This window comes from Mercenaria mercenaria, chromosome 1 (assembly GCF_021730395.1).
Source record: "Mercenaria mercenaria strain notata chromosome 1, MADL_Memer_1, whole genome shotgun sequence".
Classification (NCBI taxonomy): Eukaryota; Metazoa; Mollusca; class Bivalvia; order Venerida; family Veneridae; genus Mercenaria; species Mercenaria mercenaria.
This window is the reverse complement of record NC_069361.1, coordinates 16,611,132-16,683,220: the sequence shown is the minus strand read 5'-3', so window position 1 is coordinate 16,683,220 and position 72,089 is coordinate 16,611,132. Positions and strand designations below refer to the sequence as shown.

The window sequence follows — 72,089 nt, the reverse complement described above, 5'->3', positions numbered from 1 at the left end:
ACTTATCTTCATGAAACTTGGTCAGAATATTACTCTTGATGATCTTTAGGTCAAGTTCGAATCGGTGTCATGTGGGTTAAAAAATTAGGTCACCAGGTCAAATCAAAGGAAAAGCTAGATAATAATACTCTAGAGGCCACATTCATGGCCATATCTTAATGAAACTTGGTCAGAATGTTAATCTTGATGATCTTTAGGTCACCAGGTCAAATCAAAGGTAAAGCTTGTAAACACTAGATTAGGGTAGCAGAACGCCAGACTGATACTCTAAAACTGTAATACCCTCAACATAGATATTTGACATGTAGCACTGCATAGTGGTCCTATTCCAAGTTTGCTTTAATCAGCCAACCCCCTCCCTGCCCTTCACAATTGCCCGCGCCTTGTTCAAAATACACTTATTTCACAAAGACTTATTTCAGAACTAATATTTCAAGCCCTTAAGCTTAAGATAGTTTGTTCAAATTATGTCCCTAAAATCAAATTATCTGTTACATGTGCAGGTTTAAAAAAACAACAACATCATTTACAACTTTGGTCTGTGAACAGTGTTCAATAATCATTAGGTGTAAAAAAAAATAAAAATTGTTTCCGGTATCCCGACCTACCCTAAATTTTTGGCCCGACCCTAAATATTTTCATGGCCTTGGAGAATATTGTTTTCAACTTTTTAACAAAAAGTTGCAAAAATGCACTTTTTAACTCACCTGTCACGAAGTGACAAGGTGAGCTATTGTGACCGCTTGATGTCAGTCGTCCGTCGTGCGTCGTCCGTCAACAATTAGTAAAAAAAATCTTCTTCTTGAAAACCACTGGGCAGAATTACACCAAACTTCACAGGAATGATCCTTGGTTGGCCCCCTTTCAAATTTGTTCAAAGAATTGAATTCCATGCAGAACTCTGGTTGCCATGGTAACCGAAAGGAAAAACTTTAAAAATCTTCTTCTCAAAAACCAGAAGCCCTAGAGCTTAGATATTTGGTTTGTAGCATTGCCTAGCTGTTCAAATCATGACCCCGGGGTCAAAATTGACCCTGCCCCAGGGGTCACTTGATTTTACATAGGAAAATCTTCAAAAATTTTACAGTAACGCAAGTATACTTTCACACTTGGTGATGGATTTGAAAAGTTTCATCGGAAGTTTTAAAAAAGCGCACCCTAGCGGACTGGTGCTCACAGGAAGTACCTCTTTCCGGAGTGAATACAAAACTTCATTCAATTGCTAAAAATTATTCATCACTTAACAATAATGAAAAAAAATGATTTCCAGTTGTTTGAAAAAAATATTGTTTTCATTTAAAAGATCAAGCATCGGCTAGAATATGGAAAAAATGTCATAATAAGCCAAAAGAAACGGGAACGCGGTAATGACGTCACCGTGACACCGGCTTCCCATAAATTTTGCAACGTATGATATTCACTATTATAGGTATGGTGACACTAAATGTAGACTTTTTCAGTGAATAGCTTCTCCTGAGTTCTTGTGACTAGTGAATAGTTTCTTTGTGACAAATAAATGATGCATAATATTTTTAGATAAATCCTATTTCTTTGAGCTCGCTTTGAGGCTTTGCCTTATTTCATATTAGCCAGCTCGAAGAGCAGGCCCAAAGGGCCTGCTCGAGAATCAAGCTTTACGGTAACGCAAGTATACTTCCACACTTAGTGATGGATTTGAAAAGTTTCGTCGGAAGTTCTTGAAAAGCGCACCCTAACGGATAGGTGCTCACAGGAAGTACTTCTTTTCGGAGTGAATACAGTACAGAACTTCATTCAATTGCTAAAAAATATTCATCACTCAACAATAATGAAATAATGAAAGAATGCTTTCCAGTTGTTTGAAAAAAAAATATTTTCATTTAAAAGATCAAGCATCGGCAAGAAAATGGAAAAAATGTCATTAATAGGAACGCGGTAATGACGTCACCGTGACACTGGCTTCCCATAATTTTTGCAACATATGATATTCACTGTTACAGGTATGGTGACATTAAATGTAGACTTTTTCAAGTGAATGGGTTCTCCTGAATAGTTTCTTTGTGACACAAATAAATGATGCATAATATTTTTCGCTAAATCCGATTTCTTTGAGCTCGCTTTGAGGCTTTGCCTTATTTCATATTATGAAACATCAAAATAATGGGTGGCAACAGTAATTGTGTCCTGTTTAGTATAGGATCATTTATTAAATCTAGAGTAAATATAGTTTTCAGTCTATACAAGCTTATCTTTATGCCAGTTAAATATGTTTAAACCGCGTACAGTGCGAAACCGGGTACACTGACTCTATTTATTGCATGACTGCGGCATTTTCCTTTGAAGTTTTGTGTTTTCTAAATTCTGGTATCGCCACAGTTAGCCGTGCTCTAAATTCCGTTGCACACAGGTATCGCTCACAGTTTTCTCTGTCTGGGATGTAGAACAATACACACAAATTAGCAAGTGTTGCTGTGATAAGGTATTGAAAATGATAAGCTATTTGAAATAATTTATTACTGTATTTCTGTAGTTTAGTTCCCTACATCTTGATAAATTTTAAAACATGACATTTTAAATAACATAAAAATATGGCATGTTCTAATCTCTGGCCTGGCCTGGCCCGGCCTGGCCTGGCCTGGCCTGGCCCGATGAGCCCAATTTTCGACTGGGCCGGGCCAGGCCAGGCCAGGCCAGGCCAGATTTTATTGTACATAGAGAAATGAATGGCATAAAATCTAAATATACATGTTTGCAATTACAATAGCAGGCAGTATTAACCTGCATTGTTTACTTGCTGCATGTCAAACAAAATGAGAAACCAGTCCTCTGGAGAATCATTAATTAGCCGTCATTCATCTTATTTGAAATACTGATTTGCACTGAAGAAAATGGTGTAACAAAATGATAACTACCCATGTTTTCTGTGATCAAATTATTTAAAGTCAACTTTAACACTTGGTTTTAAAACTAAGGGCTAATTTCATTGATAAGTTTACCTACTGCAATATAACTGAATATTTGCATGCAGAGAACACATCTCTTTGGGAATTGTAATTACAGGTTGTGTCCCTACTATCCTTAGCTGACCTTTTAACTGTTCAGTTGAACTTTTAATGTGTTTGGTTTTTAAGCTGATGTTCAATTTATGGAAGAGTAATAAAAATAATATTCATTGTGGGACCTCTAACTCATTGTCAGGGTGTTGGCATTTTAGATTATTGATATTTTTCTTGCACAAAAAAATAATGGTGCATTGTGTTTATGTTATTTCTAAGTGATATATTTAATGCTAAAAGATGCTCTTGAGCCTGTTTCACAAAACTTTGTAGGATTTTTTTCCCACATACTTAGATCAATATAAAAACAATCTTACAAAAATATTCAGTATGTGTATAACCTAAACTACAAAATTTATATATCGCTTCCCCGCACCATACCATCCCAGATTCTAGAACGGAGGTAGCATTATTTTAGAAATTGAAAGTTGTTGTCCGTTAGTATTGACAGGTGCCACTCTTTATTTTACACCATATGATATTTGTAACCTGAAAATATCTAAATTGACCAAAATAACATGCAAAGTTTATCAATGGCACAGTGGCATAGTGATAGGTTCTCCGACTTTCGCACATGTTACCGTGGGTTCGATTTCAATTCAGATTGTTTTCATTAAATCAATATAATGTCATTTTATTGATACTGGTTTTATTCTTACAACATTTTATGGTAATAACTTGTATGTAGAAGAATGTCAAATACTTGTGTATTTCTTTCAATAAATGAACAATAAATCACGATAAGTGACAATATTCCTGCATTCTAAGTTTACAGAAGAAATTAAAAAAAAAAATGATAATGAAAAAGGTCAAACAGGTGATTCGAACTTACAGTCCCGAGATTGGTAGCTGAACGTTTTGTCAGCACAACTTTATCTGCATGTACGACCTGGCAGTAAAGAAATGTTTATATTTTATTTGGTTTTCAATATTTATGTTTTTATTTATGTTTGGGCACCGAATTTTTTTTTACGGAAGCATACGGAATATGCTTGAGTGCTCGTTAAATAATTTCGGACGATACTAAATAATCCTCAATAGACAAAATAATAAAATTAGTTAGGTTATTCAATTGGGGGAAAACCAAACCACCAGTCAAGAGTCAATTGAGGTGGAGATCCCCTGATAATAGTCATAACAATTAATCAGGCATCACCTTTAAATTAGACATAATAGTTATGTTAGCTACAGGCTTATTCCCAGGTGTATAATTTTACAGAGTGGGAGTTCAAAATGTATTTATATAATGTCTGAAATATCCAAACTTATTCCAAAAGTCAGATTTTAAAGATGCTATAGAAATCACTTTCACCTTTTACGAAATTGAAATCTATGGCCTGGCCTGGCCTGGCCTGGCCCGGCTCAGTCGAAAATTGGGCTCATCGGGCCAGGCCAGGCCAGGCCAGGCCGGGCCAGGCCAGGCCAGAGATTAGAACATGCCTAAAAATATAACTGCAAAAATGATTATGATATTCTATTCAGTTTAAAAATTCAAATTACGTTTCTGGCAAAGCTTTAGGTGTTCATTTCATCCATACATGAAACGTTTGTTGATAAAATTAGCCACGTGGGGTTTGTTTACATTCCCTATTTCTCCAGGGTTCATGACCTCGTTAGCGCCTCACTCCCCCCCCCCCCCCCCCCCCACGGCAAATTCAAATTTTGAGCAGTTAGTTTAAATTATTTTTGAAACTCTATTTCACAACTTTTTGTTTTGAAAAACAATTACACCAATTGATAAAGAATGTTTCAGTGGTATTTATGCACTTTTTTATAACTTTTTTTTCAGTAGTTTATTTAAAATTTTGAAAAAGGGATCTGATGTGAAGCATGCATAATTTATATAAAAACCTACCCAGCGCCATCTTCTGGCTTTTATATGGTAGTTGGGGGTTTACCTTGAAATGTTTCTAAGGGAGGCTCAAGAGGGGAAATATTTTTAAATATTTTAAATTTAAGATATTTGAAAAATGTGTTCAGTTTACTGTTTTTAATCATGCAATAAATCAGTTAGACAATACATACGCGTGTGTTACCGGCGAGTATCATCATGCTTGGGAGAATCTCAGGGAACGTAATTTGATAGCAAACTCGCCTCTACGAGGCTCGTTTGCTACCCAAATTACGTTCCCTGAGATTCCCCCGCGCATGATGATACCAGCCGGTAACACACTTTTATGTATTATCTAACTTATACGTATGTATTGTCCACTTTTGCTTTCGCCCCACTGACGACACACTCTATATATAGAATGAGAGTTAGAGTTAATGTGATTGGTTGAAAATATTATGTCTATTTTTAAATTAGGAAAACCAGACTTAATATAGATTGGAAAACCCGATTTAGTCTATTTTAAGATTCGGAATTCCAAGATTGTGTTAAACGGGAAAACCTAGCTGGAACCCAGCTCTGCGCAACTCAAAGCATGATATGAAACGACGAGAACCAGTGAAGGGACTTTCCTTGCGAACACTACGGCAGAAATGTTAATATTGCGTTGTTTGTCGGACAAATAAGAGTTAATATCACAGATTTACACAGGTAAATTTATTTGTAAACTTAGTTTTTCATAACATTCCATGTCTTTTATGTTTATAATTTATCATTTTAATGTATAGCTTGCTGGAAACCTTTTGCCAGGTTACCTGATTTGAGTCATGAGCCAATTCCTCATTATGTGGCGAATGATTTATTTTCATCACATCATGCTTCGCAGGTATATAATAATATGTAGGTGGTACATTAGATGTCAAAGTGGTACATAAAGTGACTGGTACATAAGATGTCGCACCCATGTCTGTGATATCCAAACTGTGTTTAAAATATGTGCTTTATAAATTGTGTGTAATTGTGTCAATTGATGTGATGTATATATTTACACGAATAATCTATCTATCTATCTATCTATAAGCATCATAAGATAAGATTTAGACTTGAGTTAAAGTCGGCAAGATAGGAAGTACAACATCAGCTCATGTGAGCTTTTGAACTTACTAATGTTTGCATAAAATAACTGGAAAAAAATGAAACCCTTCAATATTTCAAAGGCATGTTGATATTAATTTAGTTTTATAATAATAATAATTTCTTTATTTTACGAAGGTAAACTCATTATGCAATCACATAAGCAGATACAAATGAAATCACATATTTACAATAAGGCCTTCAACAAGGTACAAATTATTTTTTAAAAAATGCATATTAAAACAATACAATATAAAAAACACATTTGATCCTGTAGCGTTATGATTATGCAGTGCAGACTTCATCAAATAAAAGTTTTTTGTAACTTTGAAAGAGTTCACATTCGCTGCATTTGCATTTTGGATAATAACTTGTATAGAATTCCACACTTTTCATTGATAAAAATTTGAAAGATTGTTTCATATAATCTGAGTTGAGTCTGAAATGAGTAATTAAACCTTGGGAGTTAGATCTTAGGTTGTATGACTTGTTGTCGGAAACTGAGTAATATATTCCAGGGTTGAACCATGTAGAGCTTTAAACGTCATTACAGCTATATGTAATTTATGTCTGCAGAAAGCCATTTCAGTTCTTTAAACATAGCAATAGAAGAAGATAACAAAGGTTTTGCTAATATCCATCTAGCAATACTTTTCTGAAACACCGATACTCTTGAAAGTATGTTTTTGGAGCATTACACCAAATTATCGCACCGTAGTCAATAATCGGAATGATGTAGGCATTATAAATCATTTGTTTCATTTCTAGTGTAAGAAATTTTGAGATCTTTCGTAGAAGTGTAAATTTGTTAGATAATTTTTTGCAGACATTTTCTATGTGAACATCCCACTTTAAATGCTGATCAATATGTACACCTAAAACTTTTTGATTTGTAACACAATTTATATGACAGTTATTCACTGTTAGATTCAGAGAGGCAGAATGTCTTATTTTATACTGGGAACCTATCAGCATCGAAGTAGTTTTTACCGGATTAAGTACCATATTGTTTGCAGCGCACCATTTATCTATGATATGTAAGTCAGACTGTAAATTTATCTCAATAAGAGAAACTGAAGCAAGTTCTACGACTTACATTAATTTCTCTTGACACCTCATTCCTGATAGAATCCATCACAACAAATGTAGGAGAGACTAAGAAGCCAGTTTCCTTTTTAATGCTGAGCGCTAAGCAAGACTGCTTTGATGTGGACAGGGATGGAATGCATGGCCTGCCACACTTGAACTGGACACTCTACCACTAGGCTACTGAGATTGATATATATGTATGTTTAGGATTATTCAGCCAGTATAACATGTTAAGTAAATTATTTTCAGATAACTGCAGATTGATAACATATAGAGTACAGAGAGAGGAGGAAATATCAGAAAAATCAAAATGGTGAGTCTTAACATCAGTGTTATTCATTTACTGTATAATGTAAATTTAAACATTTCAAACACTAACAGAAGCGTGAAAGCAAACCTGGAGCTTTTGTTCATTTAGTCTCACTCAAATTTACTTGTCAGTTTATTCTATGATTTGATCATCTATAAGCCTCCATTCTGTAACAAGTCAGAAGTCGCAGTATGTGGATGAAAGGTCCTGATCTGCTTTCAGATTACTGTTACCATTGCAGGAGTATTTGACTGCTGTAATAATTGTTAGTTTCTTACAGCAATTCTAAATGAAGTGTAGTTCTTTAATAAAAAGTACTTTACATAAAATTCTTGGAATGGAAATGTCCTTAAATAAATGAATAAGCACAGTGCTCTGTAACTGTAGTTTGGTGCAAAAATAATTTTCTTATAAATTGTTATAATCTACGAATTTCCTGCTTATTTCTGTCTAAACATCATCTCAGTTCTTAGTCCCTATAACAGCGAGTCACTTAATTACATGATTATTCCCTCTGACAGAATAGTGCTTAAAGGCACTGGCCTCCAGATTGTGCAACAAAAAAAAACAGTGAAAATATTTTAATAGGTATCAGGAAATTAATGCTTTATTTCTTAAGAAAGCTTTGAAACATAATGACAGACTATATGTTATGGAAACACATGAGAATTAGTCGTTTTTACTGATTTTTACACTGTAAATAGAAAAGCGTTGGAGAACCTTCTTCAAATCTTTAAAACAATTTTTTCTTATCAATTTGATGGACCAGACTTGGTCTGTAGCACCCTTAGTTGGACTTCTTTCAAATTTGCTCTAATGGTTACAAATTTTTGGGTCATTACAGAATATTTATATTACTTGTAATGACATGTTTAATGGATGTTCACCAAACTTGGTCAGAAGCAAGGTCAAAGTACTCCTGGTGGCTGACTTCAGCCCATTTGGACTTCTAGTTGCTTAAATATCTTTTCCTTTGAAACTGCTCACTAGAACTGTACCAAGCTGTGAATGTAGCATCTTGGCATGGACCAGTCCCAAGCCTGTTGAAAAATTTTGTTTTGCAGCCAGAGCTAAAAAAAAATAGAAAAATGTTTGAAAGGCTTCTTGTCTTGAACCTCTTGATGGATCATCAACCTTGACCTGGAGTGTCCTTTTAGAGTCTTCTTAAGCTTGTTCAAATGCTAATGCCCGACCACTTTTAGGGGCCACCAGAGCTTAAACTAGAAATGAACTACTTAAAGAATCTTCACCAAAGTTGGTCTGTAGCATCCTTGTTCTTTCTTAAGTTTGGTCAAAAGTCCTATAACAGAAATTAGAAAAACTTTAAACAACTTCCTATGAACCTTTTGATGGATTTTCATGAGGTTCTTCTCTTCATGAACTGTATTATGGATCATTGGTAAACTTGCTTGCAAGCATGGGCTGCGCAGCTCTCAAGTTTGTTCAGATTCTTGCCTTGGACTGCTTAACGGGTAGTTACAGAACTTGGACAGTATGTCTGTATCATCTGTACATAAGCCTCTTTTAGATTTTTCAAGTGGTTCTACTTGGTCACTTTTAGGAGCTGCCAGAGCTGAAAATAGGGCCCCTTTTTAGGAGCTGCCAGAGCTAAAAATAGGTCCTCCTTAGGTGAGTGACTTAGGCCCATTTGTATTCATTATTAGGATATGAAAGTCATCATTGAAGACAGCTTTGATACTGGTTCTTGCCATCCCGTAAAAAGATGGAGATGAGAATTGAAGATTTACCAAAAAATTTAAGATGTCTGAAGTTGGTTGCAAAATGTCTGAGTCTCAGTCAGAGCATCTTGTTTATAAAATAAATCAAGGCCAATATGTATTAGAAGTGAAAAAGACAATGTTAATCAGTTAGTTCAACTATTTAACACTTTTCACTTTCAGGATAGGCCAGCTTTGCAAGGGGCAAAACATGTACTTGTATCTGGAGCAGATTTAGAAAATCTTCCCAGTTTTGGTTTGTGTTTTGTTTATTTGTAGTAGTAAAAGTTCATGCAAGAGTCTGAAAAATGTTAAAAACAAAAAAAAAGTGTTTTAAGATTTGTTTTATGACAGTTGTTACAAAATTTTTCATCTAAAATTTCAAGATATTGCACTCAGATTTTTAAATGTAGTTTAAGTGCACATTTCAAAGTGTGAATTGTTTTAATGAAGTTGGATGAAAATTTCTGTTTATTTCTTTTTTGTAGGCTTGCCCCTTGATCAGAATGTATAAAATTCATGAAATTTTTGCCATCTTTCAGGAATGAGTGCTTACATGAACCTTGCAAGTGGGGCGGAGACAGCAGCTATGCTTGAAAACATAAAGGATGGAAAATGTAAGACACATTTATTGTGCATTGAAAATGATCTCACCTTGGATGCAATATTCTAAACATTGACTGCAGATTAATAAAAAAATCAGAAGATTTTTTATCTGTTATTTTTTTATAATTGTTAGTAAACAGTTTTTTGCTGCCTTTTAAGATATACAAAAGGAATTTGTATTAATAAATAACTTTAATAAATAACCTTCTCCAAACTGTAAATTATTTGCAATATGACTCACATTAAGTATATGAAACTTATTTTGCACAGATCCTACCCCAAAACAGGGCAATGGTAATCAGTTAAAGCCACCATGCTCGGGTCCAAGCAGAATGGCCCCTCCTTCTACTTCCAGTAGGCATGGGCAAGAAGTTCAAGTGATTATACAGGATGATAAAGAATATGAGCAGCAGGATCCAGATGAATGTAAGTACATACACATATGTATCTTTGTATACATATTGACATTTTTATCCTTAATTTTTATTGACTTTTTGCTTGACAAAACACATAATTTTATGCAGTTTGTCTGATATCATTTACAATATATCCAATCCGTCTGAATTTTTTGGAAAGGACAAGTCCATGTTTCTGCATGGTACAGGTACAGAATCCAGGATCACTGACCGCTATTGCACATAACTAATAAAACTTTTTTTTTGAAAACTGAAGTTGAACCAAGTCAAACAAATATTGACAATTCTTTTTAAATATGTTAGCTAAGACGTAAGTAGGTGGAGCATTATACTATGAAAGGAGAAATTTATTATACAATGGGTAAATTGACTGTCCATATTTTGTGCTGTATGACTGGTCTGTAACAGTTATCACTATTGACTGGCAAAGCCATTAACCAAGTGTATTTGAGTATATAAAACAGATAGATGGCTGTCATCTAAAAATAGAATTCTATTTATACCTATCAGCAGGTTTTTCCAAATGTTTATCTAATAATAACAAATTACAATACATATGATATTTTTAGTTCATACAAAAAAAGTATGTTTACTTCAAATTTACTAGTGTGGGGCACCTTATTCAGTTAAATTAATTAACCAGGTATATTTCTTTATGAAATAATGGCAGAATTTCTAAATTTACATTTAGTTTTATGTTCTTGTAACATTTAGTTTCAGAGAAATGTAGGTGAAGACAAGTTTTTAGTTTTAAAGTATTTCCTTTTTTTTTCAATTTTTTTTTAATGATGTGAGGCCTAAAAAAAGAATTCTTTATTTCCGGTAACATGCTTAAGAAAGAAATAGGGTATGTAGGTCAGAATTTTTTTTTTTTTTTTTAATTTTGTTTTTATTATTAAAGGAAGACTAGCTTTTAGGAAATTATTTTTGTGTCAAAAATAATATACAAATAAGGGGGTTATGCTTTTAGAGCATCATTAAGTTGATTTCTAACATCACTGACCATGTTTAAAGCATAAATAGTGCAGTTTTGCAACTTTTCATCAAAAAGTTGAAAAAAAATATTCTCTACGGCCATAAAAACATTTAGGGTCGGGCCAAAAATTTAGGGTAGGTCGGGATACCAGAAACAAACAATTTTTTTTACGCCTGAGAGATTGAATATATTCTTAACACAGCAAAAATTTATATGGTAATACAGCTAGACAGAAGCTGTTATCCCAAACTGATGTGACAATATTCAAATACATCTGCAGATTATTTTTTATGCCCCAATGGAGGCTATTATGTTTTTGAAACGTCTGTCCGTCTGTCGGTCTGCATGTCTGTCCGCATTTTTTTCGTGTCTTGGTCCATATTTTGTCATCGATGATGATTTTTCAAATAGCTTGGCATGAATGGTTACCACAGTAGACGAGTGTCGCGGCTTTAGACCCAGGTCTTAGCTCAAGGTCTAAGGTCCACACTTAGATCATTAAAGGATAGTGCATTGATGGGCGTGTCCGGTCCATTCTTTGTCATGATGGATGGATTTTCCAAATAAATTGGCATGAATGATGTGAGCACAGTAAGCGAAGTGTCCGCGCAAGACAGGTACGTAGCTCAAAGTAAAGGGTTTCACATTAGACATTATATAGGATAGTGCATTGAATGGGCGTTGTACGGACCATATTTTGTATCCGATGGTTTGGATTTTTCAATAACTTGTGCAGAATGTGTACCCAGTAAGACAAAATGTGAACGCAAGAACAGTCAGGTCGTATTGTCAAGGTCAAGTCACACTTAGACATTTAAGGATAGTGCATTGATTGGTGTCCTCAATTCTTTGTCAACCATGGATGGATTTTCAATAACTTGGATGAAATGTGTATTCCACAGTAAAAACAGACCTGTCATGCGCAAGACCCAGGGTCTGAGTAGCTCAAAGGTCAAGGTCACAATTAGACGTTAAATGGTCATTTTTCATGATAGATGCATTGATGGCGTATCCGGTTCCATATCATTTTGTCATTGATGCATTGGATTTTTAAAAGTAAATACGCATAAAATGTGTGGTCCAACAGTTAAGACGTACGTGTCGCATTGCAACACCCAGCTCCGTAGTGTCAAAGTCTAAACCTAAATCGGCCATAACACCATTCAATGCCATCGGGGCATATGTCATCCTATTGGAGACAGTTCTGTTTCTTTATGTACCATGTCCTGAGCAAAAGTATATAATTTCATCATAGTAATAAAAGCAGCTTAGAGAAACAACATTTATTTTGTTGTTGATAACATGTTGCTATGCTCATTAACATTCCTAGATGGGTTCAAATTCGCAGCTGCAACAGCACCAATAAGTTCAACAGTCGATGCATCTCAGATCATGGAAACAGAGGTGAACAGCCCACAGAGCTTGGTGTGAAGCAGCAAGACCAAACTGAGGGTATAAGATGATGACAAATCTAATCAATGGGTTTGGTAATGTCAGAGAACTGTCCAAAGAAATTAGCGGGTAAACAAGACACTTTGAGTTGAAGACAATGCAACATTGTTAGCAAAGTCTCGTGAGTTTGTGTTGTGTAAAATAGGGCTTTATCAAAATTAAATTTATGTTCCTATCACTTTTAAATTCATCAATTTCAGTAAATTGAAAGAATTCTGATCTCTTCTTTTATGACACCTGATTTTTTAGTATTTCACTCTTTTTTTATATGCACTTTTGGTGAAATGGCATATATTCAAGTTCAATAGGTCAAAGTCAGGTGATGTTTTAGGGCCCTCTTGTTTTACATTGTTTTACAATTTTAGTCATGGATGCAGGCTAGGTTACTAAAATGAAACACCTGATACTTGCACTATCCGGAAGTTAGGCTGTCAAATGATTGGGTCTATTCATATTCAACATACCGATATATCTGGACAATATCGACGATACATCGATAATTCACCGATTAATTAAGTTAGAGTAACAACCTTTTGTTTATATGCATTCTATATAACTTCTGTAAATTTGCTATTTTAGTTTTATTGACATACTTTTCATATACTGTTGTGATTGATGATGAATTGTATTATGCAGAAATCAAAGAAAGAAAAAAGATTATACATCTCCATTTTGTATTTGCTTCACTCTCTTTTGCTTTTTCAAAAATTTAAAACTTTGTGCAACTTAAAGTTGTTTTGAGGGTTTGAGTTTTTTTTTTGATATTTTTTTCTCTCTGTAATATGATTTTTTGAAAATGGAATCAAATAATCATCGGACACATAAAATATCGTTTGATACAATCGATACTCGTTTCTAATGACACCCTATCTGTAAGTTTTGTTTATATATATCGATTTTACTAAATAGCAGCATACAGCTATATTCTTGGACTTCACAAAAAAAGTGACATGATCTTAGATAGATCTAGTAGTAAGAAATCCTTTCTAGCATGAGAAATGTTCTTTATATAGGTAGATAACTATAGTGGAGTTGGAAAAATTGTTGCATATTGCGTTGACAGTACTGGAAAACTACATCCTTATAATTTGTTTGGGGAAGGCTGTCATCAGGGTGTATATGTTTACAAGTATAAATTCAGGCCTGGACGAACTGCAAGGTGAACATTTGTTAACATAACAAAACTTGTAGTGACTTTATAATTTGTGACCTTTATGCAGACAGATAAAAGTATTAATTCAATTTTTACTAAATTGTATATCCACTTTGTCGACTCATTTTCATCAAAAGATAAATGACTTGTGATCAAAATGTTACCAACATTTTTTTAAAGAATTTTCATATACCTTGAAACTAAAAACTGTATATTTGCCTATAACGAAAGGAAATGTGGTTAAATTTAGCACTTGTTTATATACAGCCATTAAATTTGATAATGTAGCAATATATTTGTATATTTCTATTTATGTAGATTACAGAAAGTGAGTGTGACAACGCCAAAAGCGAAAGAATATGCTAAAAATCAAGAGGCTCAGCTGTCATACTTGTGTCAAGTTGGAATTCAGGATGTTAAATTCTGTATGTATTTCTTGTGTGAAGTTACTTTTAACTTCAGAACTTGCTTGTCAGGCTACTAAACAGCTTTATTAAGCTGTCTTTCAAAATGTAAGAGGATTTTTTCAAGTTGTGAAATTTATGAGCAAGATTTAAAATCAAGGCATAGTCATTATTTTTGAAGAAAACCTGTTCTAAACACTTGTTTTTCAATTTGTCTGGTTTCATGTCTACATATTGCCTTATATCTTGATATGCAAACATTAACAATTTTAATCATATGGGGTAACTGACGATTCAGAACAGTTGATATGTGTTTAAAGTCTTTTTGATGACACAAGGGTGAAGTTCACAGTACCCTTTGCAAAAAAGTAGCTTTCATTTAGTACTATTAAGTTCACTGTATAATTGAACATCATTAAAATATCTTCATGCAGCCTTTTTTCATCAATTGGGAATCCCCGACACCGTGGAATTGGGAAAATGCTCTGAAGCTGTCTTAATGGGACAATTTCAAATTACCAACTACTAAATGTTTTGTGAAATATTAAGAATTGCATACAGTATTGTTCACCTTATAATTACCTAATATACATACAAATTAGCAAACTACTTAACAGCAAATTAAAAGTAAATCATTTGGGAATTAAAATTCATCTTTGGAAAAACTACTTTTGCATTGGGATATCCTTTACCGGGGTAGATTTAGGGAAAGCCCGTCATGAAACTGTCGTAGTATCATTGTAACATCCTCTCCAAAATCTGTCCAAATGGTGGCACTTGGCCGCTTTTAGTGGGCCACTAGTTTATACTAAACACAGATGTTACCATTTATGTTACAGTGTCTCAAACATTTAAGGCCAGTAGAGCAAGTTACGGCCACTATGTCTCTCTTTGTTTTGTTTTTTTTAAATCTTTTTCTTCTTAATTTTTAAATGACATCCGTACTGCATATGATTTCAAAAACAGATTGCTTAGTTTAATACTTTAAATTTTAAATTGCCAATAGGATTACATAAGGTTTCACCTACAGCTGTCTACACTGTTTGAGAATGAAGTATAAAATGTTTTCAAGTATGTTAGAGAATGTTAGTAAGACATTAGAAAAAGAGATATTTTGTAAGTTAAATTACTTTTATTTTCAGAAAAGGGCAAGGAATTCCGGATTGAAGATGTTGAACCTGTATCCTGTCCAGCTAATATACCATCTAACTGCAACCCCAACAGATACAGGGTAATGCTACATGTTACAGAGGAGACAGCATTTCCATCAGGTTAGTTATATGTATTTATGCTCACACTACAAATTCAAGAAGGTGGGGCTTCAAGTTGATACCTAGTCTGTCTATCACTCCAAAAATAGTTGTCCGGATAACTTCACCTATAGGTTTAAATGGTTTGGCCAAATTTACCGAAATTTAGCAGTAGGGGTGAACATGCACATGTTTTCAGGACGTACATTTACTCTACATAGTTTAAGAGTTATAACCCTTTGAAAATTTATGAAATGCTGTGTAATTGCACAATGCATATAAAAAGGCTTGTACAAAACAGTACTGGCACACTTTCTGTGTCATGGATAATATTCCTGGGAGTTGCATCAGTTTGCAGATAGTTTCTGTTTATGTTAACTGTCATCAGTTCAGGGTTAAGAAAATCAAGCAAATTAAATTTGCAGATCATATCTAGGAACCAAAATAATGTTCCTATCTTTTTGTTACAGAATTTTAGGTAGCAATAAAGACTTGCAACAGCTATTGCTTGGACTTAATAGTTAATTGATTAAATGTTCATACAATCATGTCATTCAGTATTTTTTTATTATTATTTTACAGAGATAGGGGTAAAGATTCGAGAAAGAGACTTAAACATGCAAGTTATTTGGGAGGCAGAGCCTGCTTCGTTCACTACTGTAAAACAGGTGATTTTTTTTTGTGGTGACTATACATAAGTCATGCATGTTCAGTTGATAATATATAAAGGATATAATAGAGGTTATTTCAGATAGACACAGCACAGTTTTAACTGTCTGTTTTTAGATACTTTTAAGTATTTTATAAAATGTATTAAATAAAATGTATGCCAAAATTTGATTTATATAAATGTAATTAATGTTTCAGAATTACAACATACATACGGAAATCAATGCAATGATTTAATAGGAAAGTTCAGAAAGCTAGAAAAAAATGATGAACCAAATAGTACAAATAGATTTGTCATTTACACCAGGACAAAAGAATATTATTTTGATCATAAGAATTTGGTTTTCCATTGATTTTTCAGTGTGTAGTTAAATTTGTACCCCCTTTGTATAAAAATCCTGACACAAAAGAAGATGTTGAAGTGGAGATTTGTCTGTATGATAAGGCAACCAAGATAGAGACAGAGCCTATCAAGTTTGTCTACAAGGGCTCAGGTTATTTGCTTCTTAAATTTGTTTATTGGGTTAAACATCATATTGACTCAGTTATAGGTTGTATGGCAGCTTTTGGTGCTGCAACCAAAGGGCATTATATCAGGAAAGGGCAGGCACCTGCATTGAATCACAGACCTTCCTTAAGCCAACTGGATGGGTTTTTCATATCAAAGAATTCTACACACCATCGATGATGGGCAAAGGATTCAAAGTCTTCAACCATAACCACTCAGCCACTGAGGCCCCTAAAACTTTCTAAGGGCTTATAACATGTTAGATTTTCACTGGAGCTATTTTAAAATTTGAATTTCCTATCCTGGTTGCCCAACCAAGAATCATTTTAGCATAAGTTTGAAAAACTGGTTGCTTTGTATTTTGAGGCCTTCACAGCAAAGAACAAAAGGCAAATGAGCAACTTAGGACCATTTTGGCCTCTTGCTTATTATGTAAGTAATCACGTAAAAGATTTTAAAATTGCTTGATAAATAAGTTCTTACTCAGGTGCGAAACTGTCTAACAATGAATACTACTGAATTCCAGATAATGTCAGACCTGAAATGAATCTAGAGAACAAAGCAAAGAAAAGAAAACTAACTGAAGACTTTGATATGTCACAGATGTCGTTTGTGCCAGGTAAGGTATACTTATTGTCTCAGTTTTTTGGGGGCCTTGTATGATTATGGAAATTGGCAAATCTGTATATTCACAAAAACATTTCCTGACTACTGTAAAGATCTCTGGTGTTTTGCTGCACTGAAAAGTTTGAGATAAGCAGAAAATGGTGCCTTTTTATGTTGCTCGGACATAAATATTTAGCTTCTCTTCTGTCCATTTACTGGCATTTTTTCTGTCATCCAAGTTTCACCCTAACACTTAATATATTACTACTATAATTTACTAGTATGTGTATAAAGCACTTTGTGTGTTCTGTGATAAATCACTAATTTTTCAGAGGTTTAGATTGCACATGTACGTCAGGATAAAGTCACATTGACTTTCCAAAGGTTATTCTTGATTTATTCCATATGCATGCTGGATGTTAGTTAATCTGTTCACATATTAGAAGAAGAATTTTCAAATTTACAGGTAATGTTGTACAGAGGGAGAGAAAAACATTGACAGCTCTTCGTTCTAGACCAACATCATCAAGTTCCAGGAGCAGTGATGGTGAGTGGTTGTATTGATACTCGGACATTTTCAGTATTTTATATATGTACCAGATACACAGATACAATACTTGTTAATTTTGACTAACCATACATATATATATAGCAATAGAACATATGAGATTTATGACATAATAATTGACTAATTGTGTTCTTTTGAATGGAGCATATTTCAAGGCTCTCCTTGGCAGAGAAGCTGAGTAGCATTTGTCTTAATGAAATCTAGGCCAACTTCTAAAGTGGGTCATCTAGGGTAAAAAACTAGGTCAATAGGGTTTTTTCGTACAATTTTTTTTATAAACACTATAAGCCATATTTTCTTCCGGATATACGAAACATAGACAAAATGTCTGTCTATGGAATGTAGGCCATGTTAGAAACTGGGTCATCTTGGGTCACAGACTAGGTCACAAGTCAAATCTTAGAAAAATATTGTCAGCTTTAAGATCATATTTTCTACCTGCTTTATAAGAAACTTGGTCAGAATGTGCGTTTTTATGAAATCTACTGGGTCATCTGGGATTCAAAACTAGGTCACCAGGTCAAATCATAGAGGTCATATTTTCTACCTGATGTGTATGAAACCTCATCAGAATGTTTGTCTGTACAAAATTTAGGTGAAGCTGGAAACCGAGTCATTTATGGTGAAAAAGTAGGTCAAATCATAGAAAACCTTGTCAACACTGGAAGCCAAAAGTTGGATATGATCTTCAAGTAACTTTATCAGAAAAATACTTCTTTATGAAATCTAGGTCATACTCAAAACATTATCAGAATGGTTGTCTTTCCTTTCTGAAAGCTAGGTTAAGTTTGAGAAAGTAAGAAGTAGTTCAGTCAAGTGAAAAGCGCCGTCATGACCATCTTGTTGTACTTAATTCTTCCTTTCCTGGAGCAGAACTCCGAAGCACTGAAGAGATTTCAATGAAATTTTGAAAGTCAATAGATATAATGGAAGGAAGCACAGAACTCTAGAACTTAAATTGTCCATCAGTCTTTGCTTGTTGATATCTACAGTCAATAGAATTGTTTCACATGCGACAGTCATGAGAATGAGCCTGTAGAAAATTATTGAAATGCATCACTAATATTATACAAATGTACGTCTTAAAAATTCTGAAAACAAAAATCATGACAGTCGTGTCTTTTTCTAAAACTTTATTCTGATATTAAGAGTTTGTTTTTTGTCAATTACAGAAATATTTATTTGATACATTTGTACATTAAATATGTGGTCACAAGTTAATCCTATTGAAATTATAAAATTATCTCCTAGGATTAAAGCTTCAGGCTTTTACAAAAACAAATTACACACACCAAAGACACATTTTTGTTATTTTTTGTTTTAGATTCTTCATCTGATAATTCCTTAACTCACCTGGAAGAGACACAGTCTGCAGCATCTGCTTCATACATGACTGATCCCTCAACTCAAACACAAACAGGTCTCACACAAGTAACAACTGCTGGTACAGAAGATAGGGCTGTCAGTATTAGAGAACACAACTCAGTAAATGGACATCTTCCATTTGCAAATTATACTGGAAATGTTGGACATGGTCTAAATGAAGGACAATTTAATTCTGACACCAGCAGTTCCCAGACTGTGCATAATTCTGCCAGGCCACAGTCTGCAGGATTTATGGGAGATATTTCTGGTATCAGCCAGCCGGCTAATTTAAATCAATCCTCGGTTGTGACATCTACAACAAGTGTCTTTGGCACTACTACAACATACCAGAATTCTTCCACTGCCATGACAGCTAAATCTGTAAATAGCACCAGGAGCAATATGTCATACCAACCACAACAACAACCTGGACCAGCTCAAAGGCAAGCCAGTCAATTCATGGTACTTTCTGATGAAGACAAGCAGACTTTTGCCCAGCAGGGAGTGCAGCTTCCAAAATTAGGTCCAAATCAGATGTTAGCATTAATTGGTGGACAGATTTACGTTGTGAATGATGACACAGCTGAGCAAATGTCTGATGTGACACCACCACCTGCCACCTACAATCCTCCGGGATTTGTACAGAATATTGGGCAACAGCAGGTATTTATTACGCAAGTTGCTCCACAGCAGCCAGCTTCAGAAAGTGATCAAAGGCAGCAAGGCCTCCAACCAAATGTGTCACAAGAATCATTCCAGACACAAACAATGAGTAATATCTCGCAGACACTGGGAAATCCTCAGTATGGTACAACAAGTAATTCAGCAATAAATGTGCTAGCATCCCAAAGTACAGCAGTACACCAACACCTGCAACAACAGCAACTGCAGCAGCAGCAGCAGCAGCAGCAACAACAACAGGTGCAGCAACAACAACAGGTGCAGCAGGTTATGCAACAGCTGACACAAGCAGCAGCTGCTGCTGGACTTGACATAAACCAACCAGAAGTTTATCAGCTGCTAATTCAGCAGGCGTTGGGGCTTCAAATGCAAACGTTACAGCAGGAGGATCAGACTGCTGATGCCAACAGTGGCATGTTTGGGTCTGGCTCTGACCTGAATGATGATGATGTGGAAATAGATGGTGATCAGACCTCTAAAGACGGTGAAAATAATGACACAATCAATGGACAGATGTCTCAGAGCGATGGAATAGGTGATCAGAGGAATAAAAAATTAAGAGCAAGTTCAAATAAAGAAAGAGACAGGTTTCTGCAGAACAACAATATCATAATTCAGATTGTGCCAGGTGTTGAGGCAGATGACTCTGCTAGTAATATCCCTACATTTGTGAATGAAGTGGTAATTGGAGATGAGAGCAATGACAGTGATTCTTACAGTAAAGTGCCGAGTGAAAAAAACGTTGATTATGTCCTGAAAAATGGATCGTTTGGAAATGACATTGGGTCTGAGGATGAGGATGGCTTGTGATAGAAGTGGAAACCTGTTTGTGCTTGAAAGATAAAACTTAAAATGGTGACTAAACACTCCTGATATTACTTTAAGAAATTTATTTATTTTCTATGATTTATGGCCAGTTGCAGAGTTCTTAATATTAAAGAAAAAATGAATTCAAGCAAGAGGATTAATGAAACCTAATAAAAACAAGTACGAATAAAAATGCATCAAAAACGTAAACATTATTTAAATTTTTGATAGATACTAGAGAATTCTATGTAATTTAACTTTAACTAAATAAAGGAACTACAAAACAGAAATGGATAACTATGTTGAAAAATAGTTGGGGGTAAAATACCAATGGAGAATCTCTTGTGTTATATGTGTACAACTATTGAAAGAGTGCATGTACTGCTAACATCAATGTAACTTTTTATAAGTGATATGGCTTACAAACCATGACTTTGACATTTATATGAGAAACAAAAAAAAGGATGCTTGAAATGTGAATTAGTTTCCAAACACTTGGTACTACGGGTATGATTCTGTAAATGTGTTGTGTTTGAAAATGTATAAACAAACTGTATATGACATGTGTAAGCACTTAAAATATATAAACTCGGTGGGAGAAGATACATGAGGAACAACTGTAAAAACAGACATAAAGTATCTAGATATGAATGTTTTAATTTGTTTATGATCATGTAAGACTGTATTAATGATGTTTTTCTGGATTACTGGTACATGTACTAGTTTTTTAAACTATGCCTTGAGAACATTTATTTTTCATTACTTTGTTACATGTGTTACATATATGTACCTGTATATCACTTGTATAATTTTGTTAAACAGTGCTACATGAAATTATATTTTAAAATACAAAAAAAAGTAATAAGAATGACAAAATTATAAAAAAAAAAAGAAAAAAAAAATATATTGAATGTACAGTACAGTTCTTTGCTTTTGTTGTTTGTTAAGTTTTTGTTAAATATGTTTAATCGATTTAAAAGTTAGTACAAAATATTATCATTTAGAATTTAGTTTGAACAGTCAACTTTGAAATTATGTTAAATGGACCTGATTTAGGACTTAGGATATGTGCTCGCACATTAAGTAGGGACCAAAATTAAATTTCTTTCACAGAAATGAGATTAAAACAAGGATACGTATTTTAGATCAGGATCTTTACCCTTGCTATTTTTGGTCAGCTATTACTTAGCACCATATTGTTCCCTGGTAATAATGTAAATATAGAAATTACCATATCAGATTTGTGTTTTATTGGCAGCTACCATAATTGATATCACACTTCAAAGTTCTATTTCAAAAAGATCATTGAAATCCTCCTATTCATGTAACTCAACATCAAATCAAACATTTGCACCATTTTCATTTCATACAATATCCTTGTAGATACTACTGGTATACTGTAAGTGCTTAAACATATTTATGTAATTACATGTACCTTTTTTCTATTGCCAAAGCCTAAAAGTGCTATATTATGTGTTATATTTGGTGCATTCATCAATAGTGCTATAGTTATTATAAATAATAAACGTGTATGTGTCAAAGTGTTCCAAATGTAATATGTAAAATATGTAATTATACAGGACATTTGTGAGGTTTATGAAGTTATGTCACACATTTGTACTGTTGCAAAAATGTACAGCAGGTCAGTAATCAATAATTTTATCAAATAATCTTATCTATTAAGTTTATTTGTTTATTAAGCTTTTAACATTTTGAATGTGTCACAAAAATGACCCTCTATTGATCAAACTGTTTTTAACATGGCAACACAGTTTATAAATTTCCATATTTGAAAGCTAGCAAATTACTTCTTTTATTCCTTCGTTGCATAAATCATGCACTTCGCACTATATTTTTGCATCTTGAGTTGCTGTTACGATTATAAAGATAATTCAGCATTACTTGCGTATCATAAATGGCAGAATAATAAAATGAGCCACACCATGGGAAAACCAACATAGTGCATTTGCGAACTGCATGGATCCAGACCAGCATGTGCAGTCTGGTCAGGATCCATGCTGTTCGCTAACAGTTTCTGTATGTGCAGTAGGCATTGAAAGTGAATAGCATGAATCCTGACCAGACTGTGCACATGCGCAGGCTGGTCTGGGTCCATGCTGTTCATAAATGCACTATGTTGGTTTTCTCATGGTGCAGCTCATTAATGATAGATGCAGAATGTGTGATACTGTTTAATCATTAATATTTGTCGGTAAGTAATTAAATCCCAGCAAACACGTAAAATTCCCATTCGCTGTATATTAAAAAGTCAAAATCCACGAATCCCCACCATACAGCCATTTTGGCCAAAAACTACGAAATGATGTGCAATGACTTCACAAAGTTCAATACCGGTGTATTAATACATACAGTAAATAGCTTGTAACAAGAAAACTATTTTCATCATTTGTTATCATTAAAGATATTCCGTATCAATTAAAAATACCAGTAGAAAGATTGTATACTGTATTTTTTACCACGATTTCCATTTTTAATTTGATAAATGAAAGGTTCCATTTTCTATGAAATTGGTGACTTTTTTTTAATTTGTATAATTTCACTTTCTTGATGTTCTGCTAAAAGACTTGATGTGCAATTGGACACCATTATTTTATTTTAGGTGAAAGTAATGTTAAACAATACATGTTTTTGTTGACGAGCGTTTTAAATTCTTTCTTTTGAAAAGAAAGACTTTAGACATGAATGTTTTATTTTTATGTTATATGTAAGTTTTTATCAATCATGATTCATACAAAAAAAGATTTGTTTATGTAGACTGATTGTTAGTTATTTAATATTTTTCTGTAATGATGTACATGAGGACCTGCTTAGACTAGCCACTAGTCTTCAAATATATTTCTATGTTTTCCCCTTTTATGTCGCAGAAGCCAGTCTACTCTAGAGATTTTTTACAGGAATGATGTTAAAATTATCATATTGGACATTGGTACATTGAATCATAAAAATGTGGGGGGGAAAAAATCGTATTCTAGGAGCTAGTCTAGGACCTGCTGTAGACTTTAAGTACGTTGTCAACTGGAATTGAAAATACAGAAATACCTAGCCAGTCAGTATACATAGAGAAATTGTGAAGTCTTTCACTCATTACTGTGATCATCACCATTGTATATATAACCATTGTTTATATTATTTTTCACTGATCAATATAGAGATATCATCGTAATGTTAAAGATTGTGTGATGTAAATAAAGCTTTCTATCTAGTCCACATGGTTCCTTTTCTTTATAAAAATGTTGTTTGAGGAACAAAATAAAATTCAGTTGGCCGTAATGTGAATAAACCTCCAAATATACCTGGAGGTGAAGACATTGTGGACAGATCAGCCATCTGTTTAGTCTATATCATTTTCACTCATGAAAGAATTTTCAAGTAACTGCCTGCATGCAGAGCACAACTTTCAGCCATGTAAGATCAGGAGAGTGAGATAAAGGGTCTGAAAGCCAATATTATATGTCCGGTCTTGATCTTTGAACCCCTTGAAAGATTTTTAAAACTTTGCAAAATTTCGGCTTAAAATCATAGCGAGATAAAATTTTAAGGCTATTTCTGTTCATGGTCACAAGGAGAGATAGAAGGGCAAATATACAGTACTTTGTGTCTACTCCACAACTTTTTTTGAACTTTGTTGTTTAGGTTTCAGTCGAAAAAAGAGCAGTAACTACAAAATCATTTAACCAGAACTATATTAGCTCACCTGAGCACAAACTTGGTCTGTAGCATCATTATAAGGTCCTCTTCCAAATTTGTTAATGGAGGCTTAAAATAGAAGTACTGTTATTTGACTTACCACTGAATGGATCTTCATCACAATTACAAGGTCCTCTCCAAAATTTGTTCAAAGGTGATACTTGGACCCTTTTAGGGGCCTCTTGAACTAAAAATAGAAATGCCGGTAACTGACTAGTGAACCACTTGTTTGATCTTCATTAAACTTAATCTGTAGCATCATACTTTCCCACTGTTGTTCAAATGGGGGAGCTTGGCCCCTATAATCGGCAACTAGAGCTTAAAGTAGAAATATGACTTCTTCTCATACACAACTTGATGGATCTTCATCAAACTTTGTGTCTGTAGCAACATTGCAAGGTCCTCTCCCAAATTTATTCAGATGTGGGCACTTGGCCCTATAGGAGCCACTAGACCTAAAAATAGAAATACCCTTTAAAGGTCTTCTCATTAACTGCTTGAAGGATCTCACCAAACTTTGTCTGCAGTACCAGTGTAAGTTTCCCTCCACTGTCCTGCAGGTTTATGCAGGTTTATCTCTGCAACCTCTATCATAAATATTCAGTCTTCCCTAGGTCTCACATCTGATACTCTTTTCCTCCACAACCTTGAACATGTCTTAAAACTGGCATTTCAACCTAGTTTTTAGCTCACCTGAGCCAAAGGCTCATGGTGAGCTTTTGTGACCGCTCTATGTCCGTCGTGCGTCATGTGTCCGTCAACATTTTCTAAAAAAATCTTCTTGAAAACCACTGGTCAGAATTAAACCAGACTTCACAGGAATGAACCTTGGGCGGTCCCCTTTCAAAAATATTCAAAAAAAATTAATTCCATGCAGAACTCTGGTTGCCATGGCAACCAAAATGAAAAACTTTAAAAAACTTCTTGTCCAAAACGTAGAGCCTTGATATTTGGCGTGTGACATCATCTTATGGTCCTCTATCAAGATTGTTCAAATTGTGCCCCTGGGGTGAAAAGAGGCCCAGCCCGGGGGTTCCCAAGTTTTACATAGACTTATATAGGAAACAAGAGGGCCATAATGGCCCTATATCGCTCAACTGTTATCATTGCACTTAAGAACAAGAAGGTCAAAAAATCATAATCAAGATCAATCCAAAGAATCGTGAGAAAATATAGTTGAAATTTTCTTATAGTTACTTCAAATAAAATTATTTTCAAATCAGGCCATTAGTTTCATGCCCGAAGGATTACATCAGAGGAGGATAGGAGCAAAATTTTGACTGATGAAGCCCAAAGGACAGGAACAGCTAAGGGAAGAAATTAAAAATAAATCTAAGTCCTCAGAAAAAATATCTAAGTCCAATATGTCCAAAGGACAGGAACAACAAAGGGAAGAAATTTAACCAAAAAGAAATTTTTTTTAACAAGGTACAGATATGTCAAAATACACCTAAAATTGAAGGTACCATCCATGTTGTACCACAGAAAAGTGGTATCGGTTTTTCCCAACGGCCAATAATAAAAAAGTTACTAAATAAGCTATTTATAGTAACATAAAAGAGAAGTAATTAATAAAAAATTATTGTAAGTGAACAAAAGAAGGATCTGCTAAATAAAAACAAGAGCACTTCAATGCAATGCAAATGCAGAGCAATATACACACAAAACAAAGGCATATGAACTTTGACCCCAAAGTGTGACCTTGACCTTGAAGTGAGCCATCCGAAACTTGCACTCTGCACACTTTTCTATGAGGTGAACATTTGTGTCAGTTTTTTTTTTGAAATCCTTCAAGGGGTTCAAGAGTTACAAAGCGGAAGGGAAATTTCTAGCCAACAGACAGACGGACACCGAGGTGATAACATAATACATCCCTTCAGGCATATAAAAAGGAATCAAGATCTTATGGTGATACAAGTTGTGTGCAAGTTTGGTTAATATCAAATCATAAATGAAGCTGCTATTGTGCAGACAAGGTCAAAAAAGCTAATTTTGGCCCTTTCAGGGGCCATAACTCTTGAACCCATTATGGGATCTGGCTGGTTCAAGAAAGGAACCAAGATCTTATGATGACAAAAGTTTTTGTTCAAGTTTGATTAAATTCAAATCATAAATGAAGCTGCTATTGTGCAGACAAGGTCAACATAGCTAATTCTGGCCCCATCAGGGGCCATAACTCTTGAACCCATAGAGGAATCTGGCCAGTTTAAGAAAGGAACCATGATCTTGTGATGATAAAAGTTGTGTGCAAGTTTGGTTAAAATCAAATCATAAATGAAGGTGCTATTGTGCAGACAAGGTCAAAATAGCTTATTTTGGCCCTTTCAGGGGCCATAACTCTGGAACCCATTATGGGATCTGGCCAGTTCAAGAAAGGAACCGAGATCTTATGGTGACACAAGTTTTGTGAAAGTTTGATTAAATTCAAATCATAAATGAAGCTGCTATTGTGCAGACAAGGTCAAAACAGCTAATTCTGGCCCCTTTCAGGGGCCAAAACTCTGGAACCCATACTGGAATCTGGCCAGTTCAAGAAAGGAACCAAGATCTTATGGTGATACAAGTTGTGTGCAAGTTTGGTAAAAATAAAATCATAAATAAAACTGCTATTGAGCAGATAAGGTCAAAATAGCTAATTTTGGCCCTTTCAGGGGCCATAACTCTAGATCCAATAATGGGATCTGGCCAGTTCAACAAAGGAACCAAGATCTTATGGTGATACAAGTTGTGTGCAAGTTTGGTTAAAATAAAATCATAAATGAAACCACTATCGTGCAGACAAGAAATTGTTGACGCACAAAAATAGCAAATTCTGGCCCTTTAAGCGGCAATAACTCTAGAACCCATGATGGGATTTGGCCATTTTTCGAAAGGAACCGAGATATCATGCCAATACAAGTTTTGTACAAGTTTGATCAAAATTGCTTGCAAAATGCGGTCTCTATCTTGTTCACAAGAAATTGTGGACGGACGACGGACGAAGGGCGATCACAAAAGCTCACCGTCACTATGTGACAGGTGAGCTAAAAACTTTAAAAATCTTCTTGTCTAAAGCCACAAGACCTAGACCTTTGATATTTTGTATGTAGCATTACCTTGTGGTCATCTACCAAAAATATTCAAATTATTACCCTGGGGTGAAAAGAGGCCCCACCCTGGGGGCCTCAAGTTTTACATAGTTAGACTTGTATAGGAGAAAACTTTAAAAATCTTCTTGTTTGAAAGTTCAAGGCCTAGGCCTTTGATATTTTGTATGTAGCATTGCCTTGTGGTCCTCTTTGTAGAGTGTTCAAATTTTGCCCTAGGGGTGAAAAGAGGCCCAGCATTGGGGGTCCCAAGTTTTACATAGACTTATATAGGGAAAAACTTTAAAATCTTCTTGTCTGAAACCACAAGGCACAGGCTTTTGATATTTGGTGTGTTGCATTGCCTTGTGGGCCTCTACCAAAATTGTCAAAATTATTACCCTGGGGTGAAAAGAGGTCCTGTCCCGGGGGTCACAAGTTTAACATAGACTTATATAGAGAAAAAAATAAAAATATTTTTGTCTGAAAGTTCAAGGCCTATGCCTTTGATATTTGGTATGTATCATTGCCTAATTGACCTCAAACAGGATTGTTCAAATTATGCCCCAAGGGTGAAAAGAGGCCCCGTCCTGGTAGTCACTTGTTATACGAGTTATATAGAAAAAAATACTTCAAAAATCATCAGATCATATTTCCTAGACTGTTTAATTATATTTACCTGATGTACCAAAGTGATTACCTGTCACCTTACTGTGACTTTGACCTACTTTTTTGTTTTTTTTGAGATTTGGATGACATGTTCAGTTTTGCATACCGATCTTAGAAAGTAGGTCATATTCATGGTAATTCAGTTTTAATATTTTAGCATCAGTTTGTCATTTGAAACATGTGGCTCATATTACTCAGGTGAGCGATTTAGGGTCATCATGACCCTCTTGTTATCTTTCAGCCATTAACACATTATCCCCGTCACTTTTAATTTTTGTTTCTACTAAATCTCTGTGGGACAGGCATGAAAATGTCTGCGTCCCTGAAAACAGTTCAGCAATATAGGAAGATATAGTTTTTCATGACAATTAAAAATAAGTTTTGATCAGTCAGTCATTACAGTCCATCCACCCTTTCAGACACAATGAAGCATGTTACCTAGAGTATAGACTGCAAACTTGTCCTTTTTCATGTTCTGAGATGGTGTTTTTGTTGCCAAATAGGGATAAAGGTTACCTCTCTGCAATCCCAGAGTTTTGTCCAAACAGAATAAATTTTGTTGCCATATAATGACTGTAAGTACAGCAGTCAATGATATTGGGAAATCGAAAATCGAGTGGAGGTGGAGGAAAGCAAGCCTATTAGACCGGACTGGACATGCGTGCCTTGCACTGACAATATAGCAGATAATATAGTACGTTCTGATACAATTTTCATTCATTTAAATATTCCAGACCACCGAGAACTTTAGGTTTGTGAGAAAAATTTCTAGTCAGGATGAAAGTTAAAGATGGCAGGAAAAAGGTCATAATTCTATAAAAGATTAAAACAGTATTTATAATATTTTCTTTTATTACAAGTTGCTGTAGGACTACAACCATTTTCATTGAAATAACAAGGAGCTGCGTTCAATAAACGCTTGATGCCCCCGGTGGCATCCTTGTCGATACAAAGCAACCTAAGTCAAAAACCAGGTCAAGGACAAGGTCAAACTGAGGTCAGGTGATGTTTGAAGATGAGGAATGTTCACAGGTTACATCTGTATTAGTATCAATTCGTTCTTGTAAGCGGTATTGATGCTAGACGAAACGGTCCCATTTGGTTAACCAAGAGATGGCCCATATAAAGCAACCTAAGTCCAAAATGAGGTCAAGGTCAAGATCAAACTGAGGTCAGGTGATGTCTGAAGATGAGGAATGGTCACAGGTTACATCTGCATAAGTATTAATTAATTCTAGTAAGGGGTATTGATGCTAGACGAAACGGTCCCATTTGGTTAACCTCGTACAGACGGACAAACGAACGAAGGGACGGATGGACAGGACAATCACTATATGCCTCCCGCATCAGTAGATGCCGGGGGCATAAAAATGTATGTATTGAGAAAAGAATACTTTCATTTTTTATAGCATGTTAAAGAAATGGCAATTTTTTTAATACAACAGTTTATGCAATATTACAGTACTGGACATGGATAAATAAATAAACATAATTAAAACAATCTATAAATGTAATTGTCATTACCCATGAAAGTGTAGACAGACAATTACACAATTCACTATACACTACCTAAATAAACAGATTGTTAAGTAAAAATATCACAGATTCTTTTACATAAAACCTTACATATAAAATGTATCTTTCAAGGAGATTCAAACTGTCATTTCAAATATGTAGGGCAAAAAGTTTCACATATTTCCTATCCTTTAAAAAGTCCTGTTTAATGATGTTATGTAAATAATATGCATCATGTTAAAATATAAATGCCATACACATTTCCTCCAATAAGACCTGTTTCACCTACTTTTACCAAATCACTCCTCTTACACAAACAATCTTGGACCTTCTTAGTTAAATTTAGCTATAACCCAAGTGTTAATACAACTACTGATACAAAATATACCATGATGGAATCTAACAATTTCCATTTTATCATTTTCTTACAGAAATACTTCTCTAATTCATTTGATCCAAACACTGATCAAAACAGGCTTCCTTCACAAGTGATCTTTCTATAATGGTTTCACAACTCGTGTAACTATACATCAGCACTTATTTTCTAGACAAGTTCATATTGTTTCCATGGCTACAAAGTCTTTTTGAAAAAAATAACATGAAAGTGACTACACTATTCAGATATCATTTTCATTTGCTATACAATATCAATGTTCAATATGGCTGCCATATAAAGAAAGCTTTTAGAGTGTTTAGCGCTATATTTCACTACTGTTCTGTAAATGTTGTGTATCACAATGCTCTGATCAACTCTCTACAGTCACCTGTAATGAAAAACACAAAAGCTCAGTTCTCATATTTGTTTTTATAAAAACTGTAGATAATTCTTACAACTTATGTTAAACATGCTCCATACCTACTTCCTGTGTGCTTAGCCAGTACTTCTGCCTATTTTGAGACCATAGTCAAATTTTGCTTTGACCAGGATTTATGAGCCATTTGCTCTACCCATACTCCTCTGGGTCTTCACTGCAAGTGACCATTTAAACATGTAACTCAAATATTACAATTATACTAATACCTCTTTCTTAAAGTAGTAAAGACAATGGACAATAAAAAACATGTTGAATGGATTTGACTTGGAGCATGTAAAGCCTTATTTGCATTTTTTAAATTCACTAAATAAAACTGAAATAATGAAGAACTGTATATTGAATTAAAAAAGAAATAAAATTAACAGAATTAGCTGTTTATTACAATACATAGTTACATACCGGTGCAGGCGTTTTTTGTGACAGACAGTAAGGTCCTATAACATTAAATGAGACTTCTTTCATATCAACAGGTTTATGTGACATGTCCGAGGAAAGAAGCAAGGCAAGGATTCCACGCTTTGTCAACTTCTGTAACTTAAACCTCTCCATCTCTGTATGCCTTATCTGAAACAAGTCATTATAAACACTTGTACAATACATGCAATGGATGTCTTCTTTGAAATGTGTTATTGCAAATATTTGCACAATACACCCAATTGTTAAGATCAGGTATTAAGTTCATATCTTTATTCTATGTCATAAATTATAAAATATACTTGACTTAATTTTTCAAAATGGGACAGTTGCCTAATGGCAGAATTTCTTTAAACTTTGTATAAAGACAGAATCAAGTTTAAGATGGAAATATGTATTAAAAATCATAGGTACCCGGCCAGGCTTGATCATGAATTATCTGCCCTTGAAAGTTGATTTTTTTCAGTATTTCCCCGACTTTCAAGGGCAAATAATTCATGATTAAGCCTGGGTACCTATGATTTTTAATACATATTTCTATTTTAAATTTGATTCTAGGTCTCAGCACTGAAGTCTTAGGTATGTGAACATAAATTAACTTAAAAAGCCTTATTGAGTAAAAATGGTTTAGTTAAAAGTAAAAACCCAGTAGAATTAGTTTGTACCCCAAATGTTTCACTGTAACCCAGTTTTTGGCATGGTGGGGTACACTGTACACCAATGTTTCCAAAGTAATTGCCATCACTGATTGTTAAGTGTGAGTATGAACTAAATCAGGTCATTAATGTGTGCTGTAGGCAATCTGCTTCACACCGACAGATAGACAGTTCAATTGCTGTATGCCTAGGGACACAAATACAGAACACTTTTCAATTAATAAATATTAACCATTGAAAAATAAATTTATTAGGCCATATTAACAAAACAATCATTTACCTCTTCAACTGTGAGGTCACCACTTTTGTATGCTGGCATTCTTGCTGAATGTAATAGAGGATAGACTGATTCACTTATCACTTTCTTAAATGTGTCCTTCATAAACTCTGCATCTCTCTGAAATCAAAATAACACAATTGTTTAATGTGCTGACACTAAAGCCATTCAAAAGAATTATGTCAATTAGAGGGTATCTTATGTAGGTTTTGTTCTTGCTTTTTAGGCACAATATAACTGACAACTAAATTAACAAGCATTATTTCAGAACTTACTACTTGCTGCAACATGAGAACACTTAAGTCTGTGAGTATTGAATAATCAAATAACTTAATATTTGTTTCTTGTCACACTGACACAAAATCAGATTATATAGCAACTTTCCAGCTTTGGTAGTGGAGGAAGACCCAGTAAGTCCCTCCCAGGGTTAAATTTGGAATGACAGACATCCCAGTAGTATAACCCACCATTTTTCAGCCATCATGGTCACTTTTTTATATAAAAGAATTCTACACCCAAAGCAAATTTTCAAATCTGAAGTGGTGAGAACCAAGTGATTCAATGTCTTACCATAACCACTCAACCACAAAGCCATTCAAATAAAATGAACAAGTCCCCGCATCTATAATATATACAGAGTGGATGAAGTGATCCAGTGTTAACACTGTACGAAACCAGTGGCGTGAGTTCCAGCCCCCTCTCCTCCTACTAAAATTACTAACAATAAGATAGGAGTCATGTCTATGGGTGCTTTACCCCAGGCATTCTAAAGAACCAGGAAAGCTTATGCAACAGGAGCATCTTCAGTATCTTGCACTATCCACCCATTAAAAATTACCTACAGGCCTCAGGAGGAGTCACCCATAAAGGTTACCAGTGGTGACTATAAATAAGCTTACATACAATCTATAGTACAATGTACATGTCTGTGGTGAATGAAAATGTTGATTAAACTAAATGCTCTTAAGCAAAAGCAAAATGCTTTTACTCTACGTTGTGGCATTTGCCTAATAATTAAATTTTCAATCAGTTTTTTTTTTTATAGTATGGAAAACAGTTGTTATATTACATGTTTTCAGTGAATGACATTGACGTGTTACTGTGAAATATATTTGGAATATATGCAATGAAATGGATAAAATTTAGTTAAAATCATTTAAAAGACATGTAATAAATTAAAAAAGAAAATTTGTTTGTTTTAAGATCAAAATATCTTTCACCTGTGAACACCTGAGATCTCACATTTTCATGAGAGAAAAAAGTTGCATCTGGCTCTGCTTGTGAAAAATATTTCAATGTAACTTTGAAACAAACAAACATCTATTTCTTCTAAAACACTTTCACCAAATCTACAATTAACATATTAAGTAAAGGCAGCAAAGCATGCAGGTAATATATCATGCATAATCCTGGGAAAAAATCTTCAGCAAAGTTTCTCAGACTGTCTTCCTGTCAGTAACAGTTTGTGTCCCTAGTTGTACAGGAGTTTGGAAACCAGTCTATAAACTTCAGGACCACTAATGGCATGAAAACAAGGGCTGTTGGAGGACAGCAATGCTCGACTATTCAACAGTCTTGTTAACTGAATGAATATTAAAGTCGAAAAAGGGGCATAATTTTGTAAAATTGCAAAACAGGGTTATGGAACCTATACAATGCATATCAGCTCATGACAATAGACAAATGACAAAGTTTCAATTCCCATTGGTGGGTACTGAGGTACCAGCTTACATATAAAACCTTAACCAAAATTTCTAAGTCGAAAAAAGGGACATAATTTCGTAAAAAAAGCAAAACAGGGTAATGGAACTTGTGCAATTTAAGTCAGATTATCACAGTGAATAAATGTGTGAAGTTTCAATCCATTCGCACAAATGGTTACTGAGATACCAGCTTACATACAAAAACTTAACCAAATCGGAACGCTAACACAGACGTGGACGCATGGGTGAGTCCAATAGCTGCACCTTTTCTTTGAATAGTCGAACTAACAATCCAAGACTGGTGTCGAAATTCAATTACATAATTATAAATCTGACTTTGGGAATCCATCATCTTTCTGTTTCTGAACCTAAGCTGATCTATGGCAAGGAAGCATTCTAAGTTTTATAATCTTGTAGACTTGCACCCGAGTCTGTTCAAACTACAGCATCAAATATCTGACAGAAACAAGCAGCATATGCTAAATTTATTTATCTAAAATAGAATGCTGCCTAGTGCTGCTTTTTTTTTTTCCCAGTAAAAACTTAATGTTATAGCATCCTGGTATGAGACAAGTAGAAGTAGGTACATAAAATTACTTAAGTAGATAAAATACTCTTTAGCGAAAAAGAAATTTGCACATTTATCCATAAACTAAATTGTGTTTAGATTATCCAGTCACTAAAAGTCCCTTTTTTGCAAAAAAAAAATGCTCAAATGTTTTGTACAAATTTTCAATGCAACAGTTTCTCAGTTTCAATAAAATGAAACAGCAAGCAACAAATAACTTTTAGTTCAAATATGTTTAATGGCTGGTTCTTTTCAAAGATTAAACAAAATAAGTATTAAATCTGGAAGTGAAAAACAAATTTTATTAACAGTGATATATCATGCAAGGAAATAAACATGTAATGTATGCAGGGGTGGGTGGAGTATGGGATAAACAAGTGTTTTAGATTGAAATTCAAATGGAAATAAAAACAATCCAAGATTGTGTAAAATGATTTTGTCATGTTTCGAGCAGTATGCAGAAATACTGATAATTTAAAACATGAGTTAGTCAAATCTGGCGGTCTACATGCAGGTGGAGGCACCTCAAACTTGACTTTCATGTAAAAAAAGTACTCAATTTCAATTAAATATATTAAAACTTCAACAAAATCAGTGTACACAAAAAGAAATTCTGTCCTTGCAAATGAAAACAGAAGCATTTTTTTTCTCTAAAAATTTCTTCTAAATCAATTAAGACACAATCTTTCAAAATTAATCAGTGGAGAAAATTCTTCTTACCGAATTCTAAATAAAAACAAACAAAATAAAACACAACATCAATATAACATGAAATACAATATACATATACATGAAAAACATTCTAAGACATGTGAACTGAATATTTTCATAAACTCATTTAGTTACATTCATGAATGCAAAAACATGCAGTATCTTGAGTAAGTTATAATATCTATACAAAGAAGAAACATGTTGATTTAAATGCAAATTACTGTTGAATCATCATCTTCATCATCATTTAATTTCATGGCATATCTACATGTAGTATTGTAGCATTTTAAAAAAAAAATTTTGCCTACTAGTCTGCTTGCAAACTCTGGCTGGGTTTCGATTCATTAAGTAAAGAATTTATTATGCTGCAGCAGAACTGCCAGTGATTATTTAAGTAGATTATGATTCTGCCAATCACTAGGAATACGGATTTTGTTCTTAAATTGACAGTAACATTAATGGTAATTTTCCAACAACATGCAATCATTCCTTGAAGTTCAATGTCAATATGATCAAGCTTATTCCATTACTGGAGGTCATGGTGACCCTGAACTTTGACCTGGGTTTGACAGCCTTCACCAACCCATTTACTGGTAGTATTATATAAACAAGAGGGCTATGATGGCCCTCGACCTTTTGAAGTATCCACTATATGCAGAAAGGAAATACTGTATACCAGTACATAAATTAAATGAAAAAGTGACTACGGTAACCATCTCTGGTGACCAGATTTTCAACAAACTAGAATGATTTGAAAAAATCTGGTAAACTTACAAACTGTCCTAGAGTGTTAAGAAGGTTTTTGTACAATTTAACCCAGTACCCTAGTTTTTGACCTCATGCACATTACTTTTCAACTTCATACAAACATTCTCCCAAAGATGTATGGTGATCAAGAAGAAAATGTGACCTCTGGAGCGCTGATAAGGCTTTTCTATGATCTGCATTAGTGGCTTAGATTAAGACCTTAGGTAAACCAGTTTCAAACTTGACCTAGATTTCAAGGAGACAAACATTCAGACAAGGCACCTTGTGTGGCTGCCTTTGCATGTAAAGTACTTTTGAACACAAAAAAGGGTGCTATATAAATCTGGTATACGAAGACTAGACAGAAAATGTGGCATCTAGAGTATTAACAAGGTTTTCCTATTAACTGACCTAGTGACCTCCTTTCTGAACCACGATGACCCAGTAAAGAATCTGTAAAAAATTTTATTGAGGGTAATATTCTGACAAAGTTTCCTAAAATTGGGCCAAACCTGCAACCTACAGTGTTAACAGTCAAATTATGACGATGGAACGTCAGACACAGGGCAATCAAATAGCTCCCTTGTGCACTGTATGCTCAGGCGAGGACGACGGAACGTCAGACACAGGGCAATCAAATAGCTCCCTTGAGCACTGTATGCTCAGGGGAGGACGACGGAATGTCAGACACAGGGCAATCAAATAGCTCCCTTGAGCACTGTATGCTCAGGCGAGGATGACGGAACGTCAGACACAGGGCAATCAAATAGCTCCCTTGTGCACTGTATGCTCAGGCTACCTAAGGAAGCATTTGCATTGTTTTTATCTAACGAAACTAACTAAAGCAAAATAATGAATAAAAAGTAACTACAGAACCCTTACACAGTAATAAAGACTTTGATTTCATTACAGCTTGAGCTTGAAAGTAATAAGGTGCAGGAGTATAAATTAGGTCCTATTTGCAGGTTATCTGAGCCCACCAAAGCTATGTAATAAAAATTGTAACACTTAAAGCAACACTAATTGCACAATTTACATGCTTTATATGACAGGGAATATTACATTTACAACATTCTAGCATAAGCTTATAATGTAAGACATTTACCCTTCGTGAATATGCAGAAAATATAGGGTTCTGAAAATGTGTGAATTTTTCTAATTATGATATACCTATACTGTATACATACAAATTTTCTACTGCTAAACTAATTCTCTAGTAATCATGACTTTATCATCAAAATCAAAATGCTTCAAATCAACACACAGCACAGCCACAGGAGCACAAAGGAACATAATAATTACAAGCTTACAAATATTTAGCAATGTAAATGATTATCAGCAATATCTAAATTGTCACCGGTTAAAATAGCTAAACAGTCACAAACAAACTAAAACACTTCAAATAGTAGCAGAGTAATGTTAAATTACATACCGTTTCAGCTCTCCTTATTCCCTTCAACTTTTCAATCCAGCTTTCCTGTAAACAAATACAAAATTAATAAGAAATATTAAACTTATCTAATGAAACTTTAGCAGTTACAAAATCATTTTTATTTTACATGACTGTAGTGAAAGTTCTCACAACTTAATTCAACTACATGATGACTACTCTGTGAATGTATTACCAGCACTGGTACCTTTGAAATCAGATACTACCTTATAGTGCCCTCTGGGTCTGAATTCACACAGCATTCATTTATTACGATTGTATGCCTATAGTTAGACATAATGTTCTGCATTTACATTGCTCTAAAAGTGAATGGTTTAGCAAAGAAAACTGATTATTTCAGTAAGATATAAAGATCATACCACTACACAGATCAGATATGATACAAAATGGATTATAAAACACTTTACATTTTTTGCTTAAGCAGTCCTTTGAGCATAAAACACACTATTTTGCTCAAACCAGAGTTGGTAATTTCAAACAACTGTGCCACTTATTCAGAATGGTTTAAACTTGTGATAATCTTTTTACCGGTAGTAAATGATAAAAATGAGTTTGTTTTAAAGATATGTAATCTATTTTAAAAATTTAATATAATACAAACCCTGAGTAACTTCATCATATCATGCTGGTCTGCAATGATGGGGAATGTTGCCAGCCATGGACTGTGTATTATCTCTGAAAACACAATTAACAAACAGTAAATTTCTATCATTCCTGCAGCACAAGATTGTTTTCCTAAAAGCTGAACAAATGGTAAGATAAGTTTTATATAAACTGGTAGTGGGCTTCTTTAAAATACTTGCAATATAACCTTTTCTCATATAGACAGAATATGATGTTACGTTACAGAACTTATCTGTCCATAAACATACTGTAAAAGTACATATTTTCGTTGGGTCAAAATTTTGAGATTTTAAAATTTTGAGTATGTTTTGCAATGTTTAATATTCGCAAAATTGTAAAAATGGTATCATACTTAAATCTGAATTATACTAATGGTGAATATTTATGAAAGGATTACTTTTTGTGAGATGTAGGGCCTCGTGAATATAGCGAAAATTGAACCCTCATGAAATTTTCTGCTTTTACAGTAAGCTTCACATAATTATTACCTGCAGACTCGAGATCCAGCCTGTCTCTCAATAAAGTATCAGCCAGTATCTGTCTGTAATAACTATACATCTGTAGCAGGGACGTGTTGCCTATCAATGTATCAGGCAGTGTGCTGTAAAAGTATTACAGAAGGTTTACTACATATATGCAATTTGGGAAACTTTTCTTTTGCAGTACAAAAAACTTCTAATTCTCACAAGTGACATGGATGGTTACATAAAATGATATACACAATGTACTAGTTTTGTTTACAGTTTGCAATTACCACATCTCCAAATGACACTATAAACAATAATTTAAATCCTATTTTCATATTGCCACTGAATAGTTCTTGAAATTATTTTAGCAACTGCACAGTTAAACTGCACACTTTTTTCCATTAAACAATACATTAAAAAAGAATCACTGATAATAAGAAAATATGTTTGCTTATCTTTAAATATGTCCAGCTTCTTTTATCTACAAATATTCTCAAACACATATGCAAATGGTTAGTAATATTTACATACCAGACTTATAGATTCCCTTTTCATGAAAATATGTTCATAGGTGGTTTACATTTGTCTTCATGTGAAATATTCATCAAAAAATACTGTTTTTTCTACTTACTCAATCAAATCCTTTTGTTCTTTCTTAGGTACAGAGAGTTTGACAGTAAGTCTTGGCTGTTTGTTTCCCGAGATCAGAGACATCAATGCATTAGTACTGGCTGAAATACAAACATCGTCAATACATTAGTACAGGGTAAAATACAAACATCGTCAATACATCAGTACTGGCTGAAATACAAACATCGTCAATACATTAGTACAGGGTGAAATACAAACATCGTCAATACATTAGTACAGGGTGAAATACAAACATCGTCAATACATTAGTACAGGGTGAAATACAAACATCTTCAATACATTAGTACTGGCTGAAATACAAACATCGTCAATACATTAGTACAGGGTGAAATACAAACATCGTCAATACATTAGTACAGGGTGAAATACAAACATCATCAATACATTAGTACAGGGTGAAATACAAACATCGTCAATACATTAGTACAGGGTGAAACACAAACATCGTCAATACATTAGTACAGGGTGAAACACAAACATCGTCAATACATTAGTACAGGGTGAAACACAAACATCATCAATACATTAGTACAGGGTGAAATACACATACAGAGAAATTTAGAATATCATATGTTTAACAAATAAATATCTAATGACATAAATGATAATAATTTGAAATTCTTTAACTTCAACACAGCATGATCACACTTACTAACAAAACAAACTAAATCAGTGTTTTATAAAAAATTTGGCATACAATAAAAAGAAATTTTCACCTGTGTATGTTGAATGAACATATAACTTCTTCAGTAAAAGGAAAAAGAATTATGTAATAAAAGTGTGACTCCAATTCCATATACACACAAAACAAACACAAAGCAAACACTGATGTCAAGAACAAGTTTACACATTTAAACCATTTGACGAAGCATGTAATGTGTGTCAAAATCTTTAAGAAAAACAATCTTGAAATGTGTGTCCACGTCAATTAACACCACTAACATCAATGTAATATAAACACATACAAAAGGAACCACACAATGGTGAAATAGAAAAAGTTCAAAAAAGCAAGTGAGATGGAAATATCTTAACTGAAAAAAAATTTAAGCAACCTACACTACTTTGCCTTTTTATCTGGATTACAGATGGACTCTTGAACAGTTGCCCATGATCTGGACCATACTCAACCATGGTTGACCATTGGTTTACCATTGGTCATATGACCTAAGGCTGACATTGATATCCATGGTTTAATCATTTTATACCAATCGGCACCAGTGTCAAACCATGTCCACAAACTGGACAAATATTAACTGGTTCCAAGACCAACTATGACATGTGTAGTATTATCATCACTGACAAGACACCCTATCCCCTCAACTTAAAGTTCATAATTATACATAATATTACTGGGACACTGTTATAATAATAAATACTTACATCCAAAACTACCTACTGACAGTACATAATGGAATCTTGTCAACTTAAGTTTATATAACATTTTAGTCAAATTTTTACCATAGTAAATATCACCAGCACTGTAACAATGGTATTTTGACTAAATTACAGAACTCTAAGGCTTATCTATGCAAAATATTAACTTTTTTTTTCCTTTTCACAACATCAAACTTTTAACAGTTAGAATTCTACAAATTATTCTTTTCCTGAGTATTATCCTTAAAGGTAGATTAAATATTCCTTTATTATTCCAAGTACCAGGTAACTTAGCTCTGCTTTCTTGCTGTTTACCTACAGAACAGGTGTTACACTTAGCAGCAAGAAACCACATTTTTATGCATAATGGGTTACTTTATGACTATCCAATGCCATACGACACATAAACCATGGTTACCATTGCTCATGATTGGTACCATGTTCGATCTTGGTCAATGCAAGTCTAACTGTGGTCAAGATGGGAAAATAAATGAACAAGGATGCCTGAAAGACAGCTACATCCCCCGCCACTGTTATGGATAGTGAAAGGGTTGATGGTATTGGGTGGAAGCATTATACATTTGAGTTGTGACCTTAACCTTGAGCTGGCATGAGTGAATTTCATATTCTGTCTCATTGTCTCCCTAAGGGCAATATTACAGCCAAGTCGTATCAAAATCCTTCGAGGGGTTTAGGAGATACAGAGCGAACACAAAATGGCGGGGGATTTACAAAACCATGGATAGCTATGGTCAAACAAGGTTCTGAACAATTAATCTGGGTATTGTAACCCTTGCAGACCAATTTCACTTTTTGTGGGGCTATCTGAATTTTGCTAGATACAATAAAAGAATCGCACTTTGTATGATTATGTGTAGCTTTATACATTAAGCTACAAAATGTTTATACCTCATAGCAGCATACATATTGTGTCTATGAAATTGCTTTTTCTTGCATTTGCATGCAAATATTCTAATGTTAGTTTTTAGACTTAATCAGTTTGGTGAAAGTGATAGTAAAACTTTTCATCTTCAAAACAGTCAATATTTTATACAGTATCATTTTAGTATTTAACTTATTTAACCATCAACTTTTAAATGAACTACCATCACCATAGCAATTTTATTTTTAAGAATTTGTTGTATTAAGTTTTGCAGTATGTTTATACCTGTTTAACACTGAAATACTTACTTCCACCTAGTAACATAAATCAAAATACAGAAATTCTAACATTAGTCAACATAGAAAAAATCAACAAGAACTATTACATTTAGGTATTTCAATAGACATTAATACAGTCTTCACTCTAATTCTTATGTGTCATAGTCACAAACTTTGACAAGGTAATTTGAAAATCAACATTGTTCCTGAAAAAAGCAGGTGTCATGTTTCAAATTTATAACACAGTTTTAAGCAAAATAGAACAGTAAAATGATTATTTCCAGTGAATGTTTAAAACCCGAGGAAAACAATCTCTAAATGTTCAAATTTATTATATACCTAAATAAATTCTGTCAAAAATACTGCTTGTATTTTACAAGTGAATAGGAACAGGCAGACAAAAATCTGTATTGTACCTTTTGTATTAAGGGGACGCATACTTTGAAATTAGAAAAAAGTGGGTGGGGTATGATAAAATTTCCCTGCAAAAAAGCACAAGGTTTTGGTACATGAAATGGATACTGTTTCAACTGTTATAAGTACACAAAGGATTGCTCACTAAAATAAAAATGAGAAAACTGAAACAAGAAAGTATTGTTGAATTACATAAGACTACTGTGTACATTCAAAGTCAACAATTAGACTTTTGGTGCGAAATAATAGTGCTTCCTTGTCCAAAACATTTTCAATGTCCTACAGATTCTAATTTAAAGAAAGAATGTGAAATATGGTCACTGTCTTGCTTTTCATTTCGCATATGTAAGCTAAAATACATTATTTAGATTTGTTTACTAAGTAGTGCATAAGAAAAGGTACGGTGGTCAAGGAATGCCACATTCCAAAACTAAAAGAGTATATTCCCCTTAATACATTAAACATTTATCGTTACAGAAGTCTAGTGGCTTACAATAAGGGCCTAGAAATGTTGCCATTATTAATGTTTAACTTGGTATTCATGAACTACAATGCACTTAAATATCAAAACACATTCAACAAACTTTGAAATGTATTGTCTTAAAAATCCCTAAAATAAGGTATGAAATTTGGTTGAGAGGTCCAATCAATGTGTATATGTGCAAAAGTAACATTTAATCTTGTTCACAAAAGTTACTAATACACAGCAGGCATGTCAATGATCAAAAACTGACGAATATACAATTATCCTCACTTTAATGTCATTTATAATTTGTCCTTGAATTCTCCACCATACTTTTCATAATTCTGTTTGCACGAGTTGCACGAGAATGCTGTCATTCACGTAAAAAATGGGGTCAAATAAGTTGTAAATGCAATATCATCTAAACGTAATTAATGGATTATGCAGTTCAAGATAAACTTTATCTCATAACGTAACGAACATGTATAATGTTTGTAACAACAACTTTACTTACACTGATTTAAGTAGCAGTCGGTCTATAAGTGATTTATTGATTTGTTATTGTTGTCAAAAAGTATAACGGAGTGCCTCAAACTGAAGCGGAAACCAGTTTGCTGCGCAAAGTAGTCCAATGTAAGTAATATTTTTTGACAAATGTCCACAGATATTAATAATTTTCTAATATTAAAGACGAATATCTGGATAGGATTCATTATTTGATAAAAAATAATAATCATCAACATGTTTTTTTGAAAATCGTACACGTGCTGACACCTCAGTTGTCTCCCGTTGTTTATTAGAGTTACCTTTCGTCCGGCGCAATAATACATTTGCAGTGAATCGCCGAGAAGTGTGAGGAAAATTAAAAACAATGTAAATAAACTAAATTAAACACCTTTTCAAGATGAATTTCAAGTGATCGTCATTATGCATTTAACCGCCTGACCTGTGTAGCATCTTAGATATCTGTTCTAAGGTATTTATTGTGTAGAATGTCATGTTATGCCCTGGCAATGCTAATCCCACTCTGATTTTTTTGTTTACATTTTTATCAATGAGAAATATGGCGTGCATCCCGAGCTGAAATGACGTGGCGTTCAATTTTTACATGTTTGAGCAAACCTGGTGTGTTAGAAAGAAAATCTCATCCTTCAACATTATTTGGAACACTGTTATTGTAAAAAACCTGTTTTTTCCTTATACAAAAGCTTAATATTTTGTGTTAAATGTACTTTCACAAAGACCTCTGTTTTCCTATTACATTCTTTAGTAACCAAATCCTTATCCACAAAATACTGAATATTAAGGTGTCCATCAGTATTATATCAGTTTAGGAATATGTTTTTTTATTTTCCCACCATCGATTTCTTGAATATGCACCCCTTCCGCATTTCTGTATGAACTGTGAATGTAGCAATATGCGTCCCCTTAATATGCATGACCTGACACAGTGCACACAAAAACTTCACTCATTTCTATTTTAACATCAACAAACATTAAAAATTTTGTTCCATAACAAAACAAATAGGCGGAGGTATATAGTAAAAGGGTCATTACAATAGTAGCTAGATCTAGGATTTTGTATTCAGCTCTAGTGGATTTTGCACTCAGCTCTTGTGCACTTCATGAGATCCGATATGACAAAATCCACTTGAGCTGAATACAGCATCCCAGATCGAGCTACTATTATAATAACCCTATTATATCAATTATTTACCATTATCTGACAGTGACTAAAATTAGTATTTCTGATAAATAAAGCTCTAAATCCATCCCTTCAAACTTATTACTCTATCAATAAGAGCAACTTATCTCAAAAGTTTTAACTACTAACTGCCAAAATGCTCCATATCAAAACGTATACAAGAATCTTAAATACTTTATACAAAAGATATGACTACACTACAAGTTCATCGTAAATACAGAAATAAGGGATAAAAGAAGCTTTTAAAAAGAATGATAATTTATTAAAGTAATGATGACTTACTTCTTCTGCTGATACTAGGGTCCACCTCCACACCTTTCTCGTAAGGTGTACCTCCGTTCATATACAGATCATATGTCCTACAAGATAAACCATTCACTTCAAGGTAACTGGCATCATAGTACAGAGACACTTTAATTATATGTACATTGTAATTGCATATGAAGCAAAATGCACCAGTAATTAGCTTGTCATTCAATCTTTTCAGGAATAATAATATCTGTCATGTGTTTACGAATCGGATAGAAATATCCGTCCTGAGGGCACCTGCGCATTGGGCAATAATGAGGCTTGCCGAATTACCGCCCATGCGCAGGTGGCCGAGGGACGGATATTTCCATCCAAATTGTAAACACAGGACTGATATTTTTTCTTGCATATCGTATACATGCTAGCATTTTATTCTGGCAGATTATTTTTCTTGCATACCGTATTTTACAAAAGGTAGAAATAGTTTCTTTTTAGCACTATAATCTATTTCTTATGGTGGAGAATGAACACAAAGTGCGGGAAATTAACGTCCGTAAGCAGAAGTGACGTCATGATGTTTTGCGTTACGCACAATAACAAAGTTCCACTTTAGTTTTATCGTTTGTAGCATAACGTTATGTTCTTACGGTAAACTAACGTATTTTGAATCAAGAAATATACTATAAGGAACGGAGAGAAACTATCAAGGTACCTGCTTTTTTCGTATTTTACATCAACAATATATTATCAGTGCATGAACCACTAGTTGTCATTAACAGCACGAGAGTCATCTGGCATGGGGGGTGTCAGATGGGTTTTGCCGGCATGGGTAAAATCACCGGAAACGCCAGTCCGATGTGCAAGAAAGGCAATTAAAGAATAGAATATATCACTAGAAAAATCAGTACTGTGAAATTTTTGTCTAAAACAGATAAAGGTTGAGGAGATGCAGAGACAAAATTTTGTGGCTCAAAAACTGAATCTCCAAGCAGATTTTAAGTACAGTAATCATAGGGCCATAACTCACTAAACAAGAGGGCCATGAAGGCCCTGTATCGCTCACCTGACCTATTGACCTAAAGATCAACAAGCAAATTCGATGAATTGAATCCCCCGCCGAAAGGGTCAGAGTTTGAGGAACGGCAAAAAAATATATCCAGCAAAAGTTAAAAATGTTACCAAGAAGCAAATAATTTCATTAGTCAAAATCAAATTAAAAGAAAATGAATGGTTTTTTTTGGGGGGGGCTGGGGTGGGGGGGGGGGGGTGGGGTGAGGATACAACAGTTTACATGTTGATTATAAATATTGATAGAAAATGAAAAATGAAAAAAAAAATAAAAAAATTTTAAAAAAGGGGGGGGGGGGGGGGGGGGGGGAAACCAGGTGTAGGTACACAAACATCACATGTTTATAATAAATTTTAAATGGAAAAGAATAAAAGAAGTTAATGAAATTCCCCAAATTGGTTGGTTTTTTATGTACAGATCTGTGGATTTTTAAACCAATTAAAGGGCAATAACTATATGGAAAATTGACCAATCGAAAAAAAACTTGAAGGGCATCGTCGCAGTATCTTGGTTCATGTCTGTTTCAAGTTTGATGAAATTCTACCTGCTATTACTGAGAAATGGCTGCAGACGGACATTTTTCATTAAATCAAGGGCAATAACTTGACGGAAATTGACCCATCAAAAAAAAAAACTTGATGGGCATCAGCACAGTATCTTGGTTCATGTCTATTTCAAATTTGATGAAATTCTACCTGTTAGTTACTGAGAAATGGGGTGCAGACAGACATTTTTTATTAAATCAAGGGCAATAACTCTGAGGGAAATTGACCAATCAAAAAAAAAATTGATGGCATCATCGCAGTATGTTGGGTTTATGTTTATTTCAAGTTTCATGAAAATTTCTACCAAGTAGTTACTGAGAAATGGCTGCGGACAAACAGACGGACGGACGGACTGACGGACGGACAACGCCATTTCAATACCCCCCTCCCGATTTCATCGGCGGGGGATAACAAGATTAACATTCTGACCAAGTTTCATTAAGATACGGTCATAAATGTGGCCTCTAGATTGTAAACTCACTTTTCCTTTGATTTGACCTGGTGACCTAGTTTTTGACCCAACATGACCCAGATTCAAACTGGACCTTGAGATCATCAAGATTACCATTCTGACCAAGTTTCATGAAGATACAGTCATAAATGTGGCCTTTACAGTGTTAACAAGCTTTTCCTTTGATTTGACTCGGTGAACTATTTTTTGACCCCCACCTGACCCAGATTTGAAAATGACTTATAAATCATCAAGATTAACATTCTGACCAAGTTTCATTAAGATATGGTCATAAATGTGATCCTACATAACCAAGATTCGAACTTGACCTTGAGATCATCAAGATTACCATTCTGACCAAGTTTCATGAAGATACATCATAAATGTGGCCTCTACAGATATAACAAGCTTTTCCTTTGATTTGACCTGGTGACCTAGTTTTTGATCCCACATGACCCAGGTTCAAAACTGACCTAAAGATCATCAAGATTAACATTCTGACTCAGTTTCATGAAGATAGAGTCATAAATGTGGCCTCTAGAGTGTTAACAAGCTTTTCCTTTGATTTGACCTAGTGACCTAGTTTTTTATCCGACCTGACCCAGATTTGAAAGTGATCTAAAGATAATCAAGATTAACACTCTGACTAAGTTTCATGACCATACAGTCATAAATGTGGCCTCTAGAGTGTTAACAAGCTTTTCCTTTGATTTGACTTGGTGACCTAGTTTTTGATCCTACATAACCCAGATTCATACTGGACTTTGAGATCATCAAGATTAACATCCTGACCAAGTTTCATGAAGATACAGTCATAAATATGGCCTCTACATTGTTAACAAGCTTTCCCTTTGATCTGACCTGGTGACCTAGTTTTTGACCCCTGATGACCCAATATCGAACCCGTCCAAGATTTTATTGAGGGTAACATTCTGACCAAGTTTCATTAAGATTGGGCCAAAATTGTGACCTCTAGAGTGTTAATAAGCTTTTCCTTTGATTTGACCTGGTGACCTAGTTTTTAACCCCAGATGACCCAATCTCGAATTTGTCGAAGATTTTATTAAGGGTAACACTCTGACCAAGTTTCATTAAGATTGGGCCAAAATTGTGACCTCTAGAGTGTTAACAAGTTTTTCCTTTGATTTCACCTGGTGACCTAGTTTTTGAACCCAGATGACCCAATATCAAACTCATCCAAGATTTTATTGAGGGTAACATTCTGACAAAGTTTCATTAAGATTGGCTCAAAATTGTGACCTCTAGAGTGCTAACAGTCAAATTGTTGATGACGACGACGGATGACTGACGACAGACGACGGACACAGGGCGATCACAAAAGCTCACCTTTGAGCACTTTGTGCTCAGGTGAGCTAAAAACAGCTGTTTGTAAAACATGTATTTCCCCCATGATAGCATGTCCCATTATCAGTCCTGTATTCACTATGACCTTGACCTTCTAACCCCAAAACAATATGGGTTATCTACTTCATAAGCTCAATTATGCTATCAAATTTGAAAATACTGAGATAAGTGGTTCTCAAGTTATTGAGCTGAAACAAATTTCAAGGTTCAGGCCCCTTTGACCCTCCCCCCCCCCCACCACTCCCCCAACCCACTTCCAAAAAATAAGAGGTTATCTACTTCATAAACCCAATCATGCTACCAAGTTTAAATGCTCTGAGTCAAGTGGCTCTCAAGTTATTGCAGGGTAATGGTATGCTCTTCAGACAGAAGGATCAACCGACATATGCAAAGCAATATACTCGCCATTCTTCGAATGGGGCATAGAAAAAGTTCAACTATCAAACCTGTAACACATGCAGCTAAGCTTGGAACTGATCATTCCTATGAATCTATGTAGTATAGGAGAATCAGCAGTCTAGATAAATTTTATTATGATAAAGGCCTTTAAGGAGCCCTAACTCAAAACATATAATCTCATAAGAACATAACAGGGATTTACACAATTAGAGCACATATCCATCATTGCTATATAGTTGGACTCTCTGACTGACTTTTATGTAGACTTCATGTATAACAAGAATTTGTAACAGAGTTACCAGCGTCCCACACCTAAGGACATTTATCACAAAACATACTGCATGCAAATACAGCATCTTCTAAATAATAGGGCAACATACTAACAATGTAACTATGTAAGTTATAACTTTATAGCATATATTTCATGAAGACATTATGAAGTTTGAAAATGTCTGGAAATCTACAATTATAGGTGAATGCTTTTAAATGCTAATAAATTATCTTTAGTTTAAAGATTTAATTTGATATTATTTTTAAACTGGTAAGGAAAAATAAATAAGAGGGTCATGATGACCCTGGATCGCTCACCTGAGTAATATGAGCTACATGTTTCAAATGTCAAACTGATGCTAAAATATTAAGAAGAGGGCCATGAAGGCCCTGAATCGCTCACCTGACCTATTGACCTAAAGATTATCAAGATTAACATTCTGACTAAGTTTCATTAAGATATGGTCATAAATGTGGCCTCTAAAGTGTTAAGTAGCTTTTCCTTTGATTTGACCCAGTGACCTAGTTTTTGACCCCACATGACCCAGATTCAAACTGGACCTAAAGATCATCAAGATTCACATTCTGACTAAGTTTCATGACCATACAGTCATAAATGTGGCCTCTAGAGTGTTAACAAGCTTTTCCTTTGATTTTACCCGGTGACCTAGTTTTTGAACCCACATGACCCAGTCATCAAGATCAATATTCGGATCAAGTTTCATTAAGTTTGGGCCAAAATTGTGACCTCTATAGTGTTAACAAGCTTTACATTTGATTTGACCTGGTGACCTAGTTTTTGACCCAAGATGACCCAAAATCAAACTCATCCAAGATTTTATTGAGAGTTACATTCTGACCAAGTTTCATTAAGATTGGGCCAAAATTGTGACCTCCAGGCTGTTAACAGTCAAATTGTTGACGACAACGGACCACTGACAGACGACTGACAGACGACGACGGATGACGGACACAGGGTGATCACAAAAGCTCACCTTTGAGCAATTTGTGCTCAGCCGAGATAAAAAAGTAGGTCACACTCATGGTCACTGAAAGTCAGTGTTAAGATCAGTGTGCAAAACTGTATAATATGTTATCCAAATTTCAAGGCTGTATCTTAAAAAACAAGAAAGTAGGTCAGTAGGTCAAGGTCACAGTCAAGTGACCCCTAATTAATTAAACAGTCTAGGAAATATGATCAGATAATTTTTTAAGTATTTTTTCCTATAAAACTCAAATACAAGTGACCCCCGGGGTGGGGCTTCTTTTCACCCCAGCGGCATAATTTGAACAATCTTGTTAGAGAACCACTAGGCAATGCTACATACCAAATATCAAATGCCTAGGCCTTGAACTTTCAGACAAGAAGATTTTCAATTTTTTTTCCTATAGAAGTCTATGTAAAACTTGGGACCCCAGGGCAGAGCCTCTTTTCACCCCAGGGGCATAATTTGAACAATTTTGGTAGAGGACCATTAGGCAATGCAACACACTAAATATCAAAAGCCTATGCCTTGCAGTTTCAGGCAAGAAGATTTTTAAAGTTTTTTTCCTATATAAGTCTATGTAAAACTTGGGACTCCCCCTGGGTGGGGCCTCTTTTCACCTCAGGGGCATAATTTGAATAATCTTGGTAGAGGACCACTAGGCAATGCAAACATACCAAATATCAAAAGCCTAGGTCTTGTGGTTTCAGACAAGAAGATTTTTTAAGTTTTTTCCTATATAAGTTTATGTAAAACTTGTTACCACTGGGGCGGGGCCTCTTTTCACCCCAGGGTAATAATTTGAACAATTTAGTAGAGGACCACAAGGCAATGGTACATACCAAATATCAAAGGCCTAGGTCTTGTTGTTTCAGACAAGAAGATTTTTAAAGTTTTTTCCTATATAAGTCAATGTAAAACTTGGGACCCCAGGGGTGGGGCCTCTTTTCACCTCAGGGGCATAATTTGAACAATCTTCATAGAGGACCATTAGATGATGTCACATGCCAAATATCAAGGCTCTATGCCTTACAGTTTTGGACAAGAAGATTTTTTAAGTTTTTCATTTCGGTTGCCATGGCAACCAGAGTTCTGTGTGGAATTCAATTCTTTGAACAACTTTTGAAGGGGACCACCCAAGGAACATCCAGGCCAAGTTTCATCAACTTCCACCAAATGGTTTCAGAGGAGATGTTGTTTAAAGGAAAGTGTGGACGGACGGACGATGGATAATCGTTAGCTTTCTTCTATGTTAGCCTATATCATATATACATGTCACACACATTTTTGAACCTAGGGCAATAATTTGAACAATCTTCTAGCTATTACGGATCCAGAAAAGACGATTTTCGAAGTTTCTTATATACAAGTCTATAGTAAGAACATGTCACACACAGGGGCGTGGCCATTTTTGACCTTAAGGCAATAAATTGGACCAATCTGACTAAAGTACATCTCCTATTACGCTACGCATAGGATCTGAAAACGACCTATTCATTGCCTCGTTCTGATGGCCCTTTCACTAGCCAATCAGAGCCTAGCTTACAACATCTTGCAAATCTACCTCTAGCATTGACTTTTGATATTTACAATCCTTATGTCGTAATGTATCAGATAGCCGGTTAGCTCAGTCGGTAGGCCACTTGCTTTGTAAGCGAGGGGTCCCGGGTTCGAGTCCTGGAATAACTGCATATTTTTTCTTGCTCTTTGACAATCGAACAAGTCGCCTGATTGGATAACATAACAAGAGCACCGCCTTGCGGGTGCTGACGCTCATCTGATTTTTTTTGTATAATAGAAATATTGTCCTACCCATGATTTTCTAAGTCTAAAAAGGGTCATCACTCTTGCAAAAAGCAGGATAGAGTTATGTTTCTTGATGTACAGTGTCCACTTATGATGGTGAAAAACTGTTGCAAGTTTTAAAGCAATAGCTTTGATAGTTTATGAGAAAAGTTGACTTAAACATAATATTCAACCAAGAAAATGATTTTTCTAAGTCCAAAAGGGGCAATAATTATTGCAAAAAGCAGGATGGAGTTATGTTGCTTGCTGAACAGGGTCAGCTTATGATGGTGAACAAGAGTTGCAAGTTTTAAAGCAATAGCTTTGATAGTTTAAGAGAAAAAGTTGACCTAAACATAAAACTTAACCAAGAAATCTGATATTTTCTAAGTCCAAAAGGGGCCATAAATCTTGCAAAAAGCAGGATGGAGTTATGTTTCTTGCTGTACAGGGTCAGCTTATGATGGTGAACAAGTGTTGCAAGTTTTAAAGGAATAGCTTTGATAGTTTAGGATAAAGCTGACCTAAACATAAAACTTAACCAAGAAAACTGATTTTCTAAGTCCAAAAGGGGCAATAATTCTTGCAAAAAGCAAGATGGAGTTATGTTTCTTGATGTACAGGGTCTGCTTATGATGGTGAACAAGTATTCCAAGTTTCAAAGCAAAAGCTTTGACAGTTTAGGAGAAAAGTTAACCTAAACATAAAACTTAACCAAGAAATCTGATATTTTCTAAGTACAAAAGGGGCCATAAATCTTGCAAAAAGCAAGATGGAGTTATGTTTCTTGCTATACAGGGTCAGCTTATGATGGTGAACAAGTATTCCAAGTTTCAAAGCAATAGCTTTGATAGTTTAGGAGAAAAGCTGACCTAAACATAAAACTTAACCAGGCAACGCCGACGCAGACGCCGACGCCGACAACCGCTCAAGTGATGACAATAACTCATCATTTTTTTTCAAAAAATCAGATGAGCTAAAAATAGCAATAATGGAAATCCAAAATATACAGAAGACGAATGTGAATGGGTCGTTCTCAGATCTTCGTTTAGAAGATCAAGTACTTTAGTCAGATTGTAAATTGGACAATAAGGGTAGTCAAAGCCTTATATCACATTGCCAAATATCAAAGCTCTAGAGAAGATTTTTAAAGTCTGATAGCTAAAAAACCTATTTTTAACCAAAAATACCCATATGTTCAATGAACCAGAACCATTTGAACAACTTTGAAAGAGAGCTACCCAGAGATCATTTGTGTAAAGTTTCATCAAAATCCATTCAGTGGTTTTGGGGATGTTGTTTAAAGAAATTGTTGATGAAAAGTGACCACACCCTCTGGCGGCCATGTTTTTTTTGACAAATTAGAAAAAATTGAACAATATCTGTAGGTCACACAAGGACAATTGGTCTGAAATTATTTTAAAACAGGGCTAGCAGTTTTCATACAAGAAGATTTTCTAAGTTTCTACTACATATATATATAGGGAAAAGTGACCACGCCCCCCCCCCCCCCCCCCCCCCCCCCCCCCCACTGGCAGCAATGTTTTTTGACGAATCGGAATAATCAGAACAATCTTGGTAGAGGGCTGAACAAGGACCATTTGTTTAAAATCATTTTCAAATCAGGCTAGCAGTTTTATACAAGAAGATTTTTAAAGTTTCCACTATATACATATAGGGAAAAGTGACCACGCCTTCTAGAGGGCATGTTTTTTGACAAATCAAAATAATTTGAATACTCTTGGTAGAGGGTCACACAAGGGCCACTTGTGTAAAATTATTTAAACAAGAGGACTATGATGGTCCTGAATCGCTCACCTGTCCCTACATGAACTGAGTATGACGTCGTTTTTTCTATTATTTGACATAGTGACCTAGTTTTTGAGCTCATGTGACCTAGTTCTGAACTTGACCTAGATATCATCAAGATAAAAATTCTGACCAATTTTTATGAAGATCCATTGAAAAATATGGCCTCTAGAGAGGTCACAAGGTTTTGCTATTATTTTACATAATGACCTAGTTTTTAAAGGCATGTGCCCCAGTTTTGTACTTGACCTAGATATCATCAAGGTGAACATTCTCACAAATTTTCATGAAGATATCATGAAAAATATGGCCTTCAGAAAGGTCACAAGGTTTTTCTATTTTTAGACCTACTGACCTAGTTTTTGACGGCAGTTGACCCAGTTTCGAACTAAACCTAGATATTATCAAGGTGAACTCTTGTCAATTTTCATGAAGATCCATTGAAAAATATGGCCTCTACAGAGGTCAAAAGGTTTTCCTATGTTTAGACCTAGTGACCTAGTTTTTGACCGCAGTTGACCCGGTTTCAAACTTGACCTAGATATCATCAAGATGAACATTCAGATCAAATTCCAAACAGATCCCACGAAAAATATGGCCTCTAGAGTGGTCACAAGGTTTTTCTATTATTTGACCTACTGACCTAGTTTTTAACCGCATGTGACCCAGTTTCAAACTTGACCTAGATATTATCAAGATGAACATTCTGACCAATTTTCATGCAGATCCCATGAAAAATATGACCTCTAGAGAGGTCACAAGGCTTTTCTATTATTTGACCTACTGACCTAGTTTTTGACTGCAGTTGACCCAGTTTCGAACTTGACCTAGATATTATCAAGATGAACATTTTGACCAATTTTCATGCAGATCCCAAGAAAAATATGACCTCTAGAGAGGTCACAAGGATTTTCTATTATTTGACCTTCTGACCTAGTTTTGACCACAGTTGACCCTGTTTCAAACCTGACCTAGATATCATCAAGGTGAACATTCTCACCAATTTTCATGAAGATCCACTGAAAAATATGGCCTCTAGAGAGGTCACAAGGTTTTTCTATTTTTAGACCTACTGACCTAGTTTTTGACCGCATATGACCCAGTTTTAAACTTGACTTAGATATTATCAAGGTGAACATTCTGACCAATTTTCATGCAGATCCCATGAAAAATATGAGAGGTCACAAGGTTTATCTATTATTTGACCTACTGACCTAGTTTTGGACCGGACGTGACCCAGTTTCAAACTTGACTTAGATATTATCAAGATGAACATTCTGACCAATTTTCATGCAGATCCCATGAAAAATATGACCTCTAGAGAGGTCACAAGGATTTTCTATTATTTGACCTACTGACCTAGTTTTTGACCGCAGTTGACCCAGTTTCAAACTTGACCTAGATATCATCAAGATGAACATTCTGATCAATTTTCATGCAGATCCCATGAAAAATCGGCCTCTACAGAGGTCACAAGGCTTTTCTATTATTTGATCTACTGACCTAGTTTTGGACTGGATGTGACCCAGTTTCAAACTTGATCTAGATATCATCAAGATGAACATTCTGACCAATATTCATGCAGATCCCATGAAAAATATGACCTCTAGAGAGGTCACAAGGATTTTCTATTATTTGTCCTACTGACCTAGTTTTTGACCGCAGTTGACCCAGTTTCGAACTTGACCTAGATATCATCAAGGTGAACATTCTCACTGATTTTCATGAAGATCCATTGAAAAATATGGCCTCCAGAGAGGTCACAAGGTTTTTCTATTTTTAGACCTACTGACCTAGTTTTTGACCGCATGTGACCCAGTTTCGAACTTGACCTAGATATCATCAAGGTGAACATTCTGACTAACTTTCATAAAGATCCCATGAAAAATATGACCTCTAGAGTGGTCACAAGCAAAAGTTTACGCACGCACGGACAGACGGACGGACGCTGCGTGATCACAAAAGCTCACCTTGTCACTATGTGACAGGTGAGCTAAAAAGGCCTGCAGTTTCACAAAAGAAGATTTTTGAAATTTCCAATATATACATATAGGGAAAAGTGACCACACTTCCTGGTGGCCATGTATTTTGACGAATGGGTATAATTTGAAAAATCTTGGTAGAGGGCGACATAAGGACCATTTGTGTGAAATTATTTCAAAATCAGACCATTGGTTTAGGAGATTTTTCTAGTTTTAGCTCTGGTGGCCCCTATGTGCAACCAAGCGGAACCGTTTGAATAACTTTGGTACAGGACCACCCAAGGAACAACCAGGCCAAGTTTCATCAAAATCCATTCAGTGGTTTTGGAGAAGATGTCGTTAAAACACAACTGTTGATGACGGACAGATGCACGATGGACACAGTGTGATCACAATAGCTCACCATGAGCACTTTGTGCTCAGGTGAGCTAAAAATCAGACCAGTGGTTTTAAGGGAAGAGAAAGTATGCAAACTTAAATATTTTTATCATTACTGAGTTAATTAGAGGCTTGCATAAAATATCAATATTTGTTGTTTATCAACTGGGTCAAAAACAACTAAGAACGAATTTTGTGCCAGAATCTTTGACTTATTACATGTGCAAAGCATCCCAAACAGAGGCAAGAGAAAGCACTCTTTCCCACATAGTGAATCTATTTTCGCGAGCCAAAGAAAATGACAAGTTGTTGATTGCTAAGAAGACCATTAGTATTGCAAAGGTAAATGCATGTCAATGTATCCTGGTAAAATAATAAGAGTAAAAGGAAAAAGAAACGGGCCTAAATTCATGACTGAACACTTGTCAGAAGTCTGAAATACATATATACTGGCAGCCCCTCCGATCAGCAGTCACCTGACTTAAGCAGCCAAAGTGTTTCCCCTGATTGGCTGCTTAAGACAGGTTAGACTGAAGTCATATTGGGAAAACTAGCCCTACCCCTAGTGGCCATGTTTTAACAAAACAGAATAATTTGGAGGTATTTGGTAAAAGTTCACCCAAGGAACATTTTTATGAAATTATTTTGAACATGGGCCAGCTCCAGTTATTTCTCAAAGCTCTATAGTTAATCTCAGTACCATCAGGGGAAATAATCAGCAGTTTTTCTCTATCTTATTAAGTGAATGAATTACCTCTCTTAGTAGAATAAAACCAAAAGAGGAAGTAAATTTTAATCAAATTTCCTAATAAAACTAAAAAAGAAAGTAGATTTAAAGTAATTAACATCATTATGTCTTTAAAGACAGAAAAATAGACAAAAAATAAATCACATTTTAACAGGAAATTATTTTCAAGGTGAGTGGATCATAGCTGGCATGTCTTCTTTTAAAACAAGAGCTGTCGGAGGACAGCAACGCTCGACTATTTAACAGCCTTGTCGCTTGAATGAATAAGAAAGTCGAAAAAGGGGCATAATTTAGTAAAAAAGTAAAATAGGGTTATGGAACCTGCATAGTGCTTATCAGCTCATGACAGTGGACAAGTGTATGAAGTTTCAATCCATTCCCATTAGTGGGTACTGATACCAGCTTACATATAAGAATTTAACCCAAAAACTCCTAAGTTGAAAAAGGGGCATAATTTTGTAAAATGCAAAGTTGAGTTATTGACCCTTTGCACTGCATGTCATATCATGACAGTGAACTAGAGTGTGAAGTTTCAATCCTTTCCCATTAGTGGATACTGAGATACCAGCTTACATACAAAAACTTAACCAAAAATTTCTATGTTGAAAAAGGGGCATAATTTTGTGAAAAGGCAAAATAGAGTTATGAAACCTGTGCAATGTAAGTCAGATTATCACAGTAAATAAGTGTGTGAAGTTTCAATCCATTCCCACAAGTGGTTACTGAGATACCAGCTTACATACAAAACCTTAACCAAAAATTTCTAAGTCAAAAAAGGGGCATAATTTTGTAAAAAAGCAAAACAGAGTTATGGAACCTGTGCAATGTAAGTCAGTTTATCACAGTGAATAAGTGTGTGAAGTTTCAATCCATTCCCACAAGTGGTTGCTGAGATACCAGCTTACATACAAAAACTTAACCAAATCGGGACGCGGACGCCGACGCATGGGCGAGTCCAATAGCTCTACTATTCTATGAATAGTCGAGCTAAAAAATTGAAATACATCTATTTCTTTACAGCTTGACCTTTTTAATGGAAAACTTTATTTTGTTAAAAGAGTCTTCCTGTCCTATTTCCAGTTGTAATATATCATATAGCACCAGAAAGTACATACATACAGAATTTAAATAGACATTATATTTTCTAATACCAAAATTTCTCAGCAGCTCTGATATTTTAATTTAAAAAAATTAGATTTAATGATGATAAAAGCATTAATTGCTTGCTGTTTACATTTCCAGAATGTCTCAAGATCCTGATTATTACCAAACTGTATCATTGAAGCTGTCAAATGTGCTCAATGATATTGGTGTCAATGAGAGAATGATTCTGAAGAGGAGGAGGACGGTCTTGTTGATGGAAACTATGGCTACTAGTACTTACAGATTGCTGGGCAAGAATGCTTCCATCTATTATTTTGGTAGCCAGTCTGAAGTGTCTACAACAACAGGGCTCCATTCAGACATTGATATACTCATATGCAACAATAAGAATGATGTAATACAGAACTGGACTGAGTGGCAACCTGGCAGGCACAATCTACTGATGATCCAGGATGAGACCACATCACCAGGTTACTGTCTACTACAACGTTTGAGGGATGGTGAGCCTCTTCCTCTTCCTATTTCTTTCCTTGATCATATACCAGACAGTAATCTTAGAGTTAGCAGAGGTAAAGTGCTGCTGAAGAACACACTTTTTAGAGATGTCATTGGAGCAGGAAGTGCAATAAATGGTCCTGCTGAATCAATGCAAGGAAGGCCAGGTTTTGCTGATAAAGATTTTGTTGCAGCATGCCACTGTAAATCATGGCCTGCAGAAGCCAAACCTTGGTTATTAAGACAAGGTAAAGGAAGATGGCCTACAGAAAACATGAAGAGATACTGCGAGACTACAGGATGTTTTGTTGTGCCAGTAAGCAGTAAAAATGGCCAGAATGAAGAACTTGAATGGAGAATATCTACTTCTCATGCTGAAAGATGTCTGATGTTCAGTTTAAACATCACACAATTAAGATGTTACATCCTGATGAAGATGATTCTTAAAACATTTATAAATCCTCAATGTGATTCTGTCCTTTCAAGTTTCATGTGTAAAACTGTTTTATTTCATTGTATACAAAATACACATTCAAATAACTGGCAGGAATCCAACTTACTCCCATGTTTGATGTGCTGCCTTACAATATTGCAGAACTTTGTTAGACAAGAAAACTGTCCACATTTTATAATACCTGAAAACAACCTGCTGGCAGAAAGAATTTCACCTCATAACAAACATAAAACTCTTGAAATCTTACAAAATATTATACAAAGTGAGGGTTGTGCACTGCTGGAGATTCCCATTGATGACCTTGGTAGGAGACTGCAGGTGAAGATGAACATGGATGAAGCTTTTCAGTATTATCAAACTCCAGCCCAAAAACATGCCCTTATTTCAACAAAGCTGCTACTTTCTACTGCCAATATAGTAATTGCCAGTCACAGGATCCTTTTAACAAAAAAAACGCATGATGGAAATGAGATAGTGCGTGAAAATTTATCAAACTTTATATTAACACTAACTAAAATGTACAGGAAAATGGGTTTTAATTGTCTGGAAAAATCTGCAATGAAGCTTTTAGCATCTCTGCTTTCATCTTCACTAGGGTCTGTGATAGCATCTCATGACATTTACACTACTCGCAGTATATCCTCAGAAGCACTGGTCTGGTTTTCAGTTGGTTTGAATTCAGATGTGTCATCTGGTAGATTGAAACTTGCATCAGCATTATATTGTGCTGGATATATGGAAAGAGCAGAGTTTGTTCTGAGGAATACTGAAGCTAAGTATGATCTGAATACTGTTGAACCTGTATGTGGATGTTTTGATCAATGCAACAGTCACGAAAGGTCAGAATTCATCAATAAATGTAACACTGGAAATGAAGAAGTGATAAAACATTACACAGCATTTTGTGTTAGCTTTCTTAAGTGTGAAATTTGCTGTGTTCCTGAAGAGCTACAGTATGAAATGTTTAGATCTACACAAGAGGACATGCTTGAAAGGGATGAAGGACTTGACTTTTGGATGGACTTGGCTGTGGTAGATAGTTTCCCTTATCTCTACTTCCTACAGTACAAAACTTACAGTGCTCTTCAGAGGGTGGCAGACCAACAATGTGCACTTGCAAACCTTGTCACTACCATTGAAACAGAACCAAACCTAAACCACAGGGAAACATCACTGAACTTACTAGGACAGTGTATGGAACAGGAAAACCGACATACTGATGCTTTACGCTGCTACATGATATCTCTGAATATCCGTGCAAGAAACAATGCTGCAAACTTACTGATCTGTAGACTTCTCAATAAAATAGTTAACATGCAGGAAAATACACTGAGCTGAACAGGGTATTCTATGGAACATGCAGGAAAATACACTGAGCTGAACAGGGTATCCTATGGAACATGCAGGAAAATACACTGAGCTGAACAGGGTATTCCATGGAATATGCAGGAAAATACACTGAGCTGAACAGGGTATTCCATGGAACATGCAGGAAAATACACTGAGCTGAACAGGGTATTCCATGGAACATGCAGGAAAATACACTGAGCTGAACAGGGTATTCCATGGAACATGCAGGAAAATACACTGAGCTGAACAGGGTATTCTATGGAACATGCTATACCTATCTACATAAAGATACTGTATGTTACTTTAAAAACACTTATGAATTATCTGTTATTCATACAAGTACTATACATTCTATGTAGAGGACTTAATGTTTAAGTCATTCATGAAGAAAAATTGTATGAACCGATGTGCATTATACACAAACAAATGCTGTCTAATGACAGTGTGCTAGACTATCTGAGACCCTTGCACATAATACTTGCTTACATTCAACAGCTTTATCAAACTTTTCTTTAGAATAGTGCATAATTTTGTAAACTGTCAACAGGCAATATGAAATCTGATTTACAATGGTCATTTCACAATGTTGAAGACTACTGAAGAGTTTTAAAGGATTCAATTAAACCAATGCAAATTATTGCAGTTCCAGTAACATGTTGGAAAAAATTAGGATAGGTAGGCAGGAAAAATGTTTTATTTCAAAATTTGTTTTATTTTGCTAAACTAAACTGTAGCAGGAATAGATGATTTTGATACTGCTATCATACAGAAAGGATATAACATCTCTGACTGTACACTTCTGAATGGATATGCCTGCTATTTCTTATCAAATTTAACATTTTCTTCTCTATATTAATATTAAGATTGACCAAATAAAAAGCAACCTTTATTGTTAAATAAACAGATATCAAAAAAACATTTCTTTGTAATACTTGAGCAAATATGACAAAGTAGCTTTTAGTCTCAGTACTTAAGCTTGACAGAAACAAGGAGCTGTATTTTCAAAACACAAAATCATGTCCCCAGGTATATGACCAAACATGTTCTTCTTTTAGAGGTTTTAAGTTTAAAGGTGAAGATCATATGAAGGTCAAGGTCAGTTTGTAGGTCTTGTCACAATGTTTGCTGAGTGAGAGTATGGTCTAACTGGGTCATTTTTGTGGACTGTAGGACCAAAAATGTTGCCTATTAAAAGTTTTAACTCATATGATGGTCAAGGTCATTTAAATACAGTAACTGTCAGTTTGTTGGTCTGCAAGTATGAAAGATTGAGTCATAAATGTGGGAAGTAGGCAATCTGGTTCATAAAGACAGACAAACAGATTAACGGAAACAGTTCAGTCACTATATGTCCGGGGCAAAAAGATTAACTGATCTAGCCATGCTGTAGAAAACTCCATTCTGCCTTTGAGCCAAGACAACAGTTATAGGGTTCTGTTGGTTGAAATGCCAATACTAGAACAGCAAACATGCTGCTGTCTTTCATGATGGACAGTTGCTTGACTGACAGTTTCTTTGGCACTCCCTGTCCTACTATTCAGCATTCCCTGCCCTACTAAGTCTCCAGATCTATCTTGACATTTACAATTATTGACTCTTGAGCCATTGAATATGATGTGATATTCACCGAAAGAGGTCAATATTGCCTTTTTCCAGTGAATATCACATCATATTCAATGGCTCAAGGGTCAATAACTGTTTTATTATATGGGTTCAGGTTTATGAATAAGTAACAAATATTTGTTGCTTGAAAGTAACAATAAATAACTTCTATTCTATTTTTAGAAAGTCATGTTTAATAGGGAAAACCCAGGGCACTAAGCATTAAACACGAAATATATTTTTAAAAGATGAAAAGCGGTTTCTACCAATGAAATTTAGGTTATTTTTAGAACATATAATAATGTTAATTGTTGAACTTGTTACACATTGTAATATTGCACGGCTTATCAAATGATGTAATGTTTGTTACAATTAGTATTATTATTGAATTACAATGATAAATCACATACTGTGAATCACTTAATTACGTCAGCACAAAATTTCGTGGTTCTGGCTAAAACGTCTGTTTCATGGGGACGTAAAGTCGGATTTCAAATTTTTGATTTTTTTTTTAATTTCCACAGGACTAGATCTAGCATATCATTTTGTTCTTACATGTGAAACATACACATGTCGAACAGTACTACCACTGTTACCGAATTTGCAATCTACACCGCAGGAGATTAGTGAATAATCATGTGCCCATTAATGGCCACGTTATCTTATACGACCCCTAATTTGCAAAACTTAATGAAACTTGGAAATATTTCATAAGAAAAGTCTGTGCCAGTCAAAAAGTGTCAAAACCGTAGCACCTGAGATATAGTCTTGCACAATTAACATTCATAATCAAAACAACAACTGATCTTGTGCATGTGTTATTTCCTGCCGAGAAACGTGTAAGGCCACACCAAATTGATTACTTGGTCAACAGATTTCCCGCTCCATTTTTTCCAGAATCAAAAACAAATATTTTTTTTTTGAAAATCAGCTTCTGCTCGCTTCAGTTTTTGCCGACCGATTTCTAAATTTCAGGGCGGGCATTTTTTCACTGTTTAGGGACCTTATTGTCATTGTTAAGAAACAGTAATTCATAAAATTTAATACTTTTAATCATAATTGTCCATTAAAATACCGGATGAACATGTTTGAGGCACTGTGTTGCCCCAGTTTGCAAAACTGACAGCCGAAATGACAGTTAGATTGTGTAAATAAATCTTGGAAAGATCATTAGGAAGAGTTTCCGCAAGACATTTTTTTCTCGAGATGAACATCAATATCACACTATTTTAAACACAGTGTCGTCTAATAGTGGTTGATAATTAGAACAACGTTTTACTGCGATCCTTAAAATTATGCATATATATCAGCAGTAACTTGGTAGTACTTAAATGATGAACAGGCGGTATAATTCAATTTAGACTTCACAACCAATGTTACATCATAAATAATGAATTGTTGAAATAACTTTGATTTTAAAGAATGGTAAATTGCTTCTATCAGCAATGTAAAATGAACACAATTTTCTGGCGGAGAAGGGGTACGCACATGGAACTTTATTAGGGCAAAGGAATCCTAAAGAGCTTACAAACTCACAATCCAAGACAACATGTATTAAAGGCTTACTTTTTTATTTTTCATATAGAGTTGAAATACAAGAATATTATTTAACTGTTTATAGATTCTTTTTCAGAGTTGTTTAATGGGTACCATCAGATCTATTTATCAACAAGAGGGCCATGATGGCTCTATATCGCTCACCTGTTATCATTGCACTTGAGGACAAGAAGGTCCTCAGCAAAAATTATCTAAGTCCAAAGGACAGGAACAACAAAGGGAAGAAATTTAACCAAAAAGAAAAAAAAATTCTTACAAGGTACAGATATGTCAAAATACACCTAAAAATTGGAGATACCATCCATGTTGTACCACAGAAAAGTGGTCTCGGTTTTTACCTACGGCCAATAATAAAAAAGTTACTAAAAATAAGCTATTTATAGTAACGTAAAAGGGAAGTAATTATAAAAAAATTATTGTAAATGAACAAAAGAAGGATCTGCCAAATAAATCTGTTGACATAAATCAAATTTCAGATCAGTATCTTCATTAGTTACAAAGATATACCCATTTTTATTTGAAATAAAGGGAGGTAATTTGACATAAAATCAGTCCATAGTTATCTACCCTGATTAGCTCAGTCCAACTAATGACAATAATGAAATTTCAAATAAGTCCTATAAGTACTTACTGATAAAAATCCATTTTGATTACAATCAGGGGAGGTAATCAGATATAAAATAACTCTGGAACCTACGATTGGATCTGATTTGTCATGGAATCCAAGATATATTGTTGTTGAAGATATTTTGGAAGTTTGTATCAAATAAAACCATAAATGAAGTCTCTATATGGCTGCAAAAGCCAAAATAGCCAATTTTGGACCTTTAAGGGGCCATAACTCTGGAACCCATAAAGGAATCTGGCCAGTTCAATAAAGGAACCAAGATCTTGTGGTAATACAAGTTGTGTGCAAGTTTGGTTAAAATCAAATCATAAATGAAGCTGCTATTGTGCAAACAAGGTCAAAATAGCTAATTTTGGCCCTTTCAGGGGCCATAACTCTGGAACCCATTAAGGGATCTGGCCGGCTTAAAAAAGGAACCGAGATCTTATGGTGACACAAGTTTTGTGCAAGTTTGGTAAAAATCAAGTTATAAATAAAGCTGCTATTGTGCAGACAAGATCAAAATAGCTAATTCTGGCTCTTTCAGGGGCCATAACTCTGGAACCCATAATGGAATTTCGCCAGTTGAAGAAAGGAACCAAGATCATATGGTGATACAAGTTGTGTGCAAGTTTGGTTAAAATAAAATCATAAATGAAGCTGCTATTGTGCAGACAAGGTCAAAATAGCTAATTCTGGCCCTTTCAGGGGCCATAACTCTGGAACCCATAATGGAATTTCACCAGTTGAAGAAAGGAACCAAGATCATATGGTGATACAAGTTGTGTGCAAGTTTGGTTAAAATAAAATCATAAATGAAGCTGCTATTGTGCAGACAAGGTCAAAATAGCTAATTCTGGCATGTCAGGGGCCATAACTCTGGAACCCATATAGGAATCTGGCCAGTTCAAGAAAGGAACCAAGATCTTATGGTGATACAAGTTGTGTGCTAGTTTGGTAAAAATCAAGTTATAAATAAAGCTGCTATTGTGCAGACAAGGTCAAAATAGCTAATTTTGGCCCTTTCAGGGGCCATAACTCTGGAACCCATAACGGGATCTGGCCAGTTCAAAAAAGGAACCGAGATCTTATGGTGATACAAGTTGTGTGCAAGTTTGGTTAAAATAAAATCATAAACGAAACCACTATCGTGCAGAAATTGTTGACGCACGGACGGACTGACGATGGACGACGGACGAAGGGTGATCACAAAAGCTCACCTTGTCACTATGTGACAGGTGAGCTAAAAAGAAACTGAGGATGATAATGCATTTATCAAAAGTCAGCCTTTTGCTATCTACTATGTGAAATCAAAGAATAACAGAAAGTGCAAAATTTGTCATTGAATTTACAAGTGAATTGGGCTATCAGTGGATGATGGACTTCCTGGTATATGGTGAAATTGCATTGAAAGTTGACAGACACTATGATATATAGGTCATGAGTACCTAATGTGCTGGTGAGGTGATTGCAGTATTTTCCATATATATAATGATTTCTGTTATACACTACATGAGAGTAACAGCTTTCTTATTCTTATGTAGTGACATAGAATCTAAGGCGAAACCCTTTATGTGGCCTGGGTACTGGCTTGCCTAGGATACAAACTTAGCGAACACATTAGTTCTATACACTAGAAATATGGTCAAATTGCAAGATTTTCTTGTATCCGCCTGTTGTCCCTCCAGTTTGTTTAAATGTCTAAATGTTTGAAAATATTACAATGTAGCGCGACCCGGTAAACATAGATATATTTGAGTCAGGTGTCGTGTGGCTGTCATGTATTTTGGGAACAGTTTGTCATTAAACCTTCAACATTTACAGATCTTTGGTTCTTTTATGTAATTTCAAGCCATTTTGACATGTATTTGCAGTGCTTGTTGATTTTTGTGACAAGTTTTTTTTTATTTGTTTTTCTTCAAATCGCTCCTAGCCCGCTCCAAAAATAGTTGAAATCCAAAAACAAATATTTTTCTTTTTATTTCGCTCGCCCGCTCCTAAATTTTTTGGGAAAAATCCGATGACCAATAAATTAATTTGGTGTGGCCTAATGTGAATTGGGTAATAATATATCAGACGCATCATTATGGGGAACATTTATGCCATGTAATTCTAAAATCCCTTCATGGATGGCAGACCGGACCAGAAACAGACCCTTGTAACCTTTGACTCTAAATTTGACCTTGACCTTTATAGCTAGGTCTCTTTGTCTTGTGCATGACATGTTGTCTCATTAAGTTTAACATAAATGACATGTTATTTCAAAATTCTTCCACGAATGGCAGACTTATGGACTGGACACGAAACAGACCCTGTTAACCTTTCACCTCTAAGTGTGCCCTTGACCTTGGAGCTAAGGCTCTAGGTCTTGCACATGACACATCACCTTATTATGGTGTACATTTATGCCAAGTTATTTTGAAATCCTTTTATGGGTGGCACAGTTACAGACTTGACACGAAGTGTGATGGATGGAAGGATGAAAGGATGCAGCCTATTTCTATGTCCTCCTATTTTTCTTCGAAAAAGGTGGGGACAAAAACCAAGAGGCCATAAGTCAGTGAAAAATTATCCATTGGAAAAAACCTGTTGCATTTGCATAACAAGTTTGGTACTTATTGTACTCTCACATGCCAACAGTTTTATATCAATATATCAGAAAAGTGTACAAGATTTATTTTCTATCACTCAGATACACACATACTTGTTTTGTACAGGTTGTCCTGTTGTAGGATCTTCTAATGGTAAATGTGTCCAGCCACAGCTAAACTCCCCTTTCTCTTTTGTACTCTGCAAATAATCAAATATTCAACTATCTTAATGCTGTACATTTATTTTATTTTCTCTGGTCACAGGATATAACAACAATAACTAATTTTAGTCTTTTGACTTAAAAGTTGTGAAAGGGACTATTTGGGGAAACAACAAGGCCACAAATCTAGAGCAGTTATAACAAAAAGATCAATACACAGTGTATACTTACTGTTCGTTCATAAGAAGCACACATTTCAAACAAGATTCCTGCAAAACCAAGAAAGAAAATGTTAAAAATTATTGACTATAAAACTTTCTAAACATATGAAAAAAAAGTTTAAAAAACATTAGAAACAACAGGGTCATTGACTCTAAAGCGCTCACCTGTGTACAAGGCTTCAAGTGTGTTTGTATAATGTAATGGTACAAGTACAGAGTTAGGTTTCTTCTATGTTAGCCTATATTATATACATATATGTCACACATTTTTGAACCTAGGGCAATAATTTGAACAACTACAACAGACATTACAACTCTGATATCACCTGCCAAATATCAATGCTCTAGCTATTATGGATTCAGAGAAGAAGATTTTCAAAGTTTCTTATATATAAGTCTTTAGTAAGTACATGTCATACACAGGGGTGTGGCCATTTGTGACCTTTGGGCAATAATTTGGACAATTATGGTTGAAAGTCAAACCCTTATATCACATGCCAAATATCAAAGCTCTAGAGAAAAAGATTTTTGAAGTCTGATAGCTGAAAACCTATTTTTAACGAAAAAGACCCATATGATCAATGCACAGGAACCATTTGAACAACATTGAAAAAGGGGCTACCAAGAGATCATTTGTGTAAAGTTTTATCAAAATCCATTCAGTGGTTTTGGAGATGTTATTTAAAGAAATTACCACAAGTGACCACGTCCGCTGGTGGCCATGCTTTTTGACTAATCAGAAACACTATTTATAGAAGGTCACACAAGGATCACTTGCGTAAAATTATTTTACAAGAGGGTCATGATGACCCTGGATCGCTCACCTGAGTAATATGAGCTACATGTTTCAAATGTCAAACTGATGATAAAATATTAAGAAAGTCAGTAGGTCACATTCAAGGTCAATGAAATTCAGTTTTACGATTTGTGTGCAAAACTGTGTATGTTATCAAAATTTCAAGGCTGTATCTTAAAAAAACACAGAAGTAGGTCAGTAGGTCAAGGTCACAGTCGAGTGACATCATATTACTTGGGGTCATCAGGTAATTATAACTGAACAGTCTTGGAAATAGGATCAGATGATTTTTTAAGTATTTTTCCTATATAACTCACATAATAACTAAGTCACCCCAGGGCGGGGCCTCTTTTAACCCCAGGGGCATTATTTGAACAAATTTGGTAGAGGACTACTAGAAAATGCATCATACCAAATATAAAAAGCCTAAGTCGTATGGTTTCAGACAAGATGATTTTTAAAGCTTTTTCCTATACAAGTCTATATAAAACTTGGGACCCCAAGGGCAGGGCCTCTTTTCACCCAAGGGGTACAATTTGAACAAGTTTGGTTAAGGACCATAAGACAATGCTACAAAGCAAATATCAAAGGTCTAAGTGTTGTGGTTTCAGACAAGAAGATTTTTAAACTTTTTTGCCTATATAAGTCTATGTAAAACTTGGGACCCCCAGGGTGGGGCCATATTTGACCCTATGGGGATAATTTGAACACTCTTGGTAGAGGACCACTAGATGATGCTACATACCAAATATCAAAGCCCTAGGCCATGTGGTTTTGCACTAGAAGATTTTCAAAGTTTTCCCTATATAAGTCTATATAAACCACGTGACCCCCAGGGCGGGGCCATATTTGACCCTAGGGGGATAATTTAAACAATCTTGGTAGAGGACCACTAGATGAAGCTACATACCAAATATCAAAGCCCTAGGCCATGTGGTTTTGCACAAGAAGATTTTCAAAGTTTTCCCTATATAAGTCTATATAAATCATGTGACCCCCAGGGCAGGGCCATATTTGACCCTAGGGGGATAATTTGTATAATTTTGGTAGAGGACCACTAGATGATGCTACACACCAGATATCAAAGCCCTAGGCCCTGTGGTTTGGACAAGAAGATTTTTAAAGTTTTTCCTTTTGGTTGCCATGGCAACCAGAGTTACGCATGGAATTCAAATCTTTGAACAATTTTAAAAGGGGGCCACCCAAGGATCATTCCTGTGAAGTTTGGTGTAATTCTGCCCAGTGGTTTTCAAGAGGAAGATTTTTTCAGAAATTGTTGATGGACGATGCACGACAGACGATGCACGATGGACATCAAGCAGTCACAATAGCTCATCTTGTCACTTCGTGACAGGTGAGCTAAAAATCGGGCTAGCAATTTCACACAAGAAGATTTTTAAAGTTTCCACTATATACATATAGGGAAAAGTGACCACACCCCCTGGTGGCCATGTTTTTGACAAATCAAAATAATTTGAACAATCTTGGTAGAGGGTCACACAAGGATCATTTGTGTAAAATTATTTTAAAATCAGGCCAGCAGTTTCATAAAAGAAGCTTTTTCGAATTTCTACTATATACATTTAGGAAAAATTGGTATAATTTGAACAATCTTGGTAGAGGTTGACATAAGGAATATTTGTGTTAAATGATATCTAAATCTGACCACTAGCTTAGGAGGAGATGTCGTTTGAAGATTTTTCTATTTTTAACTCTAGCGGCCCCTTTGTGCAACCAAGTGGAACCGTTTGACCAACTTTGTTAGAGAACCACCCAAGTAACATCCAGGCCAAGTTTCATCAAAATCCATTCAGTGGTTTTGGAGGAGATGTTGTTTAAACATAACTGTTGACGAAGGACGACTTGACACATGCACGTAAGACAGACGCAGCGTGATCACAATACCTCACCATGAGCACTTTGTGCTCAGGTGAGCTAAAAAATAACAATTAAACCTTGAATTTAACTCTGCTTGGTACAATCAAGCATTCATGCCTTAGTTGAGAGCAACTCCATTTACATCAACAACAACATAAGTTTCTCTCCATTAATCTACTTTTTGATATTCTAACTAAGTTCTATCACAATCCAAGTATAAAAATTTATCTTGATAATTCTTTAACATAAACTCTGCAACATTAATTGCCCATGATTTTTTTTAATATAAGACATACAGAAAATGAAGGTACTGGTAATTATTGCTTCAGAAATATAAACACAATACAAATTGAATACATACCAATGTTAGGTACTATGTTACTCGATCTAAAAAAAACTTCACCATGCTGGTATGTGTCCATCATATCATTTACCTGAACAAAAAAATATCTTTCAGATTTTTGTTCAAAATTAACTGCATGAAACATTTAAATGAGGATATGAGAAACTTTCTCATATATCTTATCTTTAGAATAATTTTCTCAGACTTAGGAAACTGATTTGACATGTATTTTGAATGCTGATTAGATAGTTTTACTCAATATTGTAATCTTACAACTTCAGTTCTTGTGCTCATGACCAAGACAGAATTGCAAATTAGTTGTTTTGCCTAAAAAACAAACCAGCAAATTTACATGTCACTTATTTGAAACTTTTATGCCAAAAATGTATATAGCAGCTTGCCAGCCTAGAATGTTTAATAGTCTTAAGACTAAAACCCTTTACAAAACTTTCAACCAATAGAATAGACTATTGATCAGATAACTGGTAATTCATGAAAATATTTTTTCCAGATAAACCACTAGCTTTTTATAAATTCTAAATAGAATCATTGAGATACACAACAATAAAGCAAATAATCCAATGTCACAAACTATCTGTCTAGACAGGAGATCCTTTCAACCTCTTCGCCTCCCTCCTCAAAGATATTGTCATACATTAGACCCGGACCAAGCATTGCAAGGGTATGGAAATAATTCATCTGGCACTGTCAGTATCTGATCCAGTGCCATTTTTCGAAACTTTAGTTTAACTAAAAGAGTAAGTCATGTAATGAGGAAAACAACAGAAAAGACTAAGTGCACTTTACATAGTAGCACGCTCACTACAGTGACAATTGATAACTCAAAATTCATGATAGACTGTTACCGTCTTTAGACATCTTCAAATAAATTTTATTTATAACTAATCAGAGGAGCATCACTTTCTTCTACATAAATATTCACTCTTGCTGTGGAGTATATATTATTATATAAAACTCTAGTTCACAGCTAATTTTTCAGAACTTTTATCTTGTTCCCTCAATAATTTTCAGAAACATTTTCCAAAAAGGTAAGTAGATCTATTACACGAATAATTATGCCAAGAATTTTTCTTTATAAGAATAAAATCTTTGCCCTAAAATATTAGCTGTTCAAATGTATCTTCATGAAAATTGGTCAGAATGTTCATCTTGATGATATCTAGGTTAAGTTCGAAACTGGGTCACGTGGGGTCAAAAACTAGGTCAGTAGGTCTAAAAATAGAAAAACCTTGTGACCTCTCTAGAGGCCATATTTCTCAATGGATCTTCATGAAAATTCGTCAGAATGTTCAGCTTGATGATATCTAGGCCAAGTTCTAAACTGGGTCACGTGGGGTCAAAAACTAGGTCAATAGATCTAAAAATAGAAAAACCTTGTGACCTCTCTAGAGGCTATATTTTTCCAGAGATCTTCATGAATATTGGTCAGAATGTTCACCTTGATGATATCTAGGTCAGGTTCGAAACTGGATCACGTGGGGTCAAAAACTAGGTCAGTAGGTCTAAAAATAGAAAAAACTTGTGACTTCTCTAGAGGCCATATTTCTCAATGGATCTTCATGAAAATTGGTCAGAATGTTCATCTTGATGATATCTAGGTCAGGTTTGAAACTGGGTCACGTGGGGTCAAAAACTAGGTCAGTAGATCTGAAAATAGAAAAAATTTTGTGACCTCGCTAGAGGCGATATTTTTCATGGGATCTTTATGAAAATTTGTCAGAATGTTCACCTTGATGATATCTAGGTCAGGTTCGAAACTGGGTCATGTGCGGTCAATAACTAGGTCAGTAGATCTAAAAATAGAAAAACCTTGTGACCTCTTTAGAGGCCATATTTTTCAAGAGATCTTCATGAAAATTTGTCAGAATGTTCACCTTGATGATTTCTAGGTCAAGTTCGAAACTGGGTCACATGCGGTCAAAAATTAGGTCAGTAGGTCTAAAAATAGAAAAACCTTGTGACCTCTCTAGAGGCCATATTTCTCAATGGATCTTCATGAAAATTAATGAGAATGTTCAGCTTGATGATATCTAGGCCAAGTTCGTAACTGGGTCATGTGCGGTCAAAAACTAGGTTAGTAGGTCGAAAAATAGAAAAAGCTTGTGACCTCTCTAGAGGCCATATTTTTCACGAGATCTTCATGAAAATTGGTGAGATTGTTCACCTTGATGATATCTAGGTCAAGTTTAAAAGTGGGTCACGTGCCTTCAAAAACTAGGTCATTAGGTCAAATAATAGAAAAACCTTGTGACCTCTTTAGAGGTCATATTTTTCAATGGATCTTCATGAAAATTGGTCAGAATTTTTTATCTTTATGATATCTAGGTCACATATGCTCAAAAACTAGGTCACTATGTCAAATAATAGAAATAACAATGTCATACTCAGTTCAACACTGGGTCATGTGGGGATAGGTGAGCGATTCAGGACCATCATGGTCCTCTTGTTTAAACATCTACAGTAACATTGGAACAATTCCACACAGGGTCCTTAGGTTTTATGGTTATATGATAGAAATGACAATGTGGTCTAAACTGATTTTCAGGAGTAAAATGACTATATTTAAGTTGATCACACTTTTAACTTTAATCCCCAGTTAAGTAATTGCTCAATCATCATCATCATAATAATGTCTATTCAATAGATTTTTACAGATATTATAGGACCAGGCATGCAGGTGTCACTCCTATCACTATATGGGCTGTTAGTCAACTAATGCTGAAATATATATTGAAGTTTGAACTTAAAATTATATTGCCCAGTATTGACCACTATTGCCCAGTAAAACCCGGGTTTTCCTAGTATTACCCACTGGGCTACGCAATATGCTTAAAACCCGGGTTTTTGCCAACCCTGCATGAAACCATATAGGAATATTATTCAGCATTCGAATTTGTGCACCTGGGTTTCTTTTTGAGATTGACTCTGCAAAACCTGAGTTATGGCCCTTGATTTAGTAAACAATTTGTATTAAGGCTTAAAAGTTTGTTTTCCATGTGCCTCAAAAAGTATTTGGCTTGGTGTCATGGAACTTTTAAGGAATGTTGATTAGCATGTGAATATTATTCCAATTTGGGATTTAATCCCACCTGCTATCCTCCCTCCACCCCATCACGCAAAAAAACTTTCTGCTCCCTC

General features: G+C 35.0%; 4 protein-coding genes across 7 annotated transcripts; 3 read left to right on the top strand and 1 right to left on the bottom strand.

The window, feature by feature from the left end:
* Nucleotides 1-5,441: 5,441 nt before the first annotated feature.
* LOC128556292 (uncharacterized) lies at nt 5,442-12,570 on the top strand. 3 transcript variants are annotated; one of them, XM_053540882.1, is made up of 6 exons: nt 5,442-5,577; nt 7,339-7,402; nt 9,301-9,373; nt 9,660-9,734; nt 9,994-10,149; nt 12,446-12,570. In XM_053540882.1, exons 2-6 carry the CDS (start codon nt 7,400-7,402, stop codon nt 12,544-12,546), a joined length of 408 nt encoding a protein of 135 aa, XP_053396857.1. In that variant the 5' UTR covers nt 5,442-5,577; nt 7,339-7,399; the 3' UTR covers nt 12,547-12,570. The 3 variants fall into 3 exon arrangements, with proteins under 3 accessions (XP_053396857.1, XP_053396864.1, XP_053396850.1); XM_053540889.1 differs by having other exon boundaries at nt 5,462-5,577; nt 7,349-7,402; nt 12,464-12,570; XM_053540875.1 differs by having other exon boundaries at nt 5,463-5,577; nt 7,349-7,402.
* Nucleotides 12,571-15,247: 2,677 nt separating this feature from the next.
* On the top strand, nt 15,248-23,804 carry LOC123544887 (putative uncharacterized protein DDB_G0271606). Its single transcript, XM_053540867.1, has 6 exons — nt 15,248-15,395; nt 15,957-16,042; nt 16,405-16,537; nt 17,078-17,170; nt 17,624-17,704; nt 19,050-23,804. Exons 1-6 carry the CDS (start codon nt 15,359-15,361, stop codon nt 20,579-20,581), a joined length of 1,962 nt encoding a protein of 653 aa, XP_053396842.1. The 5' UTR covers nt 15,248-15,358; the 3' UTR covers nt 20,582-23,804.
* A 5,050-nt stretch (nt 23,805-28,854) lies between these two features.
* Nucleotides 28,855-69,175, bottom strand: LOC123544889 (nephrocystin-1-like). Of its 2 annotated transcripts, XM_053540862.1 has the most exons (12): nt 68,949-69,175; nt 65,924-65,961; nt 65,645-65,730; nt 44,018-44,094; nt 38,599-38,698; nt 37,989-38,101; nt 37,478-37,551; nt 36,859-36,903; nt 36,532-36,561; nt 31,701-31,817; nt 30,750-30,914; nt 28,855-30,299 (listed from the first exon to the last, which is right to left on the bottom strand). In XM_053540862.1, exons 1-12 carry the CDS (start codon nt 69,073-69,075, stop codon nt 30,282-30,284), a joined length of 990 nt encoding a protein of 329 aa, XP_053396837.1. In that variant the 5' UTR covers nt 69,076-69,175; the 3' UTR covers nt 28,855-30,281. The 2 variants fall into 2 exon arrangements, with proteins under 2 accessions (XP_053396837.1, XP_053396839.1); XM_053540864.1 differs by lacking the exon at nt 36,532-36,561 and having other exon boundaries at nt 68,949-69,138.
* On the top strand, nt 55,797-59,448 carry LOC123544890 (uncharacterized). The gene is made up of 2 exons (XM_045331017.2): nt 55,797-55,940; nt 57,014-59,448. The coding sequence occupies exon 2, from the start codon at nt 57,015-57,017 to the stop codon at nt 59,160-59,162; it is 2,148 nt and encodes a 715-aa protein (XP_045186952.2). The 5' UTR covers nt 55,797-55,940; nt 57,014; the 3' UTR covers nt 59,163-59,448.
* Nucleotides 69,176-72,089: the final 2,914 nt, after the last annotated feature.

Excerpts from the sequence above, each read along its gene's own strand:
- LOC123544890 (XM_045331017.2), top strand. The coding sequence starts at position 57,015 with ATGTCTCAAGATCCTGATTATTACCAAACTGTATCATTGAAGCTGTCA.
- LOC128556292 (XM_053540882.1), top strand. Across the intron at positions 9,374-9,659 it reads AGAAAATCTTCCCAGTTTTG|GAATGAGTGCTTACATGAAC; the intron begins GTTTGTGTTTTG and ends GCCATCTTTCAG. Across the intron at positions 9,735-9,993 it reads AAACATAAAGGATGGAAAAT|ATCCTACCCCAAAACAGGGC; the intron begins GTAAGACACATT and ends TATTTTGCACAG.
- LOC123544889 (XM_053540862.1), bottom strand. The coding sequence starts at position 69,075 with ATGTTTCATGCAGTTAATTTTGAACAAAAATCTGAAAGATATTTTTTT. Across the intron at positions 44,095-65,644 it reads GGACAACCTGTACAAAACAA|GACATATGATCTGTATATGA; the intron begins GTATGTGTGTAT and ends TTTATCTTGTAG. Across the intron at positions 38,102-38,598 it reads GAACAAAAGGATTTGATTGA|CACACTGCCTGATACATTGA; the intron begins GTAAGTAGAAAA and ends ATACTTTTACAG.
- LOC123544887 (XM_053540867.1), top strand. The coding sequence starts at position 15,359 with ATGCTACATGTTACAGAGGAGACAGCATTTCCATCAG. Across the intron at positions 16,043-16,404 it reads CGTTCACTACTGTAAAACAG|TGTGTAGTTAAATTTGTACC; the intron begins GTGATTTTTTTT and ends TTGATTTTTCAG. Across the intron at positions 17,705-19,049 it reads AAGTTCCAGGAGCAGTGATG|ATTCTTCATCTGATAATTCC; the intron begins GTGAGTGGTTGT and ends TTTTTGTTTTAG.